The sequence below is a fragment of the Episyrphus balteatus genome, chromosome 1 (genome assembly GCF_945859705.1).
Source record: "Episyrphus balteatus chromosome 1, idEpiBalt1.1, whole genome shotgun sequence".
Lineage (NCBI taxonomy): Eukaryota > Metazoa > Arthropoda > Insecta > Diptera > Syrphidae > Episyrphus > Episyrphus balteatus.
Window position 1 is genome coordinate 96,261,332 of NC_079134.1, and position 72,089 is coordinate 96,333,420.

Below are 72,089 nucleotides of genomic sequence, written 5' to 3' on the forward strand. Positions count from 1 at the left end.
ATATTATTTAGTTCATCAAAATTGCAATTAGATCAGTGCCAATAATTTTTGAAAATAAAAAAATTATTAGCAGCATTTAGGATAAATGGTATATGAAAGCGGAAAAATAAATTGCCCACAAACTAATTGGTGGAAAGGGGGCGGGTGAATGCCTTGTTCGATTTCACTAGTCAAAAATTTTTTTTATAGAAATCAAAGTATACAACACAAAAATAGTGTTTTGAACGTTCAAAATTCAATATCTCAACAACTTTGCACGTTAGAGCTATTCTAATGCTAGATTGAATTTAAGAAGGTCAAAAGCCATTAGAAATGTATAATTTGGTTTCTATGGAAAATTATTTCTCGACAATATTATGTCATTTACGGAAAAATCGATCTTAAAACTCGGTTTTTTTTTCAATTTTTCTCAATATTTTCTAAATCAAAAGTATAGTTTTTCCATTCAATCTTAAATAAAAGGTTTTAATATAAGTAACTACATTCCAAGCTTTTCAAAAATCAAAAACTTTTTGGATTGACAAATAGGCTATTTCATCAAATTAAATTCGTCAAAAATCAAAAAATTAACTTTTTGCTCAAAAAACATTTAAAATACATAGAAAACATAACAAAGTAATTTTTAACCAAGATTTGTTAAAATCAAACCATTTTGGTAAAAGATAAAAATAAAAAATAAAAAATCGTATTTTTTGCATTTTTTCAATATTTTTGAGATTATATAAATAAAATGGTTTTAGTAAAAGTTATGACACTTTTATTACCCACAACGTTTGCATTTAACTTTTGTTGATAGAAGGTCTACTTTTGACAGAAATCGTAAAAAACCAAGATTTTCGACACCAACACTTTTTCGCCCACCCACCCTTTTCCACCAATTAGTTTGTGGGCAATTTATTTTTCCGCTTTCATATACCATTTATCCTAAATTTTCCAACCACCCATATGCTGCTAATAATTTTTTTATTTTCAAAAATTATTGGCACTGATCTAATTGCAATTTTGATGAACTAAATAATATTGAGATTGAAGCAAATTACAAAATGCACAAAAAGCCGGTATACTGTCTTTCATAACAAAAATATATTTAAATTTCATGTTTTCTTTTCTTGTTAAGGTACTCAAAAATGTTTTGCTGAAATTAACAGGTAAGTATGTTCAGTGATGGGACAGAAATGTTGATTGGAAAATTCAAGCTGCTTGCGCATTAAGGTGGGTCGTTTTTGGGTTTTTTTCGAATTTCAAATCGTAATAGCGCGGAAAAGTTGTGAATGGTGAAGACTAAGAAGGGGTTAAAAAATAATCAAAATCGGTTAATATTTTCAATCCGCGCATCGGCTCTAAAACTTGAAAAAAATATTTAAAAAATGGTATTTTTACAAAAAAAATTTAAAAACCCTAACATCTTTTTTTTTAATAAAAAAGCTTTGGAAAACCTTTGTATTAGCTAAATATTAAGTAGAAAAAAAAATTGTTGAAATTGGGTAAGGACTTCCGGTCGCACATGTGTTTTGAAATTTGTCGAAATATGGCAAAATTCCTATTTTTACGAACTAACTGAGAAATAGCATAAAAAGGGTATACAAGTGTTTTATACTACTTTGGTACATTTTGGTCTTTGTTTTAAATTTTTTAAATTTTGTTTTTCATTGAATATGAACAGTTCTAAACAAATCCAAGAGCGAACATCTTTTTACATCAATTAAGCTAAATTTCTAGCTTACCTATATTCAGTTTTGTAAAAGAAAATTCTATAGACGCTTATTATGTCCGCCATTTTAGAACCACCATTTTGAAAAAATAAAAGTTGGAAGATTTTTCGTATTTCTCATACTAATATGCTTCAGTGTCCCAAATTTCATGACTTTTCGTGAAGAAATGGCCGTGTAAATGATTTTTGACGCCATAAAGCACCACTGTGCGACGAGGAGAATGATACATAGTCAAATCCCTCTTGACCGACAGATTTTCAAATCTTTAACGAGTTCATAGCATTCACTGATTGTGCCACTTCATTTTTACTTCAAATTTGGTAAAAATAATAATTCACCAAATAGTCTAAACCATTAAAGAAAATTCGTAAAAATAGGAATTTTGCCATATTTCGACAAATTTCAAAACACATGTGCGACCGGAAGTCCTAACCCAATTTCAACAATTTTTTTTTCTACTTAATATTTAGCTAATACAAAGGTTTTCCAAAGCTATTTTATTAAAAAAAAAGATGTTAGGGTTTTTAAATTTTTTTTGTAAAAATACCATTTTTTAAATATTTTTTTCAAGTTTTAGAGCCGATGCGCGGATTGAAAATACTAACCGATTTTGATTATTTTTTAACCCCTTCTTAGTCTTCACCATTCACAACTTTTCCGCGCTATTACGATTTGAAATTCGAAAAAAACCCAAAAACGACCCACCTTATTGCGCATCTTGAATTATCCAAATCAACATGGATGCTCTTCACTGAAATAATTTATTTCAATTCCCTACTTATATTTTCTTTCTTTCTATTTACAGGCATGAAGACAAAATCATTACCAGAACTACAATCCACGCGATTAAAACAAAAAAAAAAAAAACAAAACAAAAATCTTCGCCCACAAAAAAAATAAACCACAACACAGATTGAGATTGCACCCTCAACCCTTCTTGAAGCTACAAATATCCGGGGAAGATCTCCATAAAGCCAGGTTTTATTAATAATAATTTTTAGTACTTATGTGTTTGTTGTTTGTGTTGTGATTTCTTTTATTATTTATGAGTAATAAAAGATTCTAGTACTAGCAGTAGGAGATCCCGCCATAGGACGACCTACCCTCATCGTTATACCAGTTGAGAGTTATATTTTCTGAAAACTAGTGTCTAAGGAAATAAATTGTACATGGGTTGCCTAGCGATATCCTGTCAAGGCATAGGGTTGCCAGGCCTTAAAGTTTATTTTTCATTATTTTTGAATACGCCACCCTGCTTATATGGCAAGCCTAAGAATTATAAAAAAAATATAGTGTCATAGGAAATTTAATTTAAAAATTTTCATTTTCAGGAATTTTAAAATTTTGAAGTTTTAGTAGGGTAAACAAAGGTGACTTTAGAAAAAGGGCAAAAATATATTTTCTAAACAAAACGTGATAGAAATAAAATTTAAATTGGATTCGATAGATATTAAAAAACAAAAAAGCCATACACACAAATAAAAAATGTAAAAAATCTACAACTCGAGATATAGTCTTTTTAAAGTCATGATACTCCAATTCGATATTTGAGAAATAATTCACCAAAAATCAGTCTTAAAATTTTTTTAAATATTTTTTATTTGATAAGTTAGAAAAAATAAAATAACTTGACACGTATCTGTCAAATTTTTAATTTAACTTACCGTTTTTGCGGGGGAATTTTTTGAAGAAGTCCTTATTTTCGTATTTCAATATACTAAAGGAAAAAATCCCGTCATAGGACGACCTATCCACCTCGTTATACCAGTTGAAAGCTATATTTTCCTAAGGGTAGTGTCTAAAGAAACAGTTTGCACATGGGTTGCCTGGCGACATCCTGTCAAGGCATAGGGTTGCCACGCCTTAAAGTTCATTTTTTGAGTTTTTTCGACCACACCACCCTGCTTATGTGGTAAGTGTTAGAGGTGTAAAAAAAATTTATGTCAGAGAAAATTACATTTAAAAATTTTTATTTTCAGGATTTTAAGAAATTTGACATTTTAGAAGGGGAAACTGAGGTAAATTTAAAAAAAGGTCAAAAAGCAATATCCTTAACAAAGAGTGGTAGAAAAAAAATAGATACTGGAATCGATAGATATTGTTAAATTATATAAGTCACACATACAAACCAAAAATGTAAAAAATCTGCTACTCGAGATATGAACGTTTAAAAGTCAAAACCGTGAAATTCGATGTTTGAGAAATAATTCACCAAAAATCAGCACGAAAGGTATTTGAAATAATGATTATGTTATTAGAGAGCATAAATAAAATAATTTGACACGTATCTGCCAAATTTTTGATTTGACTTAGTTTTTGGTTCCTGTGTATTTTTGAAGAATTACAGATTTTTACAATTCAATTCACTGCTTCGGTGTTATAGTTCGAAATAATTTCTTTATTTTTTTTTTTTTTTATACAAAAAAATTAATCTTCCAAATTCAACTCCGTCGTCATCGGTGTGATAAAGGATCGCACCCCAAGTGTCAGGAAGTTTGAAGGTAGGTTGATCAGAAGGGTAGGTATGTTAGTAGGTAAGTAGTAAGGAAGGTAGGTAGGTAGATAAGTAGTTAGATGGGTAGATAGTTAGATAGCTTAGGAAGATAAATAGGGATAAAGATAGGTAGGAAGGTAGGTAAGTTAATAGGTAGATTAGGTAGGTAAATTAGGTAGGTAAATAGACGGGTAGATTAGTGGTAGGATAGGTACATTAGTAGATAGGATAGGTTAGGTAGTTAGGTTTATAGATAGTAAGATGATTAAGTAAGAAGTTAGTAGGGTAAGGATGTATGAAATGAGGTAGGTTAGTAAAATAGATAGTTAGATAAATAAGCAGGTAGGTAGTAAGATTAGGTAATACACAACGAATAAAAAAATAATTTTGATTAGTGTGCTACGTAACAGGCTCGTTGAAAGTGTGCGAGTAGTCGCGAGTACACTACACAAAACCATTAGATTTTTTTTTTTTAAATTACTTTCGTATGGTCTCGTATACGTGTGGCTAGGCCCATACCCTGTGATTGAGATATCGTGCTCTTGTTTTTTACAAGTTTAGTTGCACCTCAATTATACCATTCAAATTTCTTCTTATTAGTACGACAAATTAGGGCTTTAAGATTACCGAAATCAACTATACGGGCTATTGCACTATCCAGGTTACCCTTACTTAAGAGTAAATAAATAATTATAAAAAATAAACTAACTAACTAAAGTATCACAGATAAAAAAATTAATAAATAAACTATCATAAACCTATCACATAAAAAAAATAAATATATACTATGAAAATATCACAGATATAAAGTGTAAATAAACTATATAATATATCACAGATGAAAAAATTAAATAAACTATATTAAGTATCACAGATAAAAAAAATAAATAAATAAATAAACTCTAAAAAAATCAGGTGCTAGTAAAGTAAAAAAAATATCATAGTGTAAAAAAACTAAACTAATTTTACTAAGTAGGGATCACAGATTCGAAATTTAACTAAAATCTTACTTAGTAAATATCACAGATAAAAGAAAATTACTAACTTTACTAATACTCCAGTCAAAGCGTCATTTGACCTTGCGCAGAGAGGCACAGTCAGTTTTTATTTCATGGATCGATAGGGGTATATTTAAAAGGCTTAACCCTCTACTGCATACGAAGCCAAATATGGTTTTGTCTGTTTGTATGAACTTTTCTCTTCTCTGTCACAAAAAAATGGTAAAGATTAAATACAATCCTCTTCTTTGTGTTTCTGAGAACCCATAGAGATAGTTTTTTCGTGTGTCCGACACAAAATAAAGATGTATTTAATGATCACAGGTGAGTCGATCAATCGTGTGCATTGAAATCGAAAGTGTAGAATATATTCATACTTTAAGTGTTAATTACTGCGTTTGTTCGGAAAGAAAAGTGGAATTAAAAATTTATTTTTGATCGATTGTCTTATTATGTATGCTATGGACCAATTTTTATTGAAAAAAAATTATTGGCCTGGTCTTGGGAGGGCAAAAAGTACGGAAACCATATTTGGCTTCGTATGCATTAAGGGGTTTTAAATCTACACAATTTGTTAAATTTGTTTGTTGAAAAATGTTGTTCGTTTACATTTTTATTTTGCTTTTAAGCATTGTTTTACTTCAGAAATGGAGCCCCTTCGCTTTTAGAGATATTTTTTTTTGTTAACCCCATTTCCAGGGGCGTAACCACAAAAAATTAAGGGGGAGGGAGGCTCACCTATAATATTTTTCAATCATTTTATTACTTTTAAGTTTTTTTAAGATCTGGGAGTGGGTGAAAATGTTGGAGCAAGACTTACTTTGACAATGGAAAGACTGTGAACCAGAAAAAAAATATATACAACGGAAAAAACAAATTGCTTTTCTCGGTTCCATGGCTTAAAATGAGCCAAATTTGAATTAATTCTTAACCTTTTGTAATGCAATGTATTTATTTTACTTTATTTTGTTTTTAAATGATAAATATTTATCTCTTGATATTTTTAATTTTATTCTTTACATAATCTGAATAAATAGAATTAGTAAAATTTCTTACCCCTTAATGCATACGAAGCCAAATTTGGCTTATAAACAAATTTTTTAAACAAATTAATTTAAACAAATTTTTTTAATGAAAACCGTTTTGAAACAGCCAAGAGAATTCATGTAAAGCATTTTTTAATTTTTTCGTCCGCTAATATTAATTCATGCAGTAGAGGGTTAAACCCAATTTCTCACCACCTGATCATTCTTATTAGCGGAGTTATTCGCAAAAATGCATTTTTTGGGATATTTTACTTCTAAGCTAATATCTTTGCTCCAGATTGTCGTAGGCCATAAAGTAAACATACATTCTCTTCCTTATAATATTTTCTATCGTTGTATGTAATTTTATTGTATTTGAGTGAGTAAATACAAAATGGCAGCCATTTAAAGTCAAATTCTTGTTGTTAAAAAACACATTTTGTCATTATTTCGAAAAAAGCTTATGCCATGATTGACATTTTTCTAATCTATTCATGTCCTGCATTTAACAGAAAAAATCAGCTCTTTATCACAATAGATGGCCGAGCAATTGATAACTGAACGCATGCAAAACCGGTGCGAAAACACCCAAAAATATCGTTTTTTGGGAATAACTCGGCTTCAGAATGTCCTACGACAAAAAATAAAGCTATCGATTGTTCGTTACAACATTTTCTATCGATTAAGTGCACATTATTTTTGTTGAAACAAATAAAAAATAAGTAATATTAAGTCAAAGACGTTTTTTTGTTTAGCAAACTCTTGCCTTATTATTTTGTAAACGGTGCTAGTATTGGCTAAAAAAATATAATACTGTTGTAGTCCTTTAAATTATCTACAATTTAGCTCTCTACGACTCACACGAGCCGAGAAATTATTTTTTTAAAAAAGTTCCAAATGTCCAACGAAAAACATGAGACAAATCCTCTTATAACAAGAAACAATGAAAACAACCCCTCTCACTGAGAACTATTTATTCGACTTATAAACAATAGTCCGGTCAAATTAGACTAAAATTAGGGGGTGAGGTTACATTAATTCCCAGCAAGCTGAAAATTGGTAGGATTGTTGGAAACATCATAAATTAAATCTAAAAAGTCCTCATCGCCTGGAAAAAAATTTACGGGGGGTCAAAGGTCACAAAAAGGTCACGATTTTCAGCAAAACGGTAAGTCTTATTAAACAATTTTCAATGCAAGAATTGTAGACCAGATTATTATATATAAAAAGTGTCATGACACTTTTTTTCCTTAGACCCACCGTTTCTTAGGTATAACGATTCAAAAAGTTGAAGTTGAGTTGTAATCCTCATAATCAGACCCAGTGATACCACTTTACTTCAATTGAAGTAGATCTACTTCTTTTAAAAAAAAAATTTAAATCTACTTCCTACTTCGCACCATCACAAAAATATCGAAATCTACTTCATTTTAAATAAAATAATTTATAGAAATGTGTTTGTACCGAAAATATGGGGTTTGAAAGAATTAAAATTTTTGGTTTTAGTTGTTTTTGCTAATTAAATTATTTAACTTAAATACCTACATTTAATAGAATTATTTTTTTATATATAGATTTGTATAAAAAAAAATATTTTGATTTTTCTCAATTTACTTCCATTTTTTCTTCAAATCTACTTCGACTTTTTTTCTGCAAGTGGTAGCGCTGATCAGACCTATTCTGAAAAAAAACTCCTAACCGAAAAGTTCCTGAAATGTCATTATTTTTTAGCTTGAATTTCGTTCTTCAATGGTTAAGAATATGGGAAAGCAAAAAAAAATGGAAATTTTCACCATTTTTCCGATAGGGGCCCTTCTCCCGAAACCATTTCCCTGGGAATTTTTGTTTAGAATATGTCTGAATATATACAGGGTGTGCAATAGAGAATGGACAACCCTAAAACGGCTGATAGCTACACTTATGACTGTTCTAAAAACAGATAGAAAAAAGTTCTATCGCAACCAGTTCATAAAATATTGGCTTTTTTTCGTTCAGTGTATTTTAAATTTTATCATCTTATGTTTTCGTTCACTACAACCAGGAATGAACGAATTTTATCAATTTCTTTTTTTTTATTTTTTTCTACAATAATTGTATGAGTAAATAAACGCTTTAAAAACTGCAAGCTATTGCACATTTTCGTAAAAAAAATTTTGAAATCTGTTTTTTGATACAAAATGTAAAAAAAAGTATTTTATGAAAAATTTTAAACACCTGTGGTATAAAATAAATCTATAGAAACCTAAGTGGCCAACTTTCTTAAAAATATTCTCGTCTAAGGACTACAACAGTAATTTATGTTTTTAGCCAATACTTGCACCTTTTACAAAATAATAAGGCAAAAGTTTGCTAAATAAAAAAACCTCTTTGACTTAATATTACTTATTTTCTATTTGTTTCAACAAAAATAATGTGCACCAAATGTTGTAACGAACAATCGATAGCTTTATTTTTTGTCGTAGGACACTCTGAAGCCGAGTTATTCCCAAAAAACGATATTTTTGGGTGTTTTTGCACCGGTTTTGCATGCGTTCATTTATCAATTGCTCGGCCATCTTTGGTGATAAAGAGCTGATTTTTTCTTTTAAATGCAGGACATGAATAGGACTACAAAATAGATTAGAAAAATGTCAATCATGGCATAAGCTTTTTTCGATATAATGACAAAAATGTGTTTTTTAACAACAAGAATTTGACTTTAAATGGCTGCCATTTTGTATTTACTCACTCAAATACAAAGATATTACATACATGCCTCTCTGCGCAAGGTGAGGCCCTTTTTTCCGACGCTTTGACTGGGGTATAAGTAAATATCACAGATTTGAACTATTATACTAAAATAAAATAAATAAACTAAATAAAAGATAAAGAATTATTTTCTTATACTTATATATATTATGTTGTTTATTAAACAAACGTTTTCGGGAATTCTTCCCATCTTCAGGTTTAACCAAATAATAAATACTTTAAACTTCAATTTACATAAAAATCAATTTATCAAATTTCTTAAATTCAAAAAATTAAAGTAATTTTAAAAAATTTTTTTAAAAAATATCAAATAAGAATGTATGAATTTTAATTTAGTTTTAATACAATATAAGATAAATGAATAAATGCGTTTTAGAATTTTGTTTCAAATATGTCTTTGGTTGTAAATAATTTGTTTTTATTAATATTATATGTACGATGAATATATATATTTCTTCGTATGCATTTAATAATTTTGGGTTATTTATTTGTTTTAATAACCGAAAACCTGCTAGGTTATGATTATTGCTAATCATGTGATCAGCTGGTGTTGATTGATCAACTGTTTTAGAGTGGATAGATTTATAATGTTCTCAAAATTTTATTTTAGCCGTTCTTTTGTTTGTAGATAGATAGATAGATAGATAAAAATTTTATTTCCAAGAATATATACATAGTTTATTTAGTTTTCTTAACTTTAAAATTTAAATTTAATGACAATAACTTACAAAGTTGCCTGTCAGGTAAAGAGTTTTAATAAATTTGTATAATTAGTTTTAGCTTAGCGATTTTTTATGAATACTCATTTATAATTAAACTTCGATAACGTAGTGCATTTCTAAGAAAGTTGTAGAGATTGGTATAATTTTGTCCATTGAGGATATTAAGAAAATGATCACGATTAAGATGCTCACTGCCTAGAAACTTCTTTCTATACGTCTTGAATATGGGACAGACTCCTACAAAATGGTATGTATTTTCGGCTGCATCGAGATTACAGATTGTACAAATGCCTACAGATTCTCTGTTGAATGCTCGTGTATTAAGATTGAGCAGTCCACATCGAGACCTGAAAACCAAACTAATCATCTCCCGTGAGTTCTGATCATTGAAATAATTTGGAACTTCCATGTATTTAAGGTTGCAGTACTCGTCGTGAAATTGTGATTGTGTAGCTCGTTGTGTGTGTTCTATCCAGTGTTTTTCTCTAAATTTAGAGCAAACTTCTATGTGCATTTTACTCCACTCAGACTTTGCGGACCAATTGAAAACAATTCCAACTTGATTGAAGATTGTGGACCATTCACTTGCCCAAAATATTTGTTTCCTGATGATAATATTTGACAGTTTACGTGTTAATCTGTTCTCAGGAAGAGTGTATATTTTTTGAATGTATCGGAAGTGCAATTCTAGTGTAGTAAGAAAGGCCTTGGGAAGTCCGGTTTCTATATTGATTGCATAGTTGGGTGTGTTATTTGGCAGAAAGAAACATCTTTTTACAAAAAACCGTTGTAGTTTTTCTATTTCAGTATGCTCAGTATAGCCCCAGATTTGTGCACAGTAGTTCATAACTGATCTTGAAACAGCTTCGTATATTTTGTATTTTGAAGATTGCATTATGTTTTTGTTTTTGATGAAATTAGACCAGGTTGCGTTTATTGAATTTTTGGAGATCGTGAGCCTTTCCGATAAATGTTCTGACCAAGACATGTTGTACGTAAGTATAGCACCGAGGTATTTGAATTTATTGGTGATTTTGATTTCCTCATTGTTAAAAAACCATTTTTCTCCAACTGCACGACGGCCACCATTTCTAAAAATCACTATTTCCGACTTATCTTGATTGACATGTAGATTCCATTCATTACAGTAGTTTGTAAAGCTGTTGATCATTGCTTGTAAGGCGGCGGGGGTATCAGAGAGTAGAACAATATCATCTGCATACATTAACACTTTGATTGATACATCTTCAATTGTTATTCCCCCTGGAAGTACGGAGTCTAGGTCATTTAAAAAAAAGGATGAACAATAGAGCACTAAGAACGCATCCTTGTTTAACTCCTTGATTGATAGGGAAAAAACTACTGGCTCCAGTTCCATTCCAAACAGTTGCGCTATTGTTGTTATAGAGAGCTTTAATAATAGAGACCATCTTTAAAGACATTCCAAGAAGTGTTAATTTATAAAACAATGCATCTCTATTAATGTTATCAAATGCGGCTTTTAGGTCTATAAAATATGCATAAAGTTTTTTCTTCTGGTTTAATTGCAGCTTTATGAGGCAGGTTAAATTATAAATTTGGTCTACAGTTGAGTAATTCGGTCTGTATGCTGCTTGGAACTCGTTTAAAATTTGGTTTTCTTCGATCCAGGTATTTATGCGTTTTAAAAGGATTGTTGTAAACAATTTATAGATATAATCCATAAATGATAGACCACGATAATTGTTTGCTTCATTTGGATCACCTTTCTTATAGAGAGGGAATATAATAGATTTTTTGAATGACTCTGGAATATTTCCGGTTCTGAAGATATCGTAAAAAAGGTGATAAATTTCATTGATAAGGGCTGGAGTTGCATATTTATAAAACTCTGATGGAATCCCATCGATGCCAGGAGCTTAATTGTCCTTAGCTGAACATATAACAGATTCTACTTCATCTCTTTCAATGTCTTTATCTAACAAAGGTATGTATCTATCAAGGGTTGACAATTTGTATGCTATAACCATTCATTGTAGCTATTCTATGAATAGTTTCCATTTCTTTGATGAAATTGTTTTTGTTAAGAGGAACATGAACATCACGGTAACAATAAGAATTAAATGCTGCAAACTCAGTTTGGTTTGGGTGGTAAGAGTTTGATGGAATACATCTATCAGTATTTGTTGGTTTTCGATAAATATCAAACTCAAGATAACTCTCAACTCTTTTTACCATAAGGTCTAAAAATGGTAGACAAAAATTCACTTCTGTTTCAAAAGTGAATTTTATTATACCATGCATAACATTGTTCAAAAAATTGAGAAATACGTTGAGCTTGTCTTTATGAATAATGATATAAGTGTCATCAACATATCTAACCCATAAAAATGGAAAATCAGGGCAATTTTGCTTGGCTTTTGTTTCAAATTCAGCCATGAAACAATTTGCTGCAAAAGCAGATAAGGGATTACCCATTGCTAAGCCATCAATTTGCTCATAGACCTCACCATTAAATTGCACATAGTTTTTCGAAAAACATAAATCTACAAGACGCATGTATTCATTTACCTTTGAATTATCTAGTATCCGGCTGGTTGTTGAAATCTTGAAAACTCGTTGCATAACCATTTTGCTATTTCATGGACAGGTGACCCAACGCCACTGCAAATTGGTCTCATCTTAAGGTCTCCTACTTTATGAATTTTTGGCAAAGCATAGATTTTCGGAATGCTAAAGTCAATTTCTGCAATTATTTGATCAATACCTTGAATTGCAAAATTGAGTCCTTAGTTCAATAAATTCATTTCATCATTTGTTGAAGATTTGTTAACGACGAAATCATTGATGATTTGGACTTCTCGTTTTTCAACATTTTGCATCTCAGATAGTTTTTTAAATTTTTTATTCAATTTTTCTTTTTTGATTTTTTTTCAATTCCCTAGATACAAATCATAAAAATATCTATGAAATCATATAACTTGTCGAAGGTAGTGTAATGAACGCCATTGGTTAATAAATTTGTGTAACTTGTACAGTTCTATGTCCAGGTTGTTTAAACAAGCATGCGCATAATTGATTTCACAGTTGAGCCAGGTTTGTTGAGCTTTTCTTATAGATACTGTGGTACGTGAGTTATTGACTGCTGATTTGATTTTGATGAAATAATTGCAGAAATTGAAACAACTGTTTCAACATTTAATCCTGATGTGCGGAATGCCATTCGAGTTGATGTTGGAAAATCTATTAAGAGTTTCATATCATCAAGAAAGAAAGAAAATGTTAAAACCAATGAACAAAAAATAGTATTGGCATCTCTTCGTAGAAAGATTTCTGAAGATAACATTATCATTTTAAAAGCTGATAAAGGACATAAAGTTGTTATTTTAGATAAATCCAACTATGTTGAGAAAGTTTCAAACATTTTGTTGCAATTTTATTTCACAGATCTTTTAATAAATTAAATTATACTAAACTTTAATTAATAAGCAATACGAAACGCGAATCTAATTATTTTATTACTTTAACAAAAGAAAACAAACGAAAGCGCGACCTAAACGAAATTAATTTAATGAGGTAAATGACAACTGTCAAACAATGAGCGCGTTCGATGAAATAAAAAAACTTACAAACATACAACAAAATTATGCTGTATCCCGTAGCTCAGTGTGATGGGGTGGGTTCAGACTTTTTGATACACTTTATTAATCCGTCCGATTAGTAAAATGTATCAAACAACAATAAAAAAATTACACAACAATAAAAAAATGATCTAAATGGAAATTAAATAAAAGTAAACACAGGGTGTTACTTTTATTTACTAGGGTGGGCGCCAGGAAACTTTTTAAATGGAAGTTTACCAAAAGCAGACCTAAACTGAAAAGTAATCTTCAAAAATTGAAAATAAAAGAAATGAATTTATTTCCTAATTGGAATTTAAGAAATTTTATTTTTTTAAAGACTGGGAAACCTTGGTAGTCCTGGACAACAATATTATTTATTACCCAGTATCTTTTCGACAACAAGAAAAAGTACAATAATAATTTATTTGAAACGACGAATGAAATGAAAAATGTAGATATGTAAAAAAATAAAAGAAAACCAAAAGTAAAAGTAAAATTGCAATTTCTTTGTGCCAAAAGACACAAAGGAAAACCACTTTGGGAAAGATCCCGAAAGACAACGGTAAGTTACAACGGTCGCGAGTCCCGCAAAATATCGGGATAAAACAAAACGGAACGAAGGCCTAATCGGTTACAAATTAATCCCACTTTATGGCCACTCAAAAACGAAATTGCAAATACTAATTTGCCACAAATAAAAAAAACCAAATACTTATCTCAACAATTGAATCCTTTACCCTGGTCAATATCCCCGACAAATTTCCTCCCTTAAAATGGCTCTATCGGACCTCCTCCGAATTAAAATTTTCCTCCAAAATCTTACCACAAAATATTCGTCCCCAACTGGACTTATATTTTCTCAATCGCAAGTTAACTCTCAAAAATAAAATCGCAAAAATCGTAATGATTTTTCGTTTAAACTTTTCACCACTAACTCGCTTAAAAGTCTTCCAAGAAGTCAAGTAATAATGGCGGGCCAAAACGAACATCCGCCACGACCATATGGTCATCCTCTTCCGATCTTAGTGCATGGAGGTTTTCTGTCTCGGTCTAACAACAGCACCCTGCCTATTGGCTAGCGGCCTGCTCCGATGTCGAATAACCATCGCATGCGATCTCATGCGTTGGTGATATTCTCACCAACAGTGGCTCAGTGGACGCATTCAGCCCGCTTCCACCAATTCCATTTAAAAATAATTAAACGAAAAACTATTTAAAAATCACGCAAAGTCCCCAGCCCAAACCGGCCCAGAACTAATAAATTGGAGGAAAATATTTCTTCTAGACGGAGTCACGACCATTTACATTTTCAAATTAAACCGCGAGAGAGGATTCAAACGCGAAAATTAAATAAACTAAAACCGTAGACCTTCGCGCAGACAATTAGGGGAAGAGAAACACATCGCAAAGTGGTTTTACTTTTATGCAAGGCACTTATGGTGGGCACTCGGCCATACTAAATTTACGTTGGTGAATTATAATTCACGTTTACGTTGGGCATGGGTAAATACTTCATGCCTTTATATCCTGGGTGAGTCATCTCTCACAAACATATCAAATGTATCTTTCTTCAAGTAATTTTATGGACCGCCCGTCCAAATAGATATAATTCTCAAAAAGTATGGACCGCCCGTCCAATACTGACTTTATAGTCTGTGTGAACCATCAATCACACGTCACACTATATGTTGTAATGTAAACCTGTTTTGTTTGCTTTTCCAAGATACTCAAAGAACAAGCTTCTGGCTGATGGACCAGGTCTCTAATAATCTCTTCGAGCATTTTGGAGCAGCAAAAGAATGGGATTTAAACAAATGATTAAAAGGGAATGGGATGGGAAGGTAAAACTCGTTGTATTAAAATTTACCGCAACAATTTTAAATAACGCAAGCTACGTTATTGTCAATAAACCAGAAACAAAACTCAACGGTTGGCAAGCATTAACAAAACTTACGTTAAAATCATGCATTAACATAACAACCGAAAATCTAAGAAGAAACTTGACTCAATTAAACTTTAGCATTCCGAAACTCTATGCTTTGCCAAAAATTCATAAGGTAGGAGACCTTAAGATGATGATGATGTCCATGAAATAGCAAAATGGTTATGCAACGAGTTTTCAAGATTTCAACAACCAGCGATACTATGTTAAAAACCCTTTTGAATTCATCAATGAAGCGAGTAAAATAAAAATTCCAAAGGACTATATTCAAGCATCTATTGATATTGACAACATGTACAACAGTATTCCCGTAACAAATGCTGAAGAATCCATTAAAAATTGGTTGGAAACCATAAATACATTAGATAATTCAAAGGTAAATGAATACATGCGTCTTGTCCATTTATGTTTTTCGAAAAACTATGTGCAATTTAATGGTGAGGTCTATGAGCAAATTGATGGCTTAGCAATGGGTAATCCCTTATCTGCTTTTGCAGCAAATTGTTTCATGGCTGAATTTGAAACAAAAGCCAAGAAAAATTGCCCTGATTTTCCATTTTTATGGGTTAGATATGTTGATGACACTTATATTATCATTCATAAAGACAAGCTCAACGTATTTCTCAATTTTTTGAACAATGTTATGCATGGTATAATAAAATTCACTTTTGAAACAGAAGTGAATTTTTGTCTACCATTTTTAGACCTTATGGTAAAAAGAGTTGAGAGTTATCTTGAGTTTGATATTTATCGAAAACCAACAAATACTGATAGATGTATTCCATCAAACTCTTACCACCCAAACCAAACTGAGTTTGCAGCATTTAATTCTTATTGTTACCGTGCTGTTCATGTTCCTCTTAACAAAAACAATTTCATCAAAGAAATGGAAACTATTCATAGAATAGCTACAATGAATGGTTATAGCATAAAAATTGTCAATTCTTTATTAAAAAAACATATAAGAAAAAAGGAGTTGAGAGACTTCACAACTTTAGTATCTAATAAAGAAAAAGCTATCACTTACATGGGTGGTACGTTTGTAGAAGGGTTGACATATTCTTTGATGAAAGTGCTTAATAATTATTCAATCAAATTATCACCGAACAGTACTGGTAATAAAATAAAAACTTTGATTGGCACTGTAAAAGACAAGACTGACACTCTTGACAAATCTGGAATTTATTCCGTTATTTGTCAAGATTGTAATGAAGTTTACATTGGCCAAACGAGAAGAACGGCTAAAATAAGATGGTGAGAACATTATAAATCTATCCACTCTAAAACAGTTGATCAATCAACACCAGCTGATCACATGATTAGCAATAATCATAACCTAGCAGGTTTTCGGTTATTAAAACAAATAAATAACCCAAAATTATTAAATGCATACGAAGAAATATATATTCATCGTACAAATAATATGAATAAAAACAAATTATTTCAACGATCTTCCTTACATGCATTTATGAAACCATTTACAACCAAAGACATATTTGAAACAAAATTCTAACACGCATTTATTCATTTATTTTATTTTGTATTAAAACTAAATTAAAATTCATAGATTCTTATTTGATATTTTTCAAAAAAAAAAATTTTAAATTACTTTATTTTTTTAAATTTAAGAAAGGAGACTGTGCACTTTTGTATGGGACGTGGCCCATCGCATCGGTGTAACACATTGTGACATACATCAAATGAAAGGTCTCGATTAGTGTATTGTTTTTTAGTATGGGCACAAGTCTGTATCTCGTGCATGGAAAGTGCAGTGATGCATTTTATGTTCAAAAATATGTGTAATAAAATTCAGAAAAGTATACATTTTGACTAGATGCTCGATTAAATTGTTTCAAAAACATTACATAACTGTGTTGGAAGTTCTATTGGGCTATTCCATCACCAGTTTTCACCCATGACTTAATGCATTTTTCGGTTTTTTTTAACACATTTGTATGGGACGTGGCTCATTGGTGTAACACATTGAGACACACATTAGATGAAAGATCTCAATGAGCGTGTTATTTTTTTGTATGGACAAAAGACTATCTCGTGCAGGGAAAGTGCAGTGGTGCATTTTATGCTCAAAAATAAATGTAACACATTGAGACTTACATCAAATAAAAGGTACTGATGAGCGCATTATTCCTTTGAATGGACACAAAACTGTTTCTCGTGGAAGGTGGAGTGTTGCATTTTATGTTCAAAAATGTATTAGGTACAGCTTATTTTACATGTTTGTGTTTTTAGAACAAAAAAGATATGGTTTGGAGTTTAAATTCACTCCAACATTTTATTAGTAATATAACTTAAAGTTTGATTTGCATTTTTGAAAAATTAGTCACAGCCATTGTATATTTAAATTACTTTCAAACCAACAAGGTAGTTTCGCACACGACTTCAAAGTACAGAAAATCATATACTAACTCAAACATTTTTTGGTATTGCATTTCATAAATCCATAAAAACCGATAAATGCATTTTTTTTTTTGAAAATAAGAGGAGTTGATGGATTAGTCCAACAAAACAAAGTTATTATAATGTTTTTGATTCAAGTCAATCGAGCATCTAGTCAAAATGAATGCTTTTCTGAGTTTTATTACATACATTTTTAAACATAAAATGCATCACTGCACTTTCCCTGCACGAGACACAGACTTTTGGCCATATAAAAAAATAACAAACTAATCGAGACCCTTCATTTGAAGTATGTATCAATGTGTTACACAAATGAGCCACGTCCCATACAAAAGTGTTTTAAAAACTGAAAAATGCATTGCGTCATGGGTGTAAACTGGTGATGGAATAGCCCAATTGATCTCCCAACACAGTTATGTAATTTTTTTGAACCAAGTTAATCGAGAGTCTAGTCAAAATGTATACTTTTCTAAATTTTATTACATACATTTTTAGACATAAAATGCATCACTGCACTTTCCCTGCACGAGATACAGACTTGTGCCCATACAAAAAAATAGTACACTCATCGAGACCTTTCATTTGATGTATGTCTCAATGTGTTACACCAATGGGCCAAAATACCCACCCTCCTTTGATAAATTGATTTTTAAAATATTTATTTTTCACGTTAATAAAATAAAATACGAAACAATTCGATTAAATGTAAGTTTATTTATCTTTAATATTTGGTCTTAACTCGACCTCTTCAAAAACATAACTAACTCTTCTCCTCTATGTAGTATCAACATCTACTTCTTTTTCTTTAGTGTTGCCATCTTCCTTGGTTAAAGATTCGGTCATCCTGTCATCGTCGACGCCCTCGTCGAGTTCGCTGTCGAATTCTATCCAGGGCTTCATCCTGTCAGCAGACCATACTGAAGAATAGGGTTTTTGAGTCCTCTGTGCGAATGGCATATCAGCTATTTGATATCTATAATGCGGAAGCTTTGCAACAACTACATATGGCCCCTTATATTTTGTTTCAAGTTTACGTGAAGAGCCAGTTAAAATAAGAGCATCATTTTTGGACATTACTAGTTCTCCAACATTGTATTGTTTAGCTTTTCCATACCTGTTGTCGTGCCGGAGTTTCTGTTTAGATTGAATTTTAGCTATTTGTTCTAAACCATCTGAACGAATGTTTTCGATGTTTTGATGTTGCTGATTTAAATCTATTTGTTGGGCCAGAACGTCCGGCCATGGATCGCGGGGAATATATCCCATCATCATTTGCTCAGCTGTTTTTTTAGTGGAGTCGTTGTATGTATTGTTTATGGTCCATTGTACGGACTTTACCTTTTGATCCCAGAGATCTTCGTCTTCTACACTTGCGAGTAGAGCTTGCAGAATGGTACGGTTGTATCTTTCTACCTATCCGTTCGCTCTGGGAGTTCTTGTGGCGTTCTGAACATGGATTATACCAAAATCCTTGATGAAATTTTCAAATAACTTTGATGTGAACGCCGTTCCTCGGTCCGATATAATGCGTCTAGGTGCTCCAAACAGGTAAAAAGTTTCTGTCAGGAAATTCAAAACGGGTTTTGTTTGTGTGCTTGGGAGGGCTTTTATAATGGTATATTTGGTAAACGCATCCACTAGTACTATTAGGTATGAATTGCTCTTAGTGGATTTAGTGAACGGTCCCAAATGGTCTATGTGGATGGTGTCATATAGAATATTCTTTTTTTATGCGTCCAGCTCGGTGATTTACTTCACAATCGTACTCAAGCATTCTTAACCACCACCGGGCAATTCTAGGTATTAATTCTTTTTTGTTCATAGCGGTTTTAAGGGCTGCACAATCTGTTCTTATTTTGAAATGCTTACCAAGGAGAAACTGACGGAATCGATGAGCAGATTCTACAACGGCCAAAGCCTCCAGCTCATAGCTATGAAAGAAACTTTCATCCTTCGATGTTTTGCTACTGTAATACGCCACTGGGTGAAGAGAATTGTTTTCGCGCTGTAGTACTGCTATTCCATGGGAACTAGCATCAGTATAAAGTTCATGTTCATTTCGCGGATCATAAAGGGTGAGTAGTGGTCTGTTCGTTAGACAACTCTTTAGAAAGTCAAATGCATTTTGCTCTTTTTCACCCAATTGGAACATACACTTCTTCTTCGTTAGATTAGTTAGAGGTAAGGCAATAAGTGAATAATTTTCGATCAACTTTCGAAAATAACTGGTAAGTCCAATGAACTGCCGGACTTCATGTTCGTTTTTCGGGATTTCGAGCTTTTCGACAGCCATCGTTTTGGTCCTACCATTTTGAATTTTCCCGTCTTTTATTAAATGACCAAGGAATTCTATCTCTCTCTTGAAAAACACGCATTTTCGGAGATTCAGTGTTAAGTTCGAGTCCTTTAATATCTTTAGGAAGGCTTCAAACTTCTCTATCACTTCTTCAAAAGTTTCACATGGAATTACTATATCATCCATATAGCAAATAATTTTTGCGGGTTTCATCTTTCGGACAATGGTATTCATCATTTTTTGAAAAATGGAAGACGCATTAACAAGGCCGAACGACATTGATGTAAATTCGTACAAACCGTCATGAGTGATGAATGCAGTGAAATGTGTGGGCTCCGCGAAATTAGGCCCCAGGAAATAAGGCCACAATAAAAAAATGAAATAAGGCCCCAAAAAAATACACACAAAACAACAACAACGAAATTTCTCAAATTTTGGGGTGTTATTTCATTTTTTGGGGCCTTGTTTCATTTTGTTTTTGGGGCATAATTTCATTACGAAATAAGGCCCCCATGAAATTAGACCCCAACACTTATTTTGGGGCTTACTTTCATTTTATTTTAAAAACAATTTGGGGCTTTATTTCATATTTCATAATTTACATAAAAATGCTATACTAAATTATCGTTCAAAAAAACTGTTGTAAAATTCCGCTTATCAAGGACCCAGAATTGGCAAAGTACCGCATATTATGGACTCCCTGCTGGTTTGCAGCAATATCTTTACATTGAAAAGCATTAGTATAACAAAATAGCTGAACAAATCGCGCGATTTTTGAACTATTCTGTTACTTACTGATGCTTTTCAATGTAAAGTATTGCTGCAAACCAACAGGAAGTAACAGAAAAGCTGCAAAAATTGAAAGGCATTAGTTTGCAGCACGATCTTAACATTGAAAAGCATTATTAAATAACAGAATAGCTGAAAAAATCGCACGATTTTTTCAGCTATTCTGTTATTTAATAATGCTTTTCAATGTTAAGATCGTGCTGCAAACTAATGCCTTTCCATGTTAAGACCGTGTAGTAAACCATCAGGGAGTAACAGAATAGCTACAAGAAATCGCGCGATTTCTTGCAGCTATTCTGTTACTCCCTGATGGTTTGCAGTACGATGTTTACATTGAAAAGCATTAGAAAGTAACAGAATAGCTGAAAAATCGCGCGATTTTTTCAGCTATTCTGTTACTTTCTAATGCTTTTCAATGTAAACATCGTGCTGCACTGCAAACTAATGCCTTTCAATGTAAAAAAAACCATCAGGGATCATTGAAAAAAGCATTAATAAGTAACAGAATAACCAAAAAAAACACAACAGCAGTTTGAAACATCCTTGAGGAACAATTTTAAAAGTTCCGTCCATAAAGATTTTTCTGTTGGTTTGGGGTGATATTTCATTACCAAAAATAAATTATTTATGAAAAAGAAAAATTGGGGTCGTATTTCATTTTTCTTTAAAAGTTCAAAATAAGTTGGGGCCTTATTTCATTTATTTTTGGGGCATTTTTTCATTTCGATGGGGCCTTGTTTCATTGGGGCATATTTTCATTATGAAAAAATACCCCAATTTGGGGCCTTATTTCATTTTTTCTTTTGGGGCCTTATTTCATGGGGCCTAATTTCGCGGAGCCAAATGTGTGTGCTCCTTTTTTATTGGTATCTGATAATATCTAGAAGCCAAATCGAGAACACAGAAATACTTATGGCCCACTAGTGCGTTGAGTTGTTCTTCAACTAATGGCATAGGATAGCGGATTTTCTTCGTGGTGGAATTTAGTTTTCGGTAGTCAACACACATTCTGTCCTCGCCGTTCTTTTTTTTTTAATAATACCACTGGTGAAGCATAATCGGATTGCGATTCGACGACAAGATCACTTTCCATCAACTCAGAGATCATTGTAGAAAGTATTTTTTTTTTGCATATGGAACTTGATATGTCTGATACACTATTGGCCTTCGTTTAAGCAATTCAATTTCCATTTCAATGAGTTTGGTTCGCCCTAATTCCTTCTGGCTCATGGCAATGCATTGACGATACTTATTAAGGAGTGTTGTTAGGACAAGTGTCGATATTTCTTCACCTATATCAATATCCGATGCCGATATTGCTTTAGATTTGCAAACGTTAATGTTTACTCTTTGTACCGTCAAGCTGTCGCCTAATTTAAGCATACTGCACATTGAGTTATTCAGGACATCCTTCCCAACTAGTATCGGAGTCGAAAGGCAGTGTTCTGAATATTTCTTGATGGTCTGGCTGAATTAAGATGCTTCAACTTCTCAGCTATGTCCCGTTCTTTTGCAAAAAGAGTTCTTTCCTTTTCAAGAAGATCTCGCTCGCGTTTTATCAAAGCCCATTCTCTTGCCCTCAGTTCTTCATCGGTAGCAGTAGCAGTGTCTGAAACAGTTGCCGTACTTCGGGCGTCTGCTTCATTGACGTTTGCTTGTCCAATCTGTTGATTCATGTTGTCGTTGGATTGAGTTATTATTTCGCTTGTGTTGAGGTGTTTGTCAAAGTCATTTATTCTGTTAATTAGGACCCTTTTGGACACACCAATGGGAAGACTTCTCTTCCTGAGTTCTTCTTGCAGCTGCTTCACATTTAAATCGTCCATCTTTCTTGATCTAAAATCAAATTAAGAACTTTTAATTTTTTTTTTTGTATTTAGTTTCCAGCTGCGATAACATTGCAACGCATCATTAACATTTGTAAATTTTCTATTGGTTTTGAAATAATTGGTATAATTTTTGTTTCATTTATATGTATGAAGGTACTGACTACTGATGCTTTGCAATTGTCGCCGCAACTGGTGTCTTCAATTATTTTTTTTTTTGTATGCTTTTAGTTCAACTACGTACATCAAAATAAATTCAACTATGCTCGATCAATTGCGAGAAAATTCCGAGCATATGTACTTTACTTCAAAGAAATAAAAAGAAACTATGAAATCCCGATCCAGAGAATGCTTATTTGTGTTTAACAAAATTCAAACTCATATATAAAAAAATTTAATTTCCACCAGAATTGTACTCATATCAGATAGAGATAACAATATGCTTTTTTGTAAACCAAAAATGCATACCCATACCAAGAAAACGCAATCACACTGGCCTACATTGTATATATATTTCCATAGTACTATCATGAAGTAAAACGATCTTAGGAACTCTAGTGGTGACTTGAAAAAGCAGAATTTGTATGAAAAAAACACACTGAGCGCCACCTCAAAAAAGTGGCGACATCAACTAATACTAAATTCGACTTCATGATAGTACTATAGAAATATATATACAATGCTGGCCTATTCATGTCACCCTATAGCTATCTCTTTCACATCAAACCACTTTGTGTTCTGACATTATATATCTCTTATGTAAACCTATACATAGAGATAGACACAACTGTAGACAACGCAAACACTTTCAGCATGTCTTTTCCCTTGAGCAACAGAGACAGTATTACCTTTTCATGAACTGAAAATGCAAGCACAAACTGTTGCACATAGACAAACCAAACAACGGTCAGTGTCGCGCCTCCACCAACAGCCAACCCAATCCAATGCAGTTTTGTGTAACAAAACCCAACTAATTAACAATTTAATATCTATATCATCATCATCATATAATTAAACGGCGAGCATGGTTTTTGTGGTACAAATTACCGGGCCCCCAAAAACCGAAGGGGCATAAATTATACACGGAACGAAAGAGAATGACGCGTAGATGTGCAGAATCACATTTTTTTTTACTTTTAATTAACCGAAATAACGAAATTAAACAAATTAAAATTCGATACAAAATAAAAAAAAAAAAAAAAACAAAACAAAAACAACTGGAATTCTATTGGAAAATTTCCAATCGACTGGAATGAAATGTCATTCATGACTGAATGAATGAATGAAAGCATTCAGCGAAAATCAAAAAACATTAAGGTGGGTTCACATTGGTGCGTTGTTTTAAGATCGCACGTAAACTATGGTTAACTTTCATTGTTTTAGTTATCTAAGTTTAGAAAGTAAGATGTTTGTTTTATTACCATGAATTTTTTTGTTAAAATCGAATTCTATTAAAATCAAGTCTATTACTAAGGTCCAATCTTTTGTAAACACTTTTGATACCTTTTCTCCTTTTCTCTCTTGAAAGAACATAAGAATTTGTCAGCAATTACATGAAGCCTCAAGAGGCGCGACTCTTTTTAAACATAATGAGTGCAAAAGAGAAAAAAGATGAATGAAAAAATTATCCGACCGGAGAGTCGTGGGTCGTGAGTCCGAGACTCTTTTTTGACGTTTCTTTTTCCACTTTTTCTTTTTTCAACATTCCCTCACATTTCATTTTGCTTCTTGGTGCAATACAACAACACCAAATTTTAATTCAAAAAATAAATGTCAAATTTGAGTCCTTGACTCAAGAGGCATCGTGTAATAGTACGCGCCTCACAGAATGATTACACCCCCGACAAACAATTTTGGTTCTATAAAGCTTTACAGATGCAACTGTTGCTTCCTTAAAGCATTATAGAAGCAAAATTGTTAGTAGGGCAGCCACACAAAAAAATATAAAAGTTCTGACCTGGGATTGCGACTTTTTCACATAGTTTTTGGGTTGCTGAAACCGAATCCGAAGTCCGTTTTGCTCGATCACGTCAGGTTTTCGAGATAACCTCATAAAATGTCACGAAAACAAAAAAATTTTTTCTCTGATCTGGATGTGCGAATATGTTAATCATATAGTTTTTGGATCACTGAATCCAGATTCGAAGTCAATTTCGCCCTATCACGTCAGGTTTCTGGGATATCCTCAAAAAAATGTCAAAACCAAAAAAACAAAAGTTTTTATCTGGGGTTGCGACTAAATTTTTCATATAGTTTTTGGGTCACTGAAACCGAATCCAAAGTCTATTTTGGCGTATCACGTCAGGTTTTTGAAATATCCTCAAAAAATGTCTAAACTCAAAAAAAAGTTCTTATCTGACATTTTTTGAGGATATCTCAAAAACCTGACGTGATACGGAAAAAAAGAGTTCGAATTCGGTTTTAGCAACATTTTTGACATTTTTTTGAGGATATCTCAGAAACCTGACGTGATAGGGCGAAATTGACTTCGAATCTGGATTCAGTGATCCAAAAACTATATGATTAACATATTCGCACATCCAGATCAGAGAAAATTTTTTTTTGTTTTTGTGACTTATGAGGTTATCTCGAAAACCTGACGTGATGGGGCAAAACGGACTCCGGATTCAGTTTCAGCGACCCAAAAACTAAAAACTATATGAAAAACTTAATCGCAACCCCAGGCCAGAACTTTAATTTTTTTTTTGTGTGGCTGTGTATCAAAAGAAAATTCGAAAAAAGAGTCAAGCCTCTTGAGGCTTCATGTAATAGCTGACTTTGACAGTTCCTTTACCATTTTACCAAGTTTTCACTTTTAGACGTTTACATTTTTGAATAAAAGTCACTAATATTTTATCGCCGCATGGCAAAGCGTTTTTCTTATGAGGTTCAGGGAAAACTAACAAAAACGTCTTTTTTCTTCCTTATACCTTCCACCAGAAAGCTTATTTTTTGGTTTAAAAAACAATTTTTGTATTTAATTAAAGTCTTTTAAGAAACACTTGTTTTACTTGGAAAAAACCAACAATGTTCTCAAAGGAATTGAACTTTCATTATGGTCGTGTTAAATTGTTCAGCAAGAATATAGGACACCTTATTGACCATAAACATATGAAAATAAAACAAAACAAAAAACAAAAAAGATTTTTCTTTTATAATATTTTAATTTTTTATTGAATGCATTTCAAACCAACTGTGGTTCATCATCAGCAATACACTAATTTGACAAAAAAGAAAGAAGAAAGAAAGTACAAAGCAAAAAAGAAGAAAATTGAAGAAAAAGCTTTACATATAACAATTAGAGTAAAAGAGAACATTTAGATTAGGTTAAACAAAGGTGACATAATATTGCCATTATCACTATTCATGGCATTGTTGTTGTTGCTGATGTAAAGACTTTCATAGGCATCAAGTCTGCGGTTGTTCGTGACGTGTTTTTTGAGCTTGACATCTTCTAATCTTACATTGAAGTGGTTGTTGGTGAGGGCGTGAGCAGCGACGGAGGATTTTTCGGGTCTGTTGTACTTAATATGATTCGAATGTTCGTTGAATCGGACACCAATGCTTCTTTTTGTTTGACCGATGTAAACAGCATCGCAGTCCCCACATTTGATCTCATATATTCCCGATTTGTTGACAATTGGGGATTTGTCCTTAGTTGAACCAAGCATATTTTTTATTTTGCCATTACTTGAGTAGACGCATTCTATATTTTGTTGTTTTAATTTTGTGTGCATTTTATTTGTAATTGGTGGAAAATACGTCATTGATGCTCTTTCTGTGTTGTTGTTGTCGTGAAGTTGTTTATTTTGTTTGTATAGAGTTGTTAATGATGATTTTTTAAGTTTTTTAGTGTGTTTATTTATCAACTGATCTATGATAGATGGATTGTATCCATTGATAGCAGCAATATCTTTCAATAAGTTGTATTCGGTGGTATAGTTTGCAATTGAAAGTGGTAGTTTACATAGGCGATGGACCATTGAATGAAAGGCAGCGAGTTTGTGTTGAATCGGGGAGTATGAGTCGTTCGTGATGTATCTGTTTGTTGTTGTTGGTTTCCTGTATATGGCAAATTCAATTCGTCCGTTTTTTTCTTGACAGGGTTAAGTCTAAGAAATTTAGTTTTTTGTCTTCTTCAGATTCAAAGGTGAAATTAATGGAATCGAACTCTGAATTTAAGATGTTTAAAACCGAATCGATTTCACCTCTTTTTATCACCGCAAAAACATCATCTACATAACGAAACCAAATTCTAGGGAGCAATCCTCTTTCGCTCAAATTTGTTTCGAATGACGACATGAAAACTTCCGCTATTAGTGGGGACAAAGGGTAACCCATACATGTTCCAGTTTCAATTATGTAAAAGTTATTCCTAAACTGGAAAAAGTTTTGAGACATACATATTTTAGCTGTTTTTAAATATGTATGTTTTTTGTTTTTGTCTATCTCAAACTTTTTAAGGTGTTTTTGAAGGGCAGTTAAAGCTTCAGGGATTGGAATACTCACGACAACAACAACACAGAAAGAGCATCAATGACGTATTTTCCACCAATTACAAATAAAATGCACACAAAATTAAAACAACAAAATATAGAATGCGTCTACTCAAGTAATGGCAAAATAAAAAATATGCTTGGTTCAACTAAGGACAAATCCCCAATTGTCAACAAATCGGGAATATATGAGATCAAATGTGGGGACTGCGATGCTGTTTACATCGGTCAAACAAAAAGAAGCATTGGTGTCCGATTCAACGAACATTCGAATCATATTAAGTACAACAGACCCGAAAAATCCTCCGTCGCTGCTCACGCCCTCACCAACAACCACTTCAATGTAAGATTAGAAGATGTCAAGCTCAAAAAACACGTCACAAACAACCGCAGACTTGATGCCTATGAAAGTCTTTACATCAGCAACAACAACAATGCCATGAATAGTGATAATGGCAATATTATGTCACCTTTGTTTAACCTAATCTAAATGTTCTCTTTTACTCTAATTGTTATATGTAAAGCTTTTTCTTCAATTTTCTTCTTTTTTGCTTTGTACTTTCTTTCTTCTTTCTTTTTTGTCAAATTAGTGTATTGCTGATGATGAACCACAGTTGGTTTGAAATGCATTCAATAAAAAATTAAAATATTATAAAAGAAAAATCTTTTTTGTTTTTTGTTTTGTTTTATTTTCATATGTTTATGGTCAATAAGGTGTCCTATATTCTTGCTGAACAATTTTTGTAGTTTTTCCAAAAAAAATAGCGCTAGAAAGAAATAAAAAATTTTTACTTTTGTAAATTTCCCACTTTTTCACTTATTTTTTGGTTTGAAAACAATTTTTGTAGGTTTTTTCAAAAACAAATGGAGCTTGAAAGAAATAATTTTTTTTAACTTTTGTAAATTTCCCACTTTTTCACTGTTTAGGTCATTGTAGTTAAGCCTTAAGGCTTTAAAAGTATTACTACAACGGCAACTTTTTGCAAAAAGTCAAAAAGTGATAGATTTCAAACTCATTTTATGACAGTTTTTACGACGACAAAATAAAAAATAATGATGCAAAAAGCTTATTTTTTGGTTTCGAAAAAAAATTTTGTAGTTTTTTCCGAAAATTTTTACAAAAACAAATATTGCTAGAAAGAAATAAAAAAAATTTAATTTTGTAAATTTCCCACTTTTTAGGTCATTGTAGTTATGGCTTTAACATGAAAAAAACGTTGTTGTGCGACGTTGTTGTGAACGCACCTTTAATAAATGTGAACCTATCTTTAATCATTAATAAGTATCTGAACGCATTCATTAAAATTTTAATGGAAACCTTACCACAAATATCATTCCAAACTGGAAGTGCGATAAATAACGCCCTCTCCCTTCCGGAATTTTAAACTTCTACAAGCTAAGCTAAGACGAGAACCTACAATGTGAATGACAAATTTGAGTGAAGTTGGTGGAAGTTGAATGATTGAATGATGGAATTTGAATGAATGGAATATGAAACAGGTTGAATTGAATCGCAAAATGCAAGGTGCAAACACAATGCATTAAGGCGATTACACTTTGCATTTTCTTTTTCGATACTTTTTTTACGTATTTTAAACGTAGTTCAACAATATCTAAAGCAGGCTTAAAAAATATCAAAAAGTAGGTATATTATATATACCTGTGTATTTTGTCTTCAAAAAGTGTAGTTAATCGCAACAACAAATACTATACAAAATAATGAAACTATTTTGGTATAATTCTGCTTAAAGTTGTTGCAAATAAAAAAAAATAAAGAAATTGGCGCTCGAATTTCGAGGGCGGGGTCGGCTAGTATTGATAATTTCAGTATCGAAAAGCGCACCTCTCCATGCACAATATTATTACCCACTTCATTTTCACTTATATGCTCAGAACATTCACGCAGTATTATGTATAACCGAACACGATTTCAATACTCACGTAATCAAGAAAAATTAAGATTTATTATAACACTTATCTTTATGGCCAGGGTTGACCCCGCTTCTGATCTTTTACGTTAATAAAATAAAATACGAAACAATTCGATTAAATGTAAGTTTATTTATCTTTATTATTTGGTCTTAACTCGACCTCTTCAAAAACACAACTAACTCTTCTCCTCTTTATAGTATCAACATCTACTTCTTTTTCTTTAGTGTTGCCATCTTCCTTGGTTAAATATTATTTGCTTAAACCTGAAGATGGAAAGAATTCCCAAAAACGTTTGTTTAATAAACAACATAATATATACCTTAGACTGGGCCAAAAAAAAAAAAATATTTTTTTTTTTGAAAGTTACTTCGAAAATCTTGTTCAGGATGATGAAAAAAAAATTTTTTGAAAATTTGAGCCGTTAAAAAAAATTTTAAGAGGTCTATCATCGGTGTTTTTTATTTTTATACATGATATGATGTTTTACAACAGAACTGCTAGACGATCAAAGTAAAAAAAATTTCTGTTCATTTTTTCTTATATAAAATTAAATTTCCTACAAAAAAGATCTAATTGAAAATTTTCGTCAGACGAGCCGTATTCGAGTAATTAAGCTTTTTAAATCGAAGTGTTTTTTCAATTTGACTGTTTCACTTTGGAATTTTGTGATAAGCAAATAACTGAATAGAAAAATAAAACCACGATAGATTCTTATAGGAAATTTAATTCTCTACAAAAAAGGTCTTGTAGTAATTTTCCCTAAATTGAGTTCTAAAGAAGTTATTCACGATTTAAATCGAGAAAAAATTAAAAAATCAATTTTCAATTTCAAAATTTTCTAATTCACTGAAAATTCAATATTTTCAAATTAGCAAGATGTTTTCTTGTAGGGACTTAAACGTTCTATAAAAAGTTCCCTGGCAGCAAATTAATTGCTTTAACCGTTAAGAAGATATTCGTATCAAAACCAATGCCCACTGATTTCAATAGTTTTCTTATGACAAGTATGCATTGCGATTTGAATACGAATATCTTCTAAACGGTTAAAGCAATTAATTTTTTACTTTGATTGTCTAGCAGTTCTGTTGTAAAACATCATATCATGTATAAAAATAAAATACACCGATGATAGACCTCTTAAAATTTTTTTTAACGGCTCAAATTTTCACCAATTTTTTTTTTCATCATCCTGAACAAGATTTTCGAAGTAACTTTCAAAAAAAAAATATTTTTTTTTTTGGCCCAGTCTAATATACCTATGAGTATAAGAAAATAATTCTTTATCTTTTATTTAATTTAAAGACTCATATACAGGCATACGATCTTGTGGACCTAAAAACTTAAAAAAAGGCAAAATAAAACTCCCAAAAAGGCATAAAAAGGCATTTATTGAGAAAAGAATGAAATAGGTATAAAAATTAATTGCAGTAATTTTGAACAATCATGAGCTTTTTAAAATTTTCAGTTAACAAGCGCCTGCGATTGTCCCTTAAGAGTGCTCTAAAGGAGCTAAAATATCTCTACATCTGTAGAGACGACTGGACCCCAATTAAAGAACTCGACATCGCCCACTTCAACATTTGCCGGGAGCTCTGAAGTCGAACTACGGCATACATTCGTTAACGTTTTGACTATTGCTTTCTCTATTTAATTAGAAGAAAATGATAGAGACATAAAGCGTCAATACGTTAACGTACGTATGCCGTAGTTCGACCCCTGGATTTGTGTTCCAATGTATTACGCAATTTATTTTTTCAACTCTTTCGAGTCCCTTATTTGCCAAAAAAAAATTGATCTGTATTTCTCAAAAACATCTTTTGCGACTGCTCCTTTCGCAACTTCCAAATCTCTCTTGATTATGTCCAAAATCTGGAGAACTTCTTCAAATCGAGTATTGTAAATTCAGTAAGTTAGCTTTTGAACTCTGATACGTGTCGGTTTTTGGCCACGCAATAGAACGTAGAAGACAATAAATGGTAGCAATAGCAGACAATCAAGTTGCAGAGGTAGATCTTTTCATTCGAATTTTGTTTGTGTGGGGTAATTTAATTTAGTTAGCTTTTTGTTTGTATATTTGAGTGTTTTGTGTGTAGGCATTACCTTTAAGACGCTTTAAAGATAAAAAAAAACATAGGAAAAGACAAAAAAAGGCAATAACAAGAGAAAAGGCAAAAAAAGGCAATAACGAAAGAAAAGGCAAAAAAAAGGCAAAATAAAATACATATATTTGGCACGAGGAGGACGTAAAACGTGTTTGTTTTTAATCTATAATGTCGTACGATTAAGCAAGAAAAAAAAGGCAAATTTCACAACATCTTATCCCTGCTCATATAGTTTCCAAAAACAATTTTTTACTTATTCAAAAAATAAATAAACTATATGAATCTTAACTAACTCTAATAAAGTATAATAAAGTATAATTTAACTTAAACTATATCACATATTAAACAACACCATCTGAGTGCGTCATCTAATCTATCTAAGAATGGATATCTTTGGCGTGATACACACCAACCTTTTCACCTCTTAAATTTCCCAGTTCATAAAGAGAGTTTCCTATTTTTTTCAAAACTGTCGATTTAATAAATTTTGCACCTAGTTTTGCATTATAATTTTCAATTGCATTACTTTGCTTAAAGTTTCGGCGGTACACAATTTGTCCAGGCTTATACTCGATGTCCTTACATCTGGTATTATACACTTTTGTGCCTTTTTCGTGTGCAATTTTCAAGTTATCAAAAATTCTCGCTCGAATCAACTCTAGTCGGCCTTCTTTATTAAGAATTTCTATATTTGACTCTTTCACAACATTTAATTTTCGAAGTAATTCGTAGATTTTCGCATTTTGGATCATTGGTGTTCCGAACACTGCATAGTACGGTTCTACTCCGATTGCATCATGATCCCATTGTTTTTGGTTACTGCCAAGATATGATCGTATCTTTGACAGAACCGACTGGTTCACCCTTTCTGACGCGTTCGCTTGTGGTGAATAAAACGCAGTTCTTGTATGTTTTACCCCATAAGGTTTTAGAAAACTGGTAAACAATTCCGAAACGAACTGTTTACCATTATCTGAATGAACAAATTCAGGAACACCAAAAACATGAAACACACTTTCTTCTAAAAATTTCACTACCTACCTCAGATGATGTTGCTTTCCTCACTGATTTTTAAAATACAAATTTACTAAAATGGTCTAATACTATGAAAATATGCGTATTTCCAATACTAGTACGCGGGTAAGGCCCTAAGAAGTCTATGTAAAGCCGTTGGAAAGACCGTTCGGTCATAGTCTGCTGCCCCATCGGTTGTCGAGTAGTGGTGTTAACAGATTTACAACATTTACAAATTTCACATGATTTCACCGTTGAACATCAGTGGCCATCCCCGGCCAAAAGTACAGTTGTCGTAACTTTGTCAAAGTTTTATTGATGCCACCATGTCCAGAAGAGGGTGAGTCATGTGAAACCTGCAACAGATTTTCACGTAGTCCTTCAGGCACCCACAGTTTCCAGGCTCGGTCCTCTTGTACTATGTCACCTGTCCTAATGTCCGTTCGTTTCTAAACAAATCCGTCAGATATACAAATATCTGGAAGTCTGTCTTGTTCTTGTTCTATTATCTTCTTTAGCTCAACATATTCTTCTGAAGAAAAATATGGTGAACTAAACTCAACTCCTGGGGCTAAATCTTCGGTCGTGATCGTGATCTCTTCCATATGAACTCGTGAGAGAGAATCAGGGATGACGTTTTGGACACCTTTCTTATGTTCGATCCCGAACACGAACCAGCAGCTTCAGGCTCCATCTTGCAAATCTTCCTGTAAGGTCCTTTTGTGTCATCAGCCATTTTAAACTCGCGTGATCTGTAATGATGGTAAAGGGTAATCCTTCCACGTAGGCCCTGAACTTCTTTACCGATAAAATGGCCGCATAGCATTCAAGCTCCGTTACGCTATAATTCCTTTGAGCAGAATTAAGCTTCTTGGACATGAACGCTATCGGTCGTTCATTCTTCTCGAAGCGAATTGGTAAAAAAAAGAAATAAAGCTATAAAAAAAATTTTGAAATATAATAAAAAACAATAGTAAAAAAAATATAAAAAAGTAATAAAAAAAAATTTAAAAAAAATAATAAAAAAGTTATGTAGCTTTTGTGTTTTGAAGAAAATTTTATGTAAAATGCTTAGGTGTGTGAAAACTTGCTAAGTTTCCTTTCCGCTGGTAAATGGATTTTGGTCTGTAAGTCCCTATGTCCCTATATGTAAATTGTATTGTCTGGATTTCAACTGGTGCGCTCGAAATTCAGCTGGTATCTCCATTCCCCGATAAATGGTTAGCTGCGAAATAAAAATCAACTTCGATACCAATAAGGCTTCAGGAAGCGAAACCTCTACCTTACAAAAAGTTGGGTTGTACCTGACTTTATGGATAGCTGAAGTAGCGATTCCTTTAACCCTATTCTACTTTTGGTGTCGTCATAGATCCAAATTACCTCACTAAATCTCCGAGTCTAACCCTGTTGATCGGATAGCAATTTCCAATCTATGACGTAACCAAAAGTTCCCTCTGTCCCTAGATTTGCTTTAAATTTGGATAGAAAAGTAAACAAATTTTTAAAAAATGTTAAAAAATGTATTAAAAAAACGCGGAAATAAAATGACAAGTCTAAAAAAAATCATCCCTTGGAGTTGCTTTTTCTTTCTTAACCGTCTGGTCTCGTTGGGCGCCATTGTTAGGAGTCAGGTTACCTTAGGGCTAACATCACCAATATACCCTAACAAACCTAATCTAAACGAAATTCTACCATCACCAAAATAGTATATAAATATAGATAAAAAATAAGCCCTAAAAGATACTGTACCTAAAGCTAATACTTTTTTTATTTCCCCCGATAACTGCTGCGCTGAAGTCCCGAGGTTAGCTGTGCAACCACAAGCGTTCCACCCGCAAGTTCTCTTGTACCAAAGTAAGGCCTAAGGTAACCTGACTCCTAACAATATGGCACCCTATTTCTTCTTGATATTTTGTTGTGACACTTGTTACATGTGCTGTTGAAAGACGTACAGGAACCATAAGACCAAAAGTGACATTATGATTACTGCCTTATTCCGCACTTTTCAGCCAATCTGAAAGCTATTTGGCAAACTTTTAGGTTCTGGTCATTTAAGAAGCCTTTTAATGTAGTGAAGTGTGAAGAGTAAAGGGAATCGCAAAATGCTTAGGTCCTGCTTTTTTTGACATTCAGCAGCTCCAACGGCTGCTGTGATCTGGGTTTTAGTCCACTTGGCCTGGTTTGCTGAAGTTTTTTGTAAATACAATTGTCAGTTGAAAAATAAATATGTTCAAAAGTAGATGCGGGGGAAATGGCACCGGTGCCATATATCCCGAGGTTTTTGGATGCCATATCCCCATTGGACTAAACTTCAGTTTTCTTCAAATGACACGAATAATCACGTTTGCTTATTTATTGCAACTAGCCGACCCAGCCCTCGAAATTCGAGTGCCAATTTCTCTATTTTTTTTTTATTTGCAACAATTTTGAACACACCCAACTAATAAATTTGCTCCTATAAAGCTTCACAGGTGTTAATATAGCTCCTATAAAGCTTTATAGATGTGATATTGTTTGTTGGGCAATTATACCAAAATAGTTTCTTTATTTTTTATAGTATTTGTTGTTGTTTTCTTGCGATTAACTACACTTTTTACACAGGAATATATAATATACCTACTTTTTGATATATTTTAAACCTGATTTAGATATTTTTGAACTACGTTTTAACTACGCTCAACTACGTAAAAAAAGTATCGAAAAAGAAAATGCAAAGTGTAATCGTCTTAGGGCTCAGTTATAGCTACCAGTAAAATCCATCAGTAAAAATTTTGTTTTGCTGTTTTGAATACTTTAATCTTTTATTTTGAGGAAAATTTTGATGAAATAAATTGAAGACATATTTCCACTAATTTTTTCAAAAAGAATCAATGTATTTTGTATTAAATTTTATTCACAAATTCATTTTATAAATTTTACTGATGAAATTTAATTTTACTGAACAGCTGACTGCCAAATGCCAAAAAAAATTCCATTTCGTTTTACTGATGGCATTCCATTTTTTTACTGTTCCGGTGCCATCATTAAAAAAATTACTGATGCAGTGATCAGTAAAAATGATTATTAAAAAAGTTGTTTGGGGAGCGAATGTCAAATAAGCATTTAATTTAATGACGTAAATTTACTGGTTGCTATAAACGCTCATCAGTAAAACATTTCAGATTCCTGATGTTTCAATTTTTACTGATGGATTTTACTGAAAGCTATAACTGAGGCCTTAAGGGCATTGTGTTTGCACCTTGCATTTCAATTCAATTCAACCTGTTCCATGTTCCATTCGTTCAAATTCCATCCGTCAATCATTCAACCCCCTTCAAGCAAGAAAACGGAGTTCAGAAAAGACACTCCGACCGAGAAAAACGGGGTTGCACTCACACACTTGCAACCTTTTGTGTATGAACACAAAGTCGAAGGAGAAATCGTGGTGAAAAAACCAATACATATAAAATCGGCTCAGCGGTGATTATAATTTCCATACTAATTTGAGCCGCCTTCGGACCCGTTTCTGAGCCAAAGTCGGACTCAGCTCCGCCTGAGACGGAGCGGATTCGGACCGAGGTCGGACTCGTTTGCTTGAAGGGCCTCCACCAACTTCAATCGCCTCAAAAAAATCGAATTTTTGATGTTAAAAAGGAACATGAAAACAGACCGAGTTCTTTTTGCAATTGGGTGTGTGTCCTTTAACAATAAACAGGTACGTCAATCTGAAATCAAAACAACTTCTGCAAAGTAAAACCAGAAATTCCTTTGATCAATAATTTTGTTTATTTTCTTCGGTAATATAAATTCAATTAAATCAAAATCAATAGGAAATTGCAGATATTATTAAGATCTGAGTGAAGATGAAGTAGAAGGTTAATTTAGTTTGGCAGTTTTACAGAGAAAAAATATCCTGAAGACAATCACGGGAAGAAAAGTCACAGTAATTTGACTTTTTCACAATAACTGTGCCAGGAAAAAATATATTTTGATTTAAAGTTTTATGTTTTATTTGGGCTTTGATGATCTTTATTTTTGGATGCAATTAATGAAACACTAATTCATCTTTTTGTTACCCTACGTTTCGCGGGTTTCTTTCCAGCTTCCTCAGGGGATTTTTATTTGACTAATATAACCAAAAACACAATTACAAAATTAGATTACTTATAAGGAGCATATTTAAATTTTTCTAAATAAACTTACTTTTAGTGGTGAAAATTAAATTTTAGTACATTTTTATTGTTTTTTGTTGAATTTAAATTTTTTAAATAATGAATTTAATAAATTAACATGAAAAACTAAACAAAACACTACAACAAAAACTTAGAGCTATTATCACAATTTCTTATCACAGACTTTAATTTATGGCAACACTATATACGCAGCTGATATTATAATATCAGCTGCGTATATAGTGTTGCCATAAATTAATAATCGATAATTATCGATGTCTTCTTGGTGGTTCATCGTTTGGTTCATTTTCTGCTGGATGCGCAGACTTTCCAATGTGTAGCGGGTGGAGATGCGGTTTTCCGTGTCTAGTATTTGGATGTTATCAAAATCAGCCATATGTGTGTTGCCAATCATGTGTTGTGAGAGTGCTGTAGATGGTCTCTTTTTTCTGATGTCAGCTTCATGTTCTGATATTCTTACAGCTAATTTTCTTTTTGTTGTTCCTATATATACCATTTTACATGTGTTATTGTTGTTGCCTTTGAGCCTGGCTACACCCTTCAAGCAAGAAAACTGAGTTCAACAAAGAAACTCCGACCTCAGACCGCGAAAATCGGGCTTGCACTCACACACTTGCAACTTTTTGTGTATGAACACAAAGTCGAACGAGAATCGTGGTGAAAAATGAGAAAAGGAAAAGAAAGACAAGGCCAACAAGAGCCAAAGCGTCATTTTGTTATTTTTTGTTGAAGTGTTTGGTCGCGTCGTGTCTCGTGTCGTTGTTTGTATAATGTTAGTTTATTAATTATAAACAATTTTATTAAATTATAAACAATATGGAAAACAAAAAAGGTATGTTTTATATATCGCTCAAAGTGTTTGGGTTAAAATGTTGTTTCTTCTTGTGTTGTAGATGTAATCTCTAATGATGAAGAAAAATCTAGAAGGTGAAACATGCGATTGGGTATCTAAAAAAACACCAACAACAGCAGCAGCATCAAATGAAATAAAATGAAAAAAAAATGTATTGTATTTTATATTGTATTTATTGTGAAAATTTCGTTTGCCAAAATAAAATAAAAAATAAAACAGTTTCAGTGAAAAAAAAAATAAATCTTGTTCTTTTTTTGGTCGCAAATGCGAAATGTCATCCCTTTCTTATTCCTCTTTCTGGTAGGTTTTCGCTGCTCCGGCTCAGGTCCGCCTTCGGCTCCATTTTCTCGGAATGGAGATTTTCACCACACCAATACATATGCAATCGACTTCGCGGTGATTATAATTTCCATACTAATTTGAGCCGCCTTCGGACCAGTTTCTGATCCGAAGTCGGACTCAGCTCCGCCTCAGGCGGAGCGGATTCGGACCGAGGTCGGACCTGTTTGCTTGAAGGGCACAGTGATGTGCCCAATCACGTTCCGATTCACATTTTCTAGGAACAAACGTCAAAAAGAGGAAAATCCTCACCCCTCTTGCCTACAACCTGACTGGTTAGGCGATTGAAAAATCACCAGGCACTTTGCAGGGAATTTGGTAAACAACATTGTGTTGCTCTGTTTTTTCTATTTTTGGTTTTGTGTTAGTGAATATTCTGTTGAGTGTATAGTTAGCTTTGTGTGCGAAAATTGCCTTTTCTCTGTCTATTGGAACTGTTATGTTCAGAGTATGGTTAGGTTATCGGTAGGGTGGGAATATATGTGATAGAGAAGTATCTAGGGCTGCCAGATTTTTGTTTTGATGTTTGTTGTTGATCGTTTTTATTTTGAATTTGTTGAAGTTTAGTGTTTATTAAATCATTTATTATTCCATTTGGGAAATTATTCATTTGTAATATTTTTCTTATTTTGTTGACATTTTGGTTGTGATAGATGGTGTCACTTGTATCGAGTACTTTGTAAATTAGATTTGTAGCTGTGTTTATTTTGTATTTAATTGGTTGGGAGGACATAAAATTTATCATTCTGCCTGATGAAATTGGTTTGCTGTACCAGTCGAATATGATTTTTCCATTGTTTTATGTCAAGAAAGGGAATTTGATTGTTGTTTTCTAATTCAACGGTGAATTTAAGTTTAGTGTGGTATTCATTTAGTGTTTTTAGGATTATTTCTGTATCATTCTTATTAATAATTGCTACAATATCGTCAACATAATTAGCAATAAATTTTATTTTTGTATTTGATTTTTTCAATTTGTGTATTGTTTCGTCAAGTAGATGGTCTAATAAGATATCTGCAATAGTAGGAGAGATTGGGTTTCCCATTGGCATGCCAAAAGTTTGACTGAAAAAATTATTGTCGTATTTAAAATAGTTATTATCTGTTAAACAGAATTGTAAAATCTTTAAAAACTGTGGTTTTGCTATTTTTGTGTGGTTTTTTAGGATTTCCCAATTTTTCATTATTATTTTTATTGCTATATATGTTGGTATATTTGTAAATAATGAAACGACATCGAATGAAAGCAAAATGTCTTCATTTTCAATTGGTATTTCTTGTATTTTACTTTTAAGTTGAGATGTATTTTTGATGTTATAGTCTTGAGATATTATATTTTGTAAAATTTCACCGACATATTTTGATAGGTTGTAGCATGGGACATTTGTTGAAGCTGCTATTGCTCTTAATGGTAAGCCTGGCTTATGTATTTTAGGGAGTCCATAAAGAACTGGTGCTGATGCTGCAGAGCATGATAGTTTCTCTTTTTGTCTATGATCTATGTAATTTTGTTTAAGTAAATTATTGACTATTTCGTTATTTGTTTTTTGTAGCTTGTTTGTTGGGTCTATTCTCAATGTTTTGTAGGTGTTTTTATATTCAAGAAGTTGATTAATTTTTGTATTATAATCTTCTCTATACATAACAACTGTTTTATTTCCTTTGTCTGAGTTTGTGACTATTATGTCATCTTTATGTTTATTTATTATGTTTTTAGTTGTGGTGTAAGTTTTTAATATATATTTTTCCCTTTTAGTGTTTTTGATATTTCTTTTGAAATTTATTATTTTGTTTGAAACTTTAGATCTGGCAATCTCTTTTTGTTTGTTATCTTCAATTGTTTGAATGTATTGTTCTATTTCAGCTATGATATGAATTGGTGAGAAATTTTCTCTTGAAATCGGGAGAGCGAACTTATTACCAAGAGAAAGTAGCCATTTACTCTCTATTGGGAACTCTACACTTGTTTTATTTTCAAGCCAACTTTCATTGTATATGAGTCCTAGTTTAATGGCATGTTGTTCTTTAAGCTTATTAAATTTAGTGGTTTGAGTAAGTTGTGATTGCTCAATAGTATGATTGTATATTTGTTTTTGTGTTGATGTTAATGTACCTATTGTATTCTATTTCGTTAAGAGTGGTTCTCATTTCATATTTTGATCGCAAATTGTTTTTTTTTTATTTATTTTATATTTTTCCGCAATAAAAAAAACGATATTCAATAAGAATTTACTCTTTATTTGAAGTTGGTGTTCTCAAATTAACAACACGAAGAAATCTTTCAGCTTGACGTTTGAGAAATGTCAAGTGTAGAGCTTCACAGTATACAGTAGTAAAAAGGTAATCCGTGGTACTGTGTGGCAGTGAAATTTTAAGCAAAACATCCCTCTGAAAGTGAGAATCGACATTTTTTAATCAAACAAATCAATTCTTAAGGTTTTACCTCACCAACTGCGTCGCACGACAACGTCTTTTTTATGTTAAAGCCATAAATACAATGACCTAAAAAGTGGGAAATTTACAAAATAAATTTTTTTATTTCTTTCTAGCGCTATTTGTTTTTGTAAACATTTTTGGAAAAAACTACAAAAATTGTTTTTGAAACCAAAAAATAGACTTTCTGCATGATTATTTTTAATTTTGTGGTCGGAGAAACTGTCACAAAATGAATTTGAAATTTTTCATTTGCCATTGTAGTTATACAAGCATTAAAGTGACCTAAAAAGTGAAAAAGTGGGAAATTTAAAACATTACTTTTTTTATTTCTTTATAGCAATATTTGTTTTTGGAAAAAAACTACAAAAAATTTTTTTGAAACCAAAAAATAAGCTTTTTGCATCATTATTTTTTATTTTGTCGTCGTAAAAACTGGCTTTTTGCAAAAAGTTGCCGTTGTAGTTATACTTTTAAAGCCTTAAGGCTTAACTACAATGACCTAAAAAGTGAAAAAGTGGGAAATTTACAAAAGTAAAAAAAAAATAAATTATTTCTTTCAAGCTCCATTTGTTTTTGGAAAAAACTACAAAAATTGTTTTTCAAACCAAAAAATAAGCTTTCTGCATCATTATTTTTAATTTTTTGGTCGAAAAAACTATCACAAAATGAGTTTGAAAATGTTCACTTTTTGACTTTTTGCAAAAAGTGGCCGCTGTAGTTATACCTTTAACTACATTGGCTCAAAATGTGAAAAAGTACAAAAGTGAAAATTTTCTAACGCATTTTTGTATGGTTTTTCGGGCTAGAAAATTAAAACAAAAAATGCGGAAAGCATATTTTTTTTGTATAAAAACAATTTGTTAACTCTTTTTTACAAAAAAATTACGCTAGCGAGAAAAAAAGTGAACATTTTCAATTTCATTTTTTGACAGTTTGTCTTACCTTAAAATCCAAAAATAATGATGCAGAAAGCTTATTTTTTGCTTTAATAAACAAAAACAAATACGTTTTTTTTTTATTTTTTTAGGTTATTGTAGATAAGGAACAAAAAAGACATTTTTATTAGTTTTCCCTGAACCTCATAAGTAAAACGCTTTGCCATGCGGCGATAAAATAGTGCCTTTTATGGAAAAAATGTAAACGTCTAAGAGTGAAAACTTGGTAAAATGGTAAAGAAACTGTCAAATTCTTATGTTCTTTCAAGAGAGAAAAGGACCAAGATAGATTTCATTGGTATCAAAAGTGTTTACAAAACATTGGGCCCTAGTAATAGACTTGATTTTAATAGAATTCGATTTTAACAAAAAAATTCATGGTAATAAAACAAACATCTTACTTCTAAACTTAAATAACTGAAACAATGAAAATTAACCATAGTTAACATGCGATCTTAAAACAACGCACCAATGTGAACCCACCTTAATGTTTTTTAGATTTTCGCTGAATGCTTTCATTCATTCATTCAGTCATGAATGACATTTCATTCCAGTCGATTGGAAATTTTTCCAACAGATATTCCAGTTGTTTTTGTTTTGTTTTTTTTTTTTTTATATCGAGTTTTTAATCAAACAAATTTCAGTATTTCGGTTGAAAAAAAGTAAAAAAAAATTGATTGTGCACGTCTAGAAGTCATTCGCTATAGTTCGGTGTATAATTTATGGCCCTTCGGGTTTTGTGGGCCCGGTATTTTGTACCACAAAAATCACGTTCGCCGTTTTATTATATGATGATGTTGATGATGACGAGCAAACACAAAAATACAACCGTTACCGTTCTTTTTGTGTTAAAATAAACCCTCGGCGTCAAATACTTTTGGAACTGCACGTACAACAATTTTACACAAAAAAACTTTTCGCTCAAATTGAACTCACTTTTGTTTCCATTTTTTAAATTTAAGTGGCAATGGTTACTGCGGATCCGAATGCATCCACTGAAAGCTTACGTCAGACTGAAAGCTCTCTTTACTTCGAAAAGAAGTCATTAAGTGGGAGATATTGAAAGGGTGCCATATCACCCGACTTTAGGTAGGTAGGTAGAGATGGCAGTCAAGGCAAACCGTGTTTGACTGACCCAATTAGCGCAGGATGCGCCGTTTTGATACCAAAACTTATGAAACCTGTGAGTGATAATTGGATTTATTTGAAATACATTTTTTAATTGGTTTTAAAAAAGGGAAAAACAAGTGTTAGGCAGTCCTAAATCCACTTTGTTGCATTTAGGAACGAGATCAAGTCTTTGATCTTTGATTCTGAGATGTTTTCTATGACATTAAAGAATTCGCTCCCCAGAGAGAGTGCTCTATTCCTAGCAAGGGCGGGACATTGACATAGGAAATGGTAGACCGTTTCTTTTTCTTTCTGGTCCAAGCAGCTGCGACAGTAGGTATTGTGCGGTATACCCAACTTTGCTGCATGTTCCCCTATCGGCCAATGTCCTGTGCACACCGCAACGATTCTGCTAATATCTTTTCTGGGTCTAGAGATTAGGTCATATGTTTTGGATTTATTATAGGTGGGCCAGATTTTTCTGGATATGACGCAGCTAGTCAAGTTGTGCCACCTATTGTTAGCTTTTGTTAGGTATTTTAAGAAGATATCGCCCTTCATGACTCCTATGGGAATGTTAACTATTTCTGCTAGTGACTCATGAAGGGCTGATCCTTTCCTGGCCAGTTCATCCGCCTTTTCATTGCCTTCAAAACCACTGTGACCTGGGATCCAGATGAGAGTGATTGTGAGGCTTTCACTCAGCAATGAGAGTTCCTCTCTGCACTGCTGAACCAATTTGGAGGATGTCGTGACCGAAGCAATTGCTTTTATAGCTGCCTGACTATCTGTTAGTATAGCTATATTTTGGTTTTGATTTGGATATACTCTAAGTAATTTGCAAGCTTCTTTAATTGCCAGCAATTCCGCTTGGAATACACTGGCAAAGTTTGGTAGTCGAAAGGATTTTGAGATATTGAGGGATTCATAGTAGACACCCGAACCGACCCCACAATCCATTTTTGAGCCATCAGTGAAAATGCAGGTGTCGAAGTCTCTCGTCACAATGCCCTCTTCCCAGTCTGATCTCGACGGGAAGCTGACCTTGCAATTCATTACAGTATTCAAAATAGGGGTGCAGTAGTCCGTGGGTGTCAGAAGCATATCCGATGGTATTAAATTTGTTGTGTCACTGTGACCAAAAGATTTTGCCTTCCAACTACCTGTTTCTTTTAGCCTTAAAACGCTACAAGAGACCTGGTATTTAATATGAAGGTCTATGGGTAAGAGGTGCAAGAGAACGTTTAGAGCCTCCGTGGGGCACGAAATAATCCAACTTCTGATGTAGTCTTCTATTTCAAAAGTCACTAGGGCTTCGAGAATAGATTCGGTTAGGACATTGTTAAAAGCTCCCTCTACATCCAAGAAGGTAGCTAGGGTATATTCTTTAAAGTGTATCGAGTTCTCAATTGTTCGAACGACTTCATGGAGGGCTGTTTCCGTAGATTTGCCCCTCATATAAGCGCGCTGCGAACTAGCTAGAGGACATCTTTTAAAAATGTCACCCGACTTTACCCTATATATAATAAATTGGTTGTTTTTATTGACCCGACAAACTTTGTTCCACCTTAGAAAAATGAGCAGATTTTGGTTTTTATTAAGTTGAATTTCTTATATCAATAAAAAAATCATTTTAATGAGCATTTTAATGATTTTTTATTGGATATATATTTTAGAGCATGAGAGTCACTCTTCAGTGAAGGATCTATTGATAGGCGACATTTTAGTTTTATTATCAGGCGTAAGAACAGATAACGCAGACAACATGCCGAATGCAAGAATGATCAAAATCAAATGTACGACTGGGTCGCATGAACTTGCTATTAGAGTTCAAGCTTCAAGTTGCTTACATTTTAGAGAATTTTTATAATAATATAAATTTGCTAAATATACATATATGTACAAAAAAAAAAATAAAAAAAAAACAAAAAAATCTTTTTCGAAGTAAAAAAAAAACAATATTTAAATCAAATTGTGCTCTAAAACAAGTTAGTATGCGATTTAATTTCATTTATTAAGATTTTGAAAAAATATTTTCAAAATAGCTAGAGCCGTTTTTTTTAAACTTATTTTTTTATAAATAACTAGCCGACCTGCCCGTTGCATAGCGCTTCGCTGCTATGACGTTATGAGTGCAATCAAATAGTGTTTTATGTATTATAGTGTTTTATGTATATAGTTGAATGTTGGTTAGATTGTTTGTATGTTTGTTTATTTGTTTGATTGTTTGATTGTTTGTTTGATTGTTTGTTTGATTATTTGTTTGATTGTGTTTGATTGTATGTTTGATTGTTTAGTTTGTTTGATTGATTGTTTGTTTGATTGTTTGTTTGATTGTTTGTTTGATTGTTTGTTTGATTGTTTGTTTGATTGTTTGTTTGATTGTTTGTTTGATTGTTTGTTTGATTGTTTGTTTGATTGTTTGTTTGATTGTTTGTTTGATTGTTCGTTTGTTGTAAGTGTTTTGTTGTTTAGTTGTATAATGATTTAATTGTTTGGCTGCCTCTTGTTTTTTGTCTGTCGATTGTTAATTGTTGTTTATTCTCTGATGTTCATTGTTTTATGTTTATTGTTAGGTGTTTGTTTTTTTGTTATTAAGTTGTTTGGTTGTTTGTTGGTCCTTGTTTGCTGTTTGGTGCTTGTTGCTTCTTTTTGTTTTTGTTGTACACATGAATACATTTAATCATTTAAAAAACTACTTCTTGGACACGTTATAGGAATAAGGGTGGGGTTAAAGTTTTAGTGGGGTTAACAGTAAAGTGGGTTTGAGTTTGTTTATATGCAAAGTTTATTATAACTTAAACAATATTATGTATTTTGATGATCAAGTATCAACTTTTGAATCTACAAAATTTTATTATAGGTAAATCTCCTGTTTCAATTATCTCTCATGCTTTCTATTGACGGAACATAATATTGATTTCTGATTGTATGATAATTATCTCAGGATATTGTATATGAAATTAATAGAAAATTAATAGAAATTGAATGAAAATGAAATTGCACAGTCATAGTTTATTTAATTACCTATCTACAGTATAAATTTAATTTATCTATCTATTAAAACAAAAAAGTTATAATCAAATTATTTTTCGTGTCGCTTTTTCGTTTCATCTTGTTTCAAATCACTACGATACTAAAGAAGTTTTCACTTCAAAAACAAAACTGTCATAAGTACTCAAAAGTATTAAAAAACAATATAATTTTTAAAAATCTGCGTATTTTACAAAAAAAAAAAAAATATATATACGCTTGAAAATATTCATATTTTCATATAAGCCTACAAAAACAAATGCAATTTCTAATATTCTTTTTTATTAAAAATTCATCTAGAGTTAAGTGCGTTGCACTTTGTTGCATGAAAAAAAGTAATATTGGCAACACTTGTAACATAAAATAAGTGCCTTCTGGTATGTATGTCAGTAGTATTTTTAGCATTTCCTTTTCTATAATAGATAGTAAATATTCAAAAGTATTTTCTGTGAAAGATGTATAGTCGTAAAGACAACATTAAAAAAAATATTAAAATCAGATAGGATACCTATGACTGGTGCATTGGGCGAAATTGAAAGCTTTGGTAGCTAAAAAAAGTGAAAAAATAAGGTATCCGTTAAAGTTGCCAAAAATATAAATGGCTGGTGAAAGAACTAATGAAAATATTATTCTACGTGTGTTATTATTATTACAAATAGATTGTCAACAAAAGAAACAATTTTGTTACCAACAAAATTTGATAGGGCAGTCTTACACTCATGTGGAAGCAAGAAAGTTTTTTGTTTGATGTTTTTCAAAACGTATTATCTTCTTTTCAGTGTTTTTTATTAATTTTGAGAGTTTCTAAAAAAAAAAAAAACTTATAGAATAAAGACTATGGGCCATATTCATTGACGCTGTCTTAGTTATTACTAAGAAAGACTGGAGTTTATCCTATTTAAATAACATTGGGTAAACCGTAGTCTAAGATAAACCGGGGTCTTAAAACGACTTTTAATATGCCCCTTTACTTTAATTAGAAGAAGTTTTTTATTGGTTTTAACACAGTCAAACACTGAAAGGGCAGGCGGCCTTGCCCCACTTCCCCTAATAAGCTTTCATTAATCGGATTTATAATGATCAAAAATTAATTTCCTAATTTATAGTTAATTGTTTTTTAAGATTCATCCAGAGCTTAAAAATTAATTCATTTTCTGACTAAAGGCCTTGAATTTTGCTTTGAATTACGCATAAGTATAATACAATTATTTTTCATGAAGCTTGTAATTGACGCACATTTGATTTATCAAGTTTGCGGAAAAAATGCAATCATAACAGTTAAAAGTGTAATATTTAGTCGGTTTTTGGAATTTAATACTTTCTTGCTTTAGTTTTTCAAAATTTTCAAAGTTTTTATCTATTTTTTTAATTTTATAGGTACATCATATTGCATTTCTATTGATATAAAAATCCAGCAATTATTAAGGAAACTGTGAGCAATAATGTGCAGGTGGTTTACAATATTTCAACTTTTTCATAGATTTACCTATGAAATTTTAAATTTTATGATATTTGAAAAATTAATTTGAAGCTCGTAGACATTGCAATAATTTTTATAAGTGGAGTAACTAAAGCAAATTAATAGGGAACCCGGCCGAACAGATTTGATTTTTTTTAAAACGTCGGCAATCAAAAATACTTTTAAGTCTACAGTTTATAAATTGCCGATGTTGCCGTACTGTTTTTTTTTTTTAATTAATTTTTTTTAACAAAAACATTTTTTTTTGCTTAAATTTCAAAAAATAAATGATACCAAAAGATTCTCTAGGTAATTTAAGGGAAAAAAAAGTATGTGGTAGTAAAAGACAATCTTCAACTTTCTCACAAACTGACTTCAAACGCAAACAAAATATTTTGAACACAACGGCAGCACCTACAATATTTGCATACACGTTTTTAAAAAGCCAGAATTTAATTTCCATCTGTAAAAATTTAAATTCACTATAATCAAGAGTTTTTGAAAGATTGGTCCTCAATTGGAAAAAAAGTTACTACTAATTTTTAAATGGCTTTTTTCAAACTTTTTCGTAGTAAAATTCAAATTTATTTTGAAAAAGTGTTTGGCCATTATTATAATCAGATGAATTATGGAGAGGAAAAGGTAATTTTTATTACAGTTTGAAAACAAAAAAAAATTAAAAACTACTTCATTTTCATTGGATTTTTTGATAAAAACTGATTTTTTGCATTGAAATAATTGATTTTTTCAAAGACTTTGGCAAATAAGAATTTTAAACTTTTGCTATTTAACTTTCAACAATAAGAGCTATTGAATGAAGTAAAAATAGCTTTATACATATTTAAATGTTGAACTTAAAAAAAAAAATAAGTTAATTTTTTTTTAACTTCAATTGAATTCGAAAAGGAAATATGTACTTTTTAATTTTTTTCATAAACTGTAATACATATTGATATTTCCTTTTTTAATCTTTATAAATGTGGCCAAAAAATTTGAAAAATAAATTTATATTACGAAAATGTTTTAAACCTAATACCTTAGATTTTTCTTAGAATTACGCATAAGTATTAGTAGAGTAACTAAAGCAAATTATTAGGGAACCCGGCCGAACAGCTCTGATTTTGACGATTTTTTTTTTCAAACGTAGGTAATTAAAAATACTTTAAAGTCTATAGATTAAAAATTGCCGGTGTTGCCGTATTATTTTTTAAAATTAAAATTAAATTTTTTTTTAACAAAACCATTTTTTTTGCTTAAATTTCATAAAACAAATGATAGCAAAAGATTCTCTAGGTAATTTAAGGAAAATATATAAAAGGCAATCACAAAAAAAAATATTTTGAAAACAACGGCAACACCTACAATATTTTAAGATACATTTTTAAAAAGCCAGAAGCTCATTCTTATCTCTTGAATTTAAATCCACTAAATTTGATCAAGACTTTTTGAAAAAATGGTCCTCAAACTCAGAATTAAAAAAAAAAATGTTATTAGAAAAATTTAAAATGACTTTTTTCCAAACTTTTTCTAATAAAATATGAATTTATTTAAAAAAAATTTTTGGCCATAAATATTATCAGTTGAATTTCGAAGCAAAAAAGGTAAAATATATCACACTTTAAAAAAAAAATGAAAAATTACTTCAATTTCAATGGTTTTTTTTTTTTATTAAAACTGAATTTTTGCATTGAAATAATTAATTTTCTCAGAGACTGTGGTAAATAGGAACTTTAAATTTTTGCTATTTAACTTTTAACAGTAAGGGTTATAAAATGAATAAAAAATAATTTTATGTTTAGATGTTGAACTTAAAAAAAAAAAAATAAGTTACATTTTTTTTCAAAACTTTTATTAAAAAAAGTTCTTCGAAAATAAAATACTTTTTAATTTTTTTCATAAACCGTTATACATATTGACATTTCCTTTTATAATTTAAAATCATAATAAATGCGTCCAAAAAAATTTGAAAATAAATGCATTTTATATTACGACCAAGTTTAAAAAACGACATGTTAAAATTTTTTCAATAATTTTTTTGTTTCAAAAATCTGAGTTCAATTACCATTCTTTCAAAAGCCGTTCATTCAATTAACTTAATTTTAATTTTACATATATTACTAAGCTTCTAGCTTTTAAAAAATCTATATTTGAATATTGTAGGTGTTGCCGTTGTGTTCAAATATTTTTTTTTGTGTTTGAAGTCAATTAATAAGAAAATTGCATCTATTGCTTGAACTATGGAAGATTGTCCCTCACTCCCATATATTTTTTTTCCTTGAATTTCGTAGACAATCTTTTGGCATCAGTTAATTTATGAAATTTAAGAAAAAATTTTGAAAAAAATTTGTTTTTGTTCACAAAAATCTTCAATTAAATTTAAAAAATCAAAACGGAAACACCGGCAATTTTTAATCTATAGACTTTAAAGTATTTCTAATTACCGACGTTTGAAAAAAAAGATCATCAAAATCTAAGCTGATCGGCCGGGTTCCCTAATATTGCCAATTTTTGAGCTTTAGTTACTCCACTATATAATTCAATTATTTTTCATGAAGCTTTTATTTGACGTAGAATAATGTTTGATATGTCAACTAAAGTGCTTATTGTTTTAAAAAATTAATTAAATTTATCAAGTTTGCGGAAAAAATATAATCATAACAGTTAAGTGCAATATTTAGTCTGTTTTTGGAATTTAAGACTTTCTCGCTTGAGTTTTTTTAAGAATATTCAAGGTTTATATTTTTTTTTTAAATTTTATATATCATATTGCCGTTCTATTAAAAATCCAGAAATTATTAATGAAACTGTGAGGAATGATGTGCTTTTCCATAGATTTACCTAATTTCTGATTTTGTGATATTTCAAAAATTATTTTTAAACTCGTAAACATTGTAAAGCAATAATTTTTATTATAATATATTAATGAATATTTTGAGTACTATTTTTAATGGGGTTGGGGTCAAAATTCTGCCGGGGTCAAAATTCTTTTGTCAAAATTCTGCTTTCAAAATTCTGCTTTACAAAATTCTGCTTTCAAAATTCTGTTTTTCAAAATTCTGTTTTTCAAAATTTTGTTTTTCAAAATTCTGCTTTTCATAATTCTGTTTTTCAAAATTCTGCAAAAAATTAAAAAAGGGTTTGGAAAATGTTCAAAAGCGCGCGCTTTTTAACATTTTCCAAACCCTTTTTTAATTTTTTGCAAAATTCTGTAAAATCATCTTCTTGAAAAATTATCTGTTTATTTGATTACTTACCTACATAATTTGCATTCTTTGAATGTATATTAATTTTTGTTTTATAAATGAATAAATTTGAAAATATTAAGAAAGGTTTTGAATACTAAACATTTCCGAAAATAATTCAAATTTTTTTAATTTATCAAATAAAAATGAATATTCAAAAATTTGAATAAGAAAAGAAATATCTTGTATCAAACAACATCGGTTCCAATAAGTTATAGATTTTATTTGAAAGAAAGTCAGTCTATGCATTTTAAAAAATATTTGCGACACTTAAACAAAAAAATTTAGGAAAGTGCCAATGTTGAATTACATTAATGAGGTTTTTTTTTCTTTAGTCAGCGCATATGCTATAAAAAAAAAACAGAATCGGCAGAATTTTTTTGTTCAAGTATAATGCTGGCAGAATTTTGAAAAGCAGAATTTTAAAAAGCAGAATTTTGAAAAGCAGAATAGAAAAACAGCAGAATTTTGAAAAATAGAATTTTCTTTAAAAAAACAGAATTTTGAAAAGCAGAATTTTGAAGCCAGAATTTTGACCCGATCCCTTTTTAATGATAATACAAATAATAATGTGCTTCTTAAAAATCAATTTTCGAAATTTTAATATGACACCCTTTCATTTTGTTCTTCCTGCCTTAAATATAAATTGGGTAAAATTTGGTCCAGTTTAAACACGTTCTAGGGGTCGCTACCACAATTCAAAGTTTTAAAAAATACACCAAATTTTGTTTTTTTTTTTTCAGAAAATTTTAAAATTTGTAATCAGAATTAAGTACTTTATATTAAATGTTTAACTGTTTTGAAAGAAATTTTGATAAAAATACAGCGGAATAAAAATGAAGTTTAATTTTTAATATTTTTGAATTTGACATTTTTTTTTTTGTGTTAATCTGTAGAATAACTAACTGAGTGATCTTTCTTAATTGAAAAATTCAATGATTTTATCTGATCGTTTATGAGCCTTATATCTTTATTCGACAGACAGTTAACTGACTGTTTATTAGAAGATTGAAAAATCGGGTCTTAAGCGTACTTTTTATTGTAACAAAAAAAAAATTTTGTTGAAATTGATCTTTTTTTTTTACTTAAATCTTTAGTGAATGGTAGCGACCCCTAAATTTTAATATTAAAATCGGAAAAAATACCATATACTATGCTTATATAGTAGAAAATTATGCAGGGGTGTCCCATTAAAAAATCAAAAAAAAGATTTTTTCGACCATATAAGAAGCACCCTAATGTATATGTAGGTGGTCAGAAAAAGACAGAGAAAATATTAGTATAAAACACTGGAAAACATTGTATTTTAGGAATAAAACATTCAAAAATTATGGTAATTTTCAGTATTATTATTTGATCAAAATGTATGTATGTGAGCTTTAAATATCATTATTTATTAGAGACCCCATTTATTGTGATTTAAAAACAAATACCGAAGTAATAAGAGGATTTCTGAAATCAACATCAGAGTTTTTAGAATATGAAATTTTTCCAACCAAATGCCTTGAATTTTGCTTAGAATTGTGTATAAGCACATTTCAATTATTTTTCAAGACGCTTATAATTGACGTACAATAATGTTTGATATGTCAAATTAAGCATACGTGTGTGTAAAAAAATAATAAATTAGATTTATAATTAACGCATAAGAAGAGTAATCAAAGCGGTTTATTGCTTTATTTTTTTTAAGAATTTCAAAAATTTTATTTTTTTAATTTTATATGTGATATTACCTTTCCATTGATACCTCAATCAGATAAATCAAGCAAGTATCAAAAAAACTGTGACAAATCATGTGTAGGTAGATTGTAATATTTTAAATTTTCTTATTAAAAAAAAAAAAAAACAAAAAAATATTATTATTTAATTTTTTTTTACAACTTTTTTGTTCAAAAATTAATAAAATAATAGCACCATGTTATAGCTTGTTACTTAAGCTAGAAATTGAGACTTAATTTATATCTGTAAGTTTTGTAGAAAAAAAGTAATAATTTTTTAAAGTCAATCAAATTTTACAAAAAAAGCCAAAAAAAACACTTTTTTTCTTTTCTTTTATCAATATATCGATTTTTTAATATGAAAAGCTTAGAAAAAAATTATACCATTAAAAAGCTTATAAAATTTCCTAAAGAATAAAGCCATATTAAAATTTTAAGAATGATCAAAAAGTATAAAAATAATTTATTGAAAACAATCATTTTCATCAAAAAAAGCAAAAAAAACCTATAAATTTATCTTCACACGTCATTTATTCAATTTTTTTTAATGACAACCTATAAAAAATTTTATACCATATAAAAGCTTATTGTCTTAGCTTAAAATATATATATATATCAGGTCTATGTGACATCTACAAAAAGAGCTAGAATTTTTTGAACTCAATGTATTTTCATCAAAAAAAGCAAAAAAAACATTTATTTTTTTCTTCTCATGCTATTAAATCAATTTTTTTCAATGACAACCTAAATAAATTTTTATACCATGTGAAAGCTTATTGTTTCACCTTTCACATGACGGTTCAATCTTATTTCCAAGTTGCCTACAAGAAAAGTTAGAATTTTTTAAAGTCAACCATGTGGAATTTCCATACTGAGATTACGGTACTTCCCACACTGGTGACTGTTCATGATCAACAGATCTCCACTGGTGTTTTGAGTGTTTTCGCAAGTTTCTTGATTTAACATTGTGTAGCTTGTAGTTAGTCTACCGTTATGTGTGATATACCAAATGAAAGGTAATTGTATCAGGATGCTCATAAAAGTTTAATAAAATTTCTATCTGCTCTAGATCAATAGTTATAACCTGTTGAATTCTCACACTTTAATTTACCGTTATCTCAAAATTGTGTGTACGAAATTGATTGAAATTTTGTACACATATAGTCCTGCCAATACTCTATCTACCCTCTAAGTTTCATTCATTTATGAGGTAAACAAAAAAAGATAAAAATAAAAAACGGTTAAAAACGGGAAAAAATGACCAAAAAACTTGGTCCAAAAAAACTTCTTCGTTCCGATTTAGATGGAAAATTTCATTCAACGGTTCCAATTTTTTGCACATACACTCATACATACTCCACCTATACACCCTATAAGTTTCAGATTTTTTGAGCACTCGGAAATATTTCTAAAAATAAAAACCCACCCAATTTTAACACGCAAAAAATAGGTGTTTTTCAAAACTCTCTATCTCAAAAACTACTCACTTTAAAAAAAAATCCCAACACACGTCTCGAATATTTTTCCACCACCTATCCATTGGTGTACTCAGATTTTCCCAGAAAAATTCTCCTCTCTCGTAATCACCCCTTTCTCAACTTGCCCCAATTTGATAAGCTTTTCAAAACCTAACGATTTCTTATCGATTTAGATTTTTAAAAATTTTTTACCAAAAGTCAATTAACATAAAAAATGATTATCTATCTATTGCAAAAAAAATCAACTCTCTACGACATCGCATTTAGATTTTAGATAATTTTTTCATTTTGCCATTTTGCCCCGTTTTACCCTATTAAATGTGCGATTTGAGTAAAAACCTTTCTTAGTGCAAACCGCTTCACCTACACCTATCATATACCATTGAGTTTGGAGTTTTTTATTTTTTTCCCATATAGAGCCAGTGATTATGTGAATGGTGAAAAAAAAAAAATCAACGCATTTATAATATAGTATTAGTAGTTTGGTACTTGGGAGAAAATCCAGATTTAAAAAAATTTCATTAAAAGAATAGAAGTGTATTTTACCTCAAAAAATGCTCTAATGAGAGAAAAGTTTTATTTCCTCTCCTGAGAAATTTAACCCAAAAAATTTCTCGAATTTTATCCAAATTCGTTTGAGATTTAAAATAATATTCCTCGGTGTGTTTTTTGTGCAAAAGTGAATAATTTTATGTTTAAAAATTAAAAAATAAGACAATTTTCATAGTAAGTACCCAAACGACCTAACTGAGGTCATTTGGAAACAACCATCATACGTTGTATATTAGAGTGTTTGCTAGAAAATGACGTTATTTTGGTCTTTTGTCACGAGACAATGAATGCAATGGGACAGGTGGCGGATACAATAATAGCAATTTCACTTTCCCACTAAGGCAGCACAATCCTGGCGTGTCTCCGGAAAACTTCAATGCGCCTTAATACTGGGAAACAAGGTCCATTGGTCCAATGCGAAGCTACACGATTAATGCCTTTGAAACGCTCTATGAAAAATGCCTTTTCGTTTATCTAATCGTTTCAAAGATATTTGAGGTCAAAAAATTGATAAAATCTTTAAAAATTCGTTTTTGTTCTTAATTTTGGTTTTATCGTTTAGAAGATATTCGTACCAATACCCTTAGGCCCACTGATTTCAATAGCTTTCTTATGACCCAGTATGCATTGCGATTTGGATACAAATATCTTCTAAACGGTAAAAGCAATCAAACAGTTAAAGTAAACATTTTTGTTGAACGTTTAAGTGCTTAAGAATACATCTTGCTAATTTGATAGTAATGACTTTTCAGTGTATTAGAAAATTTTGAAAAGTAAAAAATGTTTTTTAATTTTTGTTAAGGGGGGAAATCCCTCAGGAATTTTTTATTTTTTATTTTGTTTTTTTTTTTTTCGTAATAAATTCATTTATCAACCGAAGAAACTATTTTTAGTGGTCTTAGTCTTAAATGAAGAACCTTAAAGTAGATAGCTCACTGAGCGAGCTAATAGACCTTATGCTGAAAAGCAGAATTATTAACTCAACTCTAGGAGATTTCTCAGCAAGAAGATCTGTTAGTAGAGGTACACCACAAGGAGGGGTACTCTCCCCACTCCTGTGGAACTTAGTGGTTAATGAACTACTAGTCGGTCTAGAAGTAGATGGATTCAAAGTGACTGCATACGCTGACGACGTCGCCATTGCCATATCAGGAAAACATCTCCATACTATAATAGAACTAATGCAAACTGCTCTAAATAAGCTACTAAAATGGGCAACAAACTGTGGATTGGGGGTAAATCCTCAAAAACAGAACTTGTCCTCTTTACAAAGAAATATAAAATTCCACAACTAGACCCCCCCTCTATTAATGGTGTTCCACTTAATTTTGCCAGCGAAGCCAAATACCTGGGTCTTATTTTGGATAGCAAATTAAACTGGAAAACCAACATACAAGAAAGAATAAGAAAAGCCACAGTGGCACTCTTTTCTTGCAAAAAAGCTATAGGGAATAAATGGGGACTATCTCCTAAAATAACTCATTGGCTATACACTGCAGTCATCAGACCTATTCTCACTTACGGGGTAGCAGTTTGGTGGACTGCTCTGGAAAAAGTAACATATCGAGACAAGTTAAGCAAAGTCCAACGTTCAGCCTGCATGTGCATCAGCGGAGCTCTCCGTTCGACACCTTCCGCCGCTCTTGATATATTACTCAATCTTCCACCCATAGATATATTCAGCAAGCAGGTGGCCGCAAGCACTGCTATTCGACTCCAAGCCATCTCTCAATGGACCAATAACTCTATTGGCCACACAAATATTCTGAATTCATTCGGATCAATCCACAGTCACTCCGACTACACCACCCCACAATTGGTTTTCGGCAATAATTATGAAGTCACCATCCCAAATAGATCAGAATGGGACAATGCCGAGTTTCTAAGAGATGATTCAATTCATTTCTATACAGATGGTTCTAAAACCAATGACGGAGTGGGTGGCGGGGTTTACTCCGATAGACTTAATGTTAGTCTCTCCTTCCGTCTCCCTAATCACTGCAGCGTGTTCCAAGCGGAAATAATGGCGATTAAAGAAGTACTGACTTGGCTCAAAGAAAACGTGATATCTACATCGGATATCCGCATCTTCTCTGATAGCCAGGCCGCCCTTAAATCGTTAGCTTCGGTTTCCACAAACTCCGTTACTGCCCGCGACTGTCGATCATCTCTCATGGAGATGTCAGAACAGTTTAACATTCACCTTTTCTGGGTGCCGGGTCACAGAGATATTCTGGGAAACTGTGAAGCAGACGAACTCGCCAGAAATGGAACTCTAATACCAATTTTACCCAATAAGGCAAATATTGGTATACCAATCGCAACGTGCAAACTCATGCTGAAGCAAGAAGCTATAGAGGCAACAAACATACGATGGTCAAACATTATAACTTGCCAAACGACCAAGCAGATCTGGCCTAGGCTAGATCCAAAACGTTCAATAAATTTGTTGTCTCTAAGCAGATTGCATATCAGCTCTGTAATAGGTGTCTTAACAGGACACTGTCTCATAGGTAGACACGCCATAAGACTTGGCGTAATCTCTAACGACTTCTGTAGAAGTTGCCTTGATGAGGAAGAAGAAGAAACAATCCAACATCTTCTCTGCTCATGTCCTGCCCTTTCCAGTAGACGTAAAAAATACCTGGAAAAATATTTCTTAGAAGATACCAGTGAACTAATCAATACTGACATCTTCAACCTTCACCGCTTTATTAAAAGCTCCAACTGGTTTAATTAGTGAGGAATTTCCTCACAAAATCATGGTATCACAACGGACCAATAAATGGTCTAAGTGTGTCAGTTGTTTTCCTGACAGCCATTTCTACCTAACCTAACCTAACCTAGTCTTAAATGAAGTCTCAAAAGTCCCTAGATAGTCCCGAAACCTACGCGCTCCGAACCTACCACAGTATGCGTTTTTTCCGCGCCGTGCAACGTAACTCAAAAACTATTGACTTGAAATAAAATGCAAATTACTCGTTAACTTCTTGGCATGACCCTAAAAGTTCAATATAATTTGTACACAAATTTTTTTTTTTTACAATTTTTTTTCGTTTTTTTTTTGTTTCTAATTTTTATTTTACACTTTTTTTTACAAAATTTAGGTTCATGCAATGCGTATAAATATATTTTATTGGAAAAAATTTCTTTTTTGATTATAAATAATTTTCTGGACTTGGGCACTGCACGGCGCAAACTGTAGACGCCAACTTTAAAGAGCTGTAGAGCCGCCAGTTTGTTTTTATTTTACTTCAAAAAAATTGTATGAATAATGCCAATAATATTATATACTTTCCCAGATTTCAATAAATGCTTTTGGTTTTCCAAAACAAAATTATTGAAAAAGCTGTCGTGCACATGAACTACGAACTGCGAACTGTTGATGTTCGCATATATTGACTTTTCTTTATTCTTTCATATTGTCAATTTGACCCAGGGATGTGTACTAAGAGAAAATAGTTAAGTAGAATTAAATAACTTGTTAAAAATGTGAGGCTATTTTATTTTTGTATGTGATCTAACGTATGAGGTTTTGGGATGCTTCGCTTTTCTATTGACACTTGTCACGGCACCTAGTGGACATCGCCGCAAACCTCAAAGTGATATAAATTATTTTCAGATTTGCCGTTCAATGTAGTTTTCATAAGAAAAAATCAAAAAATACCTTGAAAACAAATTTAATTTAAAACTTAATGAAATGTATACATTTTTTGTTACACAATCTCAGTGATAAAAACTTTTTTTTTCTTTTATCTATTTTTCAATTTTGTAAAGATACCTATTTAAAAATGTATGAAATAATTTTTTGTATAAAGTTTAAGAATGGGTAAACTTTATTTCCTGTAAACAAATTTGTTTTCTCGCTAACGCTCGCTTAAATTATAGATAAGTAGTATCCAACAGAGGAAAGCAAACATCAACAAAAACAATTCCCATTAGTCATTATAACTTCATTGAAAAGAAACCTAGAATAGTCGCACAACTTTTTTATATATCTTTCAGCATCAAGCAGGGAAAGCCCCTTGGTTTTATCCGGCCTCTTTTTTTTAATAGAAATAATAAACAAGTGATTTAAAAAAACAAAAGTTTAAAGAAAGAAACAAATCCCGGCTTTATGTCAATATAGCAATATTACAGGTTGTTTAAAAAGTGTCAATTTTCAAATTTTAAGACTAACGTGAGACCAGATTCTTGTAAAATGTATATTTCTTTTAAGAACTGTACAAAATTTTCTGTGTAGATAAGTGGTTCACGAAAAAACGGAACGATATGGATGTCCTTCTTTTTTAATTAGAGATGGTTAGATACCTTAGCATTAAGCAACGATACTCTTGGCAATGCAATGACTTTAAAATTTGAGTTTTTCGCCTCTTCCTAGGAGGATTTAATATGGGGACGTTATTTGGTGTGAAAAATAGAACTTCATTGGATATAGGACATTTAAGCACAAATTTTGCATAATTACAAAGCCAGTATTTGTCCTACTGCGTACAAAAACGTACATATATAGGACAAATAAGCATCAAATTCATCGCAATAATTTGGTCTATAGGACAATTTTTTTTTTATCTTGAAAACTAACTAGTATACAGGTAAAATAGGCATTTAAAAGAAAAAAAATTGTTACACTCATGAAACTTGGCAAAAAGTTTGCTCTTGGGATAAGAAAAAACGTACATATATACATAAAAAAACGTATATATATATATACAAGTACAAAAAAAGTCTATAAAAAAAAGTTGGGTGGAAGAGTGTTTTTTCGCGGACAAGAGGGAGGGGGTGAAGGTCAAAAATATACTGAAAAAAATTGTTTGTCTTTTTGGGACCAAATGCAGATTTTACTGTCTCTTCGAAAAAAACACCCTTTCACTAAATTTTTTTTTATAAAAACTCTTTATTCTTGCTTTCTATCCCAAAATCAATGTTTTTACCAAATTTCATTAGGGTGACCCATCATTTTTGTTTCCACTCAAAAAAAACACCCTTTTAACCATAATATTTTTATAGACACTTTAGATTCTTGTTTCTTATCTTAGAAGTTACATAATTGCTAAATTTCAATAGGATACCACTAATATTACTCTAGTATTACACACTTTTTCAAATATAACCATATTTTCTTTGCTTCTAAAAAAAAAACTCTTTCACATAAAAAAAATTTATAGACTCACATTATTCGTATTTTCCATTGGAAATTTAATGAATTTCGTAAGCGTACCATTTATACCATTGATTTTATCGGACTTATTGCGGATTTTTCCCTATTTCCCAAAAAAACACCCTTTAAACTAAAATATTTGTATAGACTTTTTGGGTTCTTGGTTTCTGTTATAAATGAAACATTTTTACCAAATTTCATTGGTGTAACAATTTTTCCCAGTTTTTGTGGTACTAATTCCGAATTTCATCATTTCTTAAAAAACACCCTTTCACTCAAGATAATTTTGTACACTCTTTAGATTCTTAATTCTTATACCAACCAAAACATTTACACCAAGTTTTAAAAATTAATAAAATTTTAGTCAGCTGTTATGATCCTAACACACAAATTAACCCATCAAAAAAACACCCTTTCACCAAAAATTATTTTAAGAACTTTATGAATTCTTTGTCCCTGCTTTATCTAAAACCTTCATCCCAAATTTCATCAGTGTAGACTGTTTTTTACATGGATTTTGGTTATATTTTACCTGTTGAAGTAAAAAAACAAGCACCCTTGTTTTCAATCGACTATAACTTTTTTTAGAGCAATCGTATTGACTTTATTTGTATGTCATTAGAATCAGCATCAAAAAATACCTTGAAAACATGTGTCATATGATGATATTTGACAAACAATTTTTTTCAGTATATTTTTGACCTTCACCCCCTCCCTCTTGTCCGCGAAAAAACACCCTTCCACCGAACTTTTTTTATAGACTTTTTTTGTACTTGGTTCTTATCCCAAAAGCAAAGTTTTTGTCAAATTTCATGAGTGTAACAATTTTTTTTTTTTTTTATTTCTTGATTTTATGTACTATTTTACCTGTACTAAGAGAAACTGAAACTGGACTTTTTATTTTTTTTACTGATCTAACAAGTGCAAAAGCATGCTTTTTTATTTTATTTATTGTTTTTTTTTCTACACTTTTTTAATTTTTTTACTTATTTTTAAATTTTAACTTTATTTAATACTTTATTTTAATTCTTTTTCTATATGGTTGTATGTTTCCCCATGCTCCCATATAGTTACATATTTATTTTTACATTTTGTATCTGCTTGTAATAAGCAGCCCCGCTCTTATCTCGTGTTTATTTTTTTTCTTCAAAAAACTCTAATTTAAGTGCCGATATGACTAGCCACCGCAAGTGCCATCATACTCGGTGTAAATGGACCCCAGCGCGTGCGGTATCTGGGGGGGAAAGAGGCGTGGGATAATTTAATTTAATTTAATTTAAACAGAGATAGGACGATTCTGATTGCAGCAATCGAAAGAGTGTGGTCGAAATAGTTTTTAATAGTTTCTATATTTTGATGAAGAAAGTTTGAATTTTATTTTTTATTAAAATAGACAAATTTTAGAAAATTTTACATCTAATTTTTTCTGAAATTTGAAATGTAGATAAATAATTTCTGCAAAATTTGATACCAATTTCACTTAAAATAGTTTTTTTTTCCGAAAAATGTTTAGGTATAACGATTTCTAACGCTTTTGATTTTTTTTTCTAAAAATGCGCATTAATAAATAAAATTGCTCAAATTCATTCAAGATTTTGTTAGGCAGGGCAGCCAGCGGCCACTGCAGAAACGCTTAACTCATCGAGGTAAAGAAAATTTCAAATTTGAAGTGAAAGAGGGCTATTAGTAGTTACGAAAACCACAGTCCACAGGTCTTCCCGTCTGCGTTAGGCACTGTTGGCGTGGTAAAACGCATTGTGCATCTCATAGAGCTTAAAGACGATATTGGTGTCAAATTAAAGGTAATGCCATCTTCTTCTCAAATTCAGACGTTTTCCGGGTCAAAGGTTGTCAGTTTCATAACGCAGCCTGTTTTAAGGTTAGAAACAATGGAAGTTTCATAAAGTTTGTTTTTTGGTATGTTGGTCGATGAGTTAAACATTATTACACAATACAAATAGAGTCGTTAGTCGTAAGTGTGCGCAGCCGATAAGTGTGCGCATTGCTATTTTCTCGAAACTTGTGTAAAAAATTAAATTTCTGCTAATGCAGAATTAATTAGATATCTGATCTTCGTCGAAGTCCGTTATATTTAAGCTTATATTGTTTTTAATGTTTAGAGATTAAGCAAAAGAAAAAAACGCTAACTTTCCCTAAAATTTTTCACAATTTTCAAACTCTGACAGTGATCTGTCTTTGACTTAAAGTGAAGGCAATTGATTTTTTTTATTGAGCTTACTATTTGAACTTTATGTTCTAATTAAAATGTTAGTGTTTTTAGTATTTATTTATTAATATTTTATCAAAAACAATAAAAAACTGCATTTGGGGTAAGTGTACAAGTCTGCGCATGCAAATGCATGGGATTTCACTGAAAATATATTATATATATTTGCATAAAATGCTTCAAAATGCATCAAAATTTCACAGTGTATAGAATGGATCAAAATAATGATAAAATCGTATGGGAGCGGGGGTCTTAGATCCCTCGTTTGTCTTTAAAAATTGAAAAAAGAGAACAATAGATATTCATTAAGATTACCCTTCGAAGGGGTTAGTGTGCGCAATATGACCTGTTTTGGTTTTCTTAGAAAAACATAATTAATTTTATAAATATTAGTTATATTTTAATTGAATTTAAGAAGTCAAAACATGTAACTCTAATAATCAATTTACTTTTTTTATATACATACTATATTTTGCTTGTAATACATCTTCAAAGTCAAAAGTGCGCACACTTACCACAAACGACTCTAAGACTCATTAGCATTTAAATACCAAGGATAGATTCTAAACAACGACCGAAATCCCAAAGTATATGCAAAACTACGAATGATTCAGGATAAAGTCTCATATAATACGCTGCGTCCCTTTGAACTTATGGAGTTAAAAGGCAAATTTAATCTCAAATTAAAGCTAATAATGTCTTCTTTTGAAAACCAGAGGTCTTTCAAGTCAGAAATTGGAACTTAGGTCATGCAGTCTGTTTTAAAGGTAAGAGCGTTTTTCATTTCTAAGGTTCCCACAGGCTTGAGGGTGAAATGCCAATTTTCGATCCGGCAGACCTCTTAATTTTGAAAGAAGATGATGTAACCTTTATTTTGACATCACTGAGTCATTAATTACCTAATATAGGAATTAATAAGATTTGCATAACACCTTTTGTCTAATTTTTCCTTGTATTTTAATGATTTTAAAAATACTGTGTATGGATTAAAAAAAAATTCGTTGAAGAACGAATTAATTTTTTTTCTGATATCTACGTACGTTTAACAAATCTTATTTATATAAAAAGTTAAAAATTAAAGCAATTTTAAATTTAAAAACAAGTTCGTGAGATCGAGCCGTGCATAATGATAGTCCAAAATCATTTTCCTAGGGGCCCCGTAAGTTTACTCTCGCACACGCCTCATTTTGGTCTTGCGCCGGCTCTGCTGGATTGGCTTCAGCTTCCAAAATCAATCGTTCGTCAAACTCCTAGAATCAATATTCATAATATTTCAAAATTTATTTGTGTTTTTATTTAATTTATAATTCTCCATATTATCCTCAGTAATGATCTTTCACACAAAAAACAAAACATATAAATAAGAGTGGTATAATTTTTTAGGTTAAGTTGCGTGCGAAAAATTTATTCGTTGCAGTGTGGATTGTATGTGGAACGCAAATAGATTTTGACAGTTCCTAGCAACCACACTGCAATTCGTTACTACCAAAGTGTTTTTACAAAATTTTCTTGTTTTAGAGAACGAAATGCAAATAAAAATAAATTGCACGACTGGGGTCGCACGTACTTGCTCTTATGGTAAAAGTTATTCTAATGTCAAAGCTTTTTATTGACCAAAATAAGGAAAAATTTAAAATTTTATATTTGCAGGGAATTTCATAAGTGGTGAAAAAAATTAAATCTGTTTTTATAAATAATTAAATACCGCTGTAAATAATCTTTTACAAAAAACTAAGTATGCCATTTTATTTCTTGTATAAAAAGAAATTTTTAGAAAAAAATTTCGAAAATCGTTAGAGTCGTTTTTAAAAAAAAAATAGTTTTTTATATCTAAAAATTTTCTAACATTTTTCAAAAAAAAAGTTGGTATGCCATTTTGAACAAATAATTAATTTACACTTAAAAACAGATTTTCAAAATTTTTCCCTAACTGGTTTCCAGAATGTTGATTTTTCAAAAAAAAATTTTTAAAAATCCAAAAAGGTGTTTTTTGAAAAAATTTAGATTTTTTAAATAATTATTGTTTAAACGTTTTTGTATAAAAATTTTGGTTGAAATATATTTTGTCGTTTACGAAAAATTCATAAATCAAAAAAACCGTTATATGGCAGGTACTGTTAATAATGGCACAAAAAATATTTTTTTTAATTACGAAGAAAGCTTTTATGTGTTTCACTACACACAAAAATTTTAATCAAAATCGTTAGAGCCGTTTTTGAAAAAAATTAACTTTTCTATTCCGTTATATGACAGGTGCCGTTAGTTTTGGTCCTAAAAAAAATTTCAATTTGTCCTCTAGGGAATCAACCCAAACTGTTAACTACCAAGTTTGAAGAAAAAAGCTCCAGTAGTTAAGGCTGTAGCTTGAGGTTCCTACAGACAGACAGACAGACAGACAGACAGAATTGCCGGACCCACTTTTTTGGCATTCTCCATCATCGTAATGTCATGTAAAATTGTTATCTCGAGCTCGATTTTTTTTACGAATCCTAAACTTGCCCTATGGTACCTAATCGCAAGTAAAAAAATTAAAAAGACTTTTTTTAGGGGCGGCTTAGCAACAAAATCGTCCAATTTGCGATAAAAGCACCAAATTTACATCGTTGTTAGTACCTACTCAATATAAGAGTTATTTTGAGAATTGGGCCAACTTGTATTCGATCTAGGCAGATACAGGAGTTTGTAATCGCTTTGTTGCATATCATAATAAAGGTAGGTAATGTAATGAAACATTTTTATTGATATGATATGTACATGATTTCCAGGTTTTTGTAAACGCCCGATCGAATAAAATTAATACTAAAATGTCTCCACCATCATGTAAAAAGTTATTGGACTCTTTATGAATAGTCTTTTACTCAAAGAACAAGATTCAGAATACTACCAATTGCTCTTTGAAAAAAAGTTGTAGAGTGATAAAATTTTGTATGGACGTTTCATATACCATAGAAAAAGATAATAAATATGCCCATCACAATATTTCAGGTTAAAAGGTGTTTTTATTAAGGATAAATAGACCAGGGTCGATAACACTGGTTTACAAGAGTTTTGTTGCCGAAATAAAAGTATACTTTTCTGAAGGTTTTCGGTGTGCTGAACTCGAATCCGAAGTCAACAACTTATCAGCCGTTTTTGAGATATTACCGTTAGAAAATGCAAAAAAAAAACGTTTTTTTGAATTCTTCGGATATTATTCTTTTGTATAAGGAAAATAGTATAAGGAATGAGCATGTATAGCAACGGTTTCTATGAGAACATCTTTCGATACCTGTTTAAATCTTTTCAATATCTTCTGTATTGCCCAAGATATCTTAAACTGAAGTCAGTGGGTTTGGCTTCATATATCATAACGAAGATAATGACGTTATAAAATTTATAAAAATACCAAACAAATGAAGATATCTCGGGCAGTAAAAAAGATATCGGAAAGATTTAAACAGATTTAAAAAGCTGTAAATAGTTCTTATAAAAACCGTTACTAAATATGCTCAAACAATTTTCTATATATGAAAGAATAAGGTCCAAAGTGCTGCATTTTCTAACGGTAATATTTCAAAAACGGGAGCTGATTAATTTTTTTTGACTTCGGATTCGAACTCAGCTCACCGAAAACCTTCAGAAAAGTATATTTTTGTTTGAGCAACAAAAAAAAGTTTAATATTGTTAACCAGTGTAATTTTTGAAACCAAAAAAAATCATAGTAGGATGAAACCCATTGGAAAAAGAGGTGAATATGATAAAAAATAAAAAAAAATAAATTACGGGCGAGTCGAGTTCGGGAAGTGGGTGGGTTGAGCTTTTAATGGTAAAAAATGGTGTATCTCAATTTTCGGCAAAACAAGTTCTATGGAAAAAAGTTGTATGGCAAAGTTGTAGGTAATAAAAAGATCTACAACTTAGGCATTAACAATTTTTTTCACATAACCTCAAAATTTATATGAAAAATTCAAAAAAACAAGTTTTTGGTTTTTTATTTTTATCTTTTTCAAAAAGATGTTTTTTTCTACGAAATTTCGTGAAAACCTACCTTATTATGTCTCAAATACACAGTAATTTATTTGATTTAAAATATTAATTTTTTAACCTTATTTTGACTTAATATCAAAAAAAACACCCTACTTTTCAATCGAAAATTCACGTGTCAAAATATCAGTTTTTTTCAAAAAGTCGGTTAGTAATATGTTCCTTAAAATCTCTTCTTTCTGATGGTGTAAACATAAATTTACATTAGTATACCATAGAACATATTCTCAGAAAATGCAAAGAATGAAAAAAGCTTAAATTCGAAAAAAAATTTTTATCATTATTAACAATTTTGGCCTACTTATTAAAATTTACACTTTAAATACTCAATAACCAATAGATATATCAATGTAACATAAAATCTAATGGTTTTTGAGTAATTAAGGTGTTAGTTTTAATAAATAGGCCAAAATTGTTAAAAATGATAAAACATTTCTTTCGAATTTAAGCTTTTTTCATTTTTGGCATTTTCCGAGAATATGTTATATGGTATACTAATTTAAATTTATGTTTACACCATCAGAAAGAAGAGATTTTAACGAACAAATTACCCACCGATTTTTTGAAAAAAACTGATATTTTGACGTGAATTTTCGATTTTAAATTAGGGTGTTTTTTGATATTAAGTCAAAATAAGGTTACAAAATTTATATTTTAAATCAAATAAATAACTGTGTATTTGAGACATAACAAGGTAGGTTTTCACCAAATTTTGTAGAAAAAAACATCTTTTTGAAAAACATAAAAATAAAAAAACCAAAAAACTCGGTTTTTTGAATTTTTCATGTAAATTTTGAGGTTATGTGAAAAAATTGTTAATGCCTTAGTTGTAGATCTTTTTATTACCTACAACTTTGCCATACAACTTTTTTCCATAGAACTTGTTTTGCCGGAAATTGAGATATACCATTTTTTACCATTAAAAGCTCAACCCACCCACTTCCCGAACTCGGCTCGCCCGTAATTTATTTTTCCTTTATTTTTTATCATATTCACCTCCTTTTCCAATGGGTTTCATCCTACTATGATTTTTTCTTACTTTTTAATGTTTTTGAAGGCTTCGGCACTGGTCTAATAGAACACTTTCTATTTTCAAATGGTACCATTGCAACACATAGAAAATTTATGCATTTTTTTTTAACTGCTTATAGATAGGCTTGTGTAGTTCGCGAACGAACTAGTTCAATGAACTAGTTCATCTTGGTGAACTAGTGAACTTAGTTCACTTACTTAGTTCAATTTAGTTCGCGAATAGCGAAAAAGATTTGTTTCAAAAAACTAAACAGCAACCTAGAGCAGTCGTATTATGACATTACAAAACAGCTTATGGTCACCTTACATTATCATTTTTTATATATTTTTTGGGGGAAAGGAAGTCCCATCTGTATAAGGAATTTTCAAATTTGGTCCTTTGCCTCCTTGTCTTATACGACGACAGCGCCCTTTTAACCCGACATACTTAAACGTCTGTCAGAAGGAGTGCAGAAACCAAAGTGCATATGAAATTGCATCCAATTCTTTGTTGAGCGAAATCAGTTCTTCTGTTCTACCTTAAGATTTAGATGTAAAACAAAAGGTCGCTTGTGCCAGTATCAGCGTTTCTTCTTCAAGCATTGCACCACTTACTCTTATTTCTGAGCAAGAACAAAAAAACAAGTAGCATCTTGGTTCTTGCATTACTATGGTTTCGATTTAATGAAAGCAAAACGTACTTCTTCTAGACTTTCGTCAGGAACCAGAAAGCTCGACAAGTATATGAACGAAATTAAGAATTTTTATAGAAAATAAAATATGTACATATCTGTTATTTTTAGGTTGTATTTGTTTTATTATGAAGAATGCGTCAATTTTACATAAATTTGGATACAGTTTTCACAAACTAATTTTGTTTTTTAATTCTAACAAAACCGGAGTGATAAAAATAAATTGAACTTAAATGAACAAGTTCAGAACTAGTTCAGTAGCTGTAGCGTGATTTGAACTAAAGTGATCGATCACTCAAATGAACTTAAGTGCCCAACTCTACTTATAGATATCATACATAGTGTGAGAACGAAAAATAAAAAAGATTTAATTAGGTATATTTACCATGGAATATTTAATTTTCATTTCAAACTAAGAGAGCTTGGTGTTTTTTCATTTAGTTTTCATACAAATTAAAATTTTGAAGGAGTGAGGTGCATAAGTAAAAGTATGAAAAATAATTGTGTAGTTTGTGATAAAGGGATCAAATTAATAGGATTGTTAAAATAAAAAAAGTCTTATATTGAGTGCAGGATTGAGCTGTTTTTTAATGCTAAGCCGCCGCACTACCAAGAATATGCCTTGCCCAGGGGCGAACGCAGAGGAGGGTTCTGGGGGTTAAACCCCCCCCCCGAAATTTTTTGTTTAAAAAAAACATTAATTTGCTTGCTGCTGACATTTTCAAACTTTAGGACTTATAAAGGAGGTTATGTTATAATTTCGCTTTGTGAATGTGGATTGATTGGGTGGTACTGGATGAAAACAAATTGAAAACTGATGGTTTCAAGCCATTTTTTACCAACAAAACACAAATCGTCGGTCTCATAAGGAAACCTCGTTACTCCACCTTTTTTTCGAAAATGACTTTTGAATGCCATTTCTTAGAAAATATGTCAGCGGAGCAACCCAGAAATTTTTAAGTCATTCCGAAAACTCTAAATAGACTTAAATTAAAATTTTGCAAAACACGTTACTCCCCAACTTCTCTGAAGTCTCTCTAGTTTTTCGTCTCTTCTGTAAAATTTGGATTTTGGGAGTTACGAGCAGGGCCGTCTTTAACTATCCTGGGGTCCTTGGGCACACAAGAATTTGGGGCCCTTTTGAAAAGTAAAATAAGTACAATGGTTGGCTAAAAGGCAATAGTTGGTTAAAAAGGGCTGCCAATATATCGTTCCATATAAAGTACCTACTGTCTTTATTATTGGCAGGGGGTGCCAATAATACGTGCATTGAGACATCAAACCTTGCCACTGCCAATAATTGTAAGTTTTATACTGCCAATAATTATACCCTGTATCCGTTATAAGTTTCAGTTTGAAGAATTGGAAAAAAAGAGCTCAAACGGATTGATAGATTTGCTAAAAACTCGGTGCAGACGATTTGTACGTGATTTCCAAGAGCCTTTTCAACGGATATCTCCAATATAAAGTTTTCGAGATATTTCAATTTTCTCAAAAACGGATAACGATTTTGCAATGAAAAAAAAAAAACCATCTAATGCTGCAAATAAGGCCGCACTTTTGAAATAAGAAATATATTTTTTTGTACCGTTATTAACGGTACCTACTTGCCATAGAACCGATTTCTTAATGTAACAACACAACCGATTTTACTGAAAATTTGACATGAAAAGGTTTATACTGATATTAAAATTAAGAAAACTTTTAAAAAAAATTATTTTTGGATTTAAAAAAAAAAATTAAAATTAAGAAAACTTTTAAAAAAAATTATTTTTGGATTTAAAAAAAAAATTAATTGTTTTTTTTACAATTTTTTAATAATGTATTTAATGAATTTTATGTGTCAATCTTTAAATACGATAGCGATTCGAAATTCAAATTAAAAAATGTTTGGGGGTGTCAACCATTGTACCATGGCGTTTTCCATTGAACCAAAAGCCAAAATATTGATGTACCGTGCGTCGACGAGCCTGCAATAGTTTTTTCTTATACGTTTTCCAACGGAAAAAATATTGATGTTTTTTTGCCGACGAATTGATTCTTTTTTGTCTTTTATTACGAATCTACACATATTTTTACGCTGATTTTAACACGCACTTCAAATCTGACAGTTTTGCAAACTTCAAACAAAATTATTATTTAAGAAAAAAGATAATGGAAGAGAATTCGTTATTTTTATTAATAAATTATAAATAATCTTACCTACAGTGGAAAAAAAAAGATATTTTTCTTGTTTTTTGAAAATGTTATTGTCTTATTTTTTGGAAAATTGAATTTGGTTTTGGTCGTTCAGATTTAAAATTTTGTCCGCATACAGTGACGTACGTTGAGTCGTGGGGGCCACGGGGCAAGACTAAATTTTGGGGCCCCTTTGATATTTGGGGGCCCCTTAGATACAAAGAAAAGTACGTATACGCCATACATTTTTTTTTGTATGGCTTATTTATTTTTAGGTTTATTCTAATGTTTTAATATGTTCGTAATGCACTTTGCTATACTAACTTAAAATTTCTATCATAAAAGTAGTAAATACTTGTTCTAAATATTTAGAGACCCCTAAAATAATTTTTTTAGCTTAGAATTGACAGTTCTTGGGGTCTCTGTTCTGAAGTAATATGTACATGTACATATTTGATTTTCCATCATCAAACATAATTTTTTTATTGCTGGGCCCCTGAAAAATTAATTGTGGGGCCCCCAAAATTAAATATTTAACGGCCCATAAAATAAAATTTTTTTAAGCTTAGAATTGATAGTTCCTGGGGCCTCTGTTCTGAAGTATTAAATTCATATTTGATTTTCCATCATCAGACATACATAATTTATTTTGGGGCCCCTGAAAAATAAAAAAAATTGTTAGCTTAGAATTGATAGTTCTTGGGGCCTCTGTTCTGAAGTAATGTGTACACATTTGATTTTCCATCATCAAACATAGTTTATTTCTTTAGGGGGCCCCTAAAAAATTATTTTTGGGGCCTCAAAATTAAGTGCTTAGAAGCTCCTAAAATATAATATAATTTTTTTGGAGCCAAGAATTAATAGGTATTGGGGCCTCTGTTTTGATGTAGAATTCGGAATGAAAAACGTAATGTTTTTATTTTGGGCCCTGATGTATTTATGTTGGGGCCCCTAAATTGATATTTAATTTTCCATTTGATTGTTTTGAACCACTGAAGTAATAGCTTTTGAGGATCCTCAAATAATATTTGTCATGTCATGAGAAAATTTGATGAAAATTTTTGTTCTCCTTAGTATCTAATAGATTTTGGGACCCCCAAATTAATATTTGATTGCCTCTCAACTAAAGGGGTTCCTGAAAAATTATTTTTTGGGACCCTTCATATAATATTTTTGGATCCCCGAAGTCATATCTTTTGGGGCTTCTAAAGTAATATTTAGTAATCCATCAACATTTGGGGCCCCTGCAGGGCCCTGACTTGAAGTTGTTTTTTGCTTTTTTGGGGCCCTTAATGCATTATTTGTGGTTGCAAAGATTTTTCAAGTAATATTTTTTGGGACCTTTAGATAAAATTATAATTTTTCTTGGGGCCCCTGGGGTAACCTTTTTATCAGATCAATATATATTGTGTGGCTACCAATGCATTATACATTACACTGAATGACATAATTTGTCTCCCTTGTATCCGAAGTGATTCAAATACATTTCAATTTACTTCGTAACTCAATTTATGCTAACAGTTTCCTTCTCTGCATTGTCTCCAGTAGGGGCCCTGAGGTCGGTCGGGGGCCCCGGGGCGTCGCCCCGCTTGCCCCAAGGGAGTGTACGCCCCTGTCCGCATACAACGCAACGTAATTTGTTTTCATTTTGAAAACATTTATTTTCCGTAAAGGAGTAGAAAAAAACTTTATTTGATTGTTTGGTTGTCATATAAAAACTAAAATTTTTTGGTAGATAGTCTGCCCGACAGAAATGTTTTGAGAATAAATATGTGAGAGAAATTTTCGTTCCTTTGGGGCCCCTTGAGAATGGGGGCCCTGGGCACGGGCCCCGTGTGCCCTTATGGTAAACGGCCCTTATGAGGCCGACGAAATGTATGTTTATGTTTATTGTTTCACTAACAGTGATCAGACAATTTTTTTGCTTTATGAAGAATCTAAGTGATTTTACAAAAAAAAAAAGAATGCTATCTTAGCTGTTGAGTAGATTTATGAGAGAAGTAGTACACACATAATCGCAAAACAGAGGAACCGTGACAATTATGAATGTAGTCCGGAAGAGTATTTTCGTCGGTCGGTCTATGTTCCGTTTTTGGACCTTTTACACAGTTAAAGCTTGGTTTGTTCGTTGAATCGTTCTGGTAGTTGAGTCCCATGTCAACCCCCACTACTTTAAGACCCCCACGAACTAGTTTCAAATTAAGTTGGCAACAGTAACTTTGCTTTTCAAGCGACGATATATCTTCAGCACAACTCCAAAACCGCGAATCCGTACTTTTGGACCGGTCCCTCTATTCACTGCATCGATCCCAATCCTCGAACTGTTACCTGGAAGCCTTAACTATCAATTTCCGTTGCTCGAGTTTACAAAAGATTGCATTAGTTTCCAAAACTTCGAAGAAGTTTTTCTCAAAACTACAATTTTGCGGATTTTTGGTTTTGGCTGTGTGACCACGATATGTTCCCCGTAAAACATATTCAGTCCTATTGTGAGTTTCACTTGAATAAGTTTCCACTCGGAAAAATTGAATTTCACTTATCTTCTATTGTGAGTTGAGGACGACAAGTTGTTCGCATCCAGAAAACTCCCCGTTTTTTTTTTAACTTTTTTTAGTTAAAATGCGAGGTTAGCAGCTCAACTAAACTGAGGTGAAAAACAAAAAAACAAAAAAGTTTAGCGGAAAATGCTTATTTCATTCCGATGCAACTTTTCGGACGAACAAAAATATTTCGGGAGAAAAATTGACCACGTGAAACTCACAACAGGGCTGATAAATAATAAAAAGAAAATGTTTGCTTAATTTTTTTAACCCCCCCCCCCCCCCGAAATTTTTTTCTGCGTTTGCCCTGGCTTTGCCCGTTTCCTTGACCGCCCAGGGTGTCACCCACTTGGGGGCCACACTCGAAAGCTACCAAGGAGTAATGGGCCTTATAGATTGCAGAGTATTGACAAAAAGTAATATCAGTTGTAGATACAGCATTACTACAGAACAATTTTTTTCTTTCAATAGGTATACCTACCCAAGAATCAGCCCTTAAATTTAAAATTTAAAAAGTGGAGCAAAAAGGAGTTACAAAATGCCAGATAAAATTATGCTCGATCTGTGTACTAGGCTTTATGTTATATATTTAATTTAATTTTATAAGATTCAGTAAAAACTTAAAATGAATCGTAAAATTTTCTTGTTTAAAGTAGGTACAAAAACAATTCTTAGAATGGTTTTAAACACCAAACCAAGCATGCAATTTAGTGACAAATTTTTTTCAAAACTTTTGTTACGTTTTTAAAAGGTTTATGTTTGACTTAAAACAAAATATGTTTACCACCATTGGCGGATCTAGGGGGGGATCAGT

At 31.4% G+C, this 72,089-nt stretch overlaps 1 protein-coding gene across 1 annotated transcript; it reads left to right on the forward strand.

The window, feature by feature from the left end:
• Positions 1–15,535: 15,535 nt before the first annotated feature.
• On the forward strand, positions 15,536–16,501 carry LOC129908975 (uncharacterized). Its single transcript, XM_055985837.1, has one exon. The coding sequence runs from the start codon at positions 15,536–15,538 to the stop codon at positions 16,499–16,501; it is 966 nt and encodes a 321-aa protein (XP_055841812.1).
• Positions 16,502–72,089: the final 55,588 nt, after the last annotated feature.

What these genes read in the sequence shown, in the direction of transcription:
- LOC129908975 (XM_055985837.1), top strand. Translation starts at nt 15,536, where the DNA reads ATGTACAACAGTATTCCCGTAACAAATGCTGAAGAATCCATTAAAAAT.